Consider the following 72089-nt stretch of genomic DNA (forward strand, 5'->3'; position numbering starts at 1 on the left):
AACATAATTATATTTAGTCTTCCAATCTATGAACACAGCATGCATTTCCATTTATTTAGGTCTTCTGTGATTTCTTTTAGCAATTTCTTGTGGGTTTCTTTGTATAGGTCTTTTGTATTGTTAGTTACTTTTATTCCTAAATATTTTATTCTTTTGGTTGCAATTGTAAATGGAAGTTTTTTCTTGATTCACATGCCCCCCCCCCCCCCCGATTGCTCATTTCTAGTATATAGAAACACCACAGATTTTTGAGTGTTGGTCTTGTAACCTGCCATTTTGCTATACTTATTTATTAGCTCTAGTAGTTTTATTGTGGATTTTTTGGGGTTTTTCAACTATAGTATCCTATCATCTGCAGTGAGAGTTTTACTTCTTCTGTTCCAATTTTGATGCCTGGTGTTTCCTTTTCTCATCTAATTGCTTTGGCTAGAACTTCCAACACAATGTTGAATAAGAATGGTGATAGTGGACAACCTTGTCTTGCTCCTGATCTTAGCAGGAACGTTTTTAGTTTTTCCCCATTGAAGATGATATTAGCTGTGAGTTTTTTATATATTCTCTTTATCATGTTGAGGAAGTTCCCTTCTATTCCAATCCTTTGAAGTGTTTTCAAAAAGACAGGATGTTGAATTTTGTCCAATGCCTTTCTGCATTAATAGAGATGATCATGTGGTTTTTCTGCTTTGATTTGTTGATATGGTGTATACCTTAATTGATTTTCTTATGTTAAACCATCCTTGCATACCTGGGATGAATCCTGGGTCATGGTGTATAATTCTTTTAATGTGGTACTGGATTCGATTTGTAAGAATTTCATTGAGGATTTTTGCATCTATATTCATTAGAGTGATTTGGTCTGTAGTTTTCTTTTCTTGTAATATCTTTGCCTGGCTTTGATATGAGGGTATTGTTGGCTTCATAGAATGAGTTAGGTAGCCTTCCCTACTCTTCAATTTTTTTGAAGACTTTGAGCAGAATTAGTACTAATTCTTTCTTAAATGTTTGGTAGAATTCACATGTGAAGCCACCTGGTCCTGGATTTTTCTTTTTTGGGAGCTTCTTAATGACTAACTCAATTTCTTTACTTGCGATTGGTTTGTTGAGGTTGTCTATTTCTTCTTGAGTCAATGTTGGTTGTTCATGCCTTTCTAGGAAGTTGTCCATTTCATCTACATTGTCTAATTTATTAGCATAAAGTTGTTCATAGTATCCTCTCATTACCTCCTTTATTTCTGCGGGGTCTGTTGTTATGTCTCCTCTTCCATTTCTGATTTTATTTATTTGCATCCTCTCTCTTCTTCTTTTTGTCAACCTTGCTAAGGTTTCAACAATCTTATTGATTTTCTCATAGAACCAACTTCTGGTTTTGATGATTTTCTCAATTGTTTTCATGTTCTCAATGTCTTTTATTTCAGCTCTAATCTTTGTTATTTCTTTCCTTTTGCTTGCTTTGGAGTTAGTTTGCTGTTCTTTCTCTAGTTCTTCCAAGTGGACAGTTACTTCCTGTCCCAACTGTGTCATTTCCATATATCTTCAGAAAATTAAATTATCAGAGATTCTGTTTTTATCTGTATAGTAGGGGTATTAATATATATCTTATAGACTTATAAGAATTGAATGAGACATGAAACCCAATGAATGTTAGATCCTTACCTATGTACAACACTTGTTGGAAATATTCAAAACCTAAGTGATTTCTATTAATTAATAAATTCATGTCTCCTAACAAGATCTCTGAAATCCAGACATTTATCTAACTGTGTTATTTCTATTTCCCTTGGAAGTTTTCAAGGCTTCAAAGGCAAGCTCTTGTTCATACTCCTTCTCTACTCTTTGTTTTCCTCCCTTGGTTCCCAATCTCAGTGTATGGAACCCCTATTCTTGCATTCTATCCAGAAACCAGAAATCTAGGAGCCATTTCTTACATTTTCTGTATGCCAACATTCCTATTTTATCCATCATGAAGTGCTATCCATTTTGCCTGCAAAATGCCTTTCAAATCCTCCTTGCCCCATCCTTATTCAGCCCAAGTTATCAACCTCACTCTTCTGGGCCACCACATTGGCCTACCTGTTTTTACTCTGACCTTTACCTGTTCCCTACATCCTAGACAGAAAAATATTTCAAAAACATGATCATGTTATGACCTGATTTATTGGTTCCCCACTGCTTGCAGGAGCCCTTGAATCCCGCAGTGCTGGGAATAAAGTCTAAACTTTTTATAAGGACTTAAATGAGTCTGAATAGCTTGACCCCCATTAGTCTTTTCATCCTCATGTTCCCTTACTTCATCTTATAGCTGTATTGCAACTAAGATGGCCTCCTTCTCTCTCACCATTACTATACTTCATCCAAGCACAGGTTCTTAGCATGTGCTGGTTTTCCTACTTGGAAAATACATCCCCTCATTATCCAATTAGCTTTTTCAATTCTCATTCTAGTGTCACTTCCTTAGAAAGGCCTCCTCTAAATTCTGTGAGCAAATGAGTTCTTAGGGCATCAAGCACCTTTCTTTCATAGGATTTTTCATAATAACAGTTGTACATTTCCTGCTATGCTATTGTTTGTCTCTATTAATAACTATCAGCACCACAAGTTCAGGAAATGCTTGCTTGGTTTGTATCACCATTGAATTTTCATTGACTAACCTATCATAAAGTCAATGATTAATGTCATTTGCTGAAAAAATTAATACCTTCCTAAGGAGTCTAAATCAGTAAAATTGAGACATATATACTTAAATACTTAAATTCACTACTAATAAAAATTTCAGTATAAGATTTCACTTTATAACTAAATAATTTATTGTTGTTGGTGGTGGGCTGAAGGGCTACAAATAGAAACCTAAATGGATTTTTTTTTGTATGGGCAGGCACTGGGAATCAAACTTGGGTCTCCAGCATGTAGATAGATTTTAAGGACAGATAAAAGTGAAAACTTCATTTCAATCTCTAGGTATTGTTTGCATCTGGATATATTACTAGAATATTGCTGAAACATCCATAATCATTTCTGATGAAGATTTCTTTTTAACCTATTATGTTACCACATTTTACCCTGTTGGTATAAATGGCAAACATTAAAGATTTGTTTAAATTATGTGTATGCCTGGTGAGAAAATTGTTATAAAAACTATAAATCTCAAAAGATATATTAAAGAAAAATAACAAGAAACAGAAACTTTATAACTTGACATAAAACTGCATTTAACAAATGGCTAAAAATAAGATTGATTATGAAAAATGTTTTACAGTAAATAAAAATACATATTTTTAAGCATTTTTAAAGGTTGAACTGTGCTCCCCAAAAGGATATGTTGAAGTCTTAATCCTCAGAATGTGACTTTTATTTGGAAATGTGGTTGTTACACATGGAAGTAAGCAAGTTAAAAGGAGATCATACTGACATACAGTTAGCCTTTAATCCAATATGACTGATGTCTGTTCTAGTTTGCTAGCTGCCAGAATGCAATATAACAGAATCAGAATGACTTTTAAAAAGGGGAATTTAATAAGTTGTTAGTTTACAGTTCTAAGGCTGAGAAAATGTCCAATTAAAACAAGCCTATAGAAATGTCCAATCAAAGGTATCCAGGGAAAGATAACTTGGTTCAAGAAGGCCGATGATGTTCAGGATTTCTCTCATATCTGGAAAGACACATGGTGAACACAGTCACAGTTTCTCTCTTGGCTGGAAGGGTACATGGTGAGCAAGGCATCATCTGCTACTTTCTTTTCTGGCTTCCTGTTTTGTGAAGCTTCCCAGGAGGGATTTTCCTTCTTCATCTCCAAAGATCATTGGCTTGTGGGCTCTCTCCTTCTCATGGCTATGTCATTCTGCTCTGCTCTATCTGAATCTCCAATTCTCCAAAATGTTTCCTCTTTTATAGGACTTCAGAAACTAATCAAGACTCACCCAGATGGGTGGAGACATGCTTCTACCTAATCCAGTTTAATAACCACTCTTGATTAAATCACATCCTCAGGGAGATTATCTAATTACAGATTCAAACATACAATATTGAATAGGGATTATTCTGCCTTTACAAAATGGTATTTAGATTAAAACATGGCTTTTCTAGGGGACATACATCCTTTCAAACCAGCACAATGTCCTTATAAAAGAGGGAGCAAAGACACAGGCAAAAAGATAGGAGAGAACACCATGTGATGACTGAAACAGAGAACACCATGGATTGCCAGCAAGCCACTGCCAGGAATCCATAGAGAGGCATAAAGCCTGCACTGCCATACAGACTTCAGAGGAAGCATGGCCCTGCTAAAGCCATGATTTTGGATTTCTAGACTCCCGACCTGTGAGATAATAAGTTCTTGTTGTTTTCAGCCATTTGTGGTAATTTGCTATGGCAGCCCTAGAAAACTAAGAAAAGCACCATCATGCACTTAGATTTACAGTAGACATTCTATTTAAAAAGTTTTCCTTTTACTCTTTGTAATTTTAAAAAGAACATTTAAGAAACAAATATAAGTGGAACATTATCTAAGTTAAGTAAATAATTTCTTATCTACAACTTAGATGAAATGGAATAGTTCCTAGAAAGACACCAACTACCAACATTGGCTTAAAAAGAAAGAGCTAACCATTCCATCAAAGAAAACTTCAGACCTAGATGTGTTCAATGGTGAATTTTGCCAAACATTTATGAGGGAATAAAACCAATAATATGAAACTTCAAGAAAATAGAGAGGAGGAAACACATTGCCAACAGACATTATATGACCTGTATCACTGATATCAAAACCAGAAAAGGCAATGCAGGAAAGGAAAACAAGAGACTGATGTCCTTCATAAACACAGGAGAAAAATTCACACAACAAAATTATAGTAAATTAAATTTATCAATTTATTGAAATGTGAATACAAAAGATATGTGGGCTTATCCCAAAAATGTAAAGCTGGTTCATAGTTCAAAAATAATCAATTCAATTAATCATATCAACTGAGTAAAGAAAAACTATATGATTCTCTCAGCATTTGGAGAAAAATTATTTGATGAAGTTCAATGTTTATTCACAATGTAAAAGCTCAGCAAACTAGAAATAATATAATGGTAAAGTGCATCTTCAACAATGACAGCTTACAACTAACAGCATATGTAATGGATAAGTTCATGTGTCAACTTGGGTAGGGTATGGTGGCCAGTTTTATGGACAAGAAGCACTGGCCTGATTGTTACTGTAAGGATATTTCATGGATTTTAATCCTCTAAAGCTGATTATATCTACAATAAACTAAGGAAATTGCCCTCAACAATGTGAGAAATCTCATCCAATTAGCTAGAAGAACTCCATTTGTACTTTAACCAGCCAACTTCTCCTGGAGAATTTATCAAAAACCTTCATCAGAATTCCCAACTCATGGCCTTCCCTATGGAATTTGGACTTACCATCCCCATAGTCATGTACCAATTCCTATAATAAGTCTCAAACTATTTTTATTATATATAATCCCCAAGGACAAGATGGGCATGGCTACAATAATGAACAGCAGATTCAAAGCAGTAATCAGAAATGCCTGATTAGCAGTGACTTATGGCATTGGCTTATTGATCATGGGCTATCTAGAGGTAAAATAAGTGGTCAGTTAAAAAAAAAATAAAATGGTCAATCTACTGAATTCTTATCATTTGATCAGTATAAGAAGAAAAGTTCTAGGTCAAGTGAACAAAAATCTATCTTGAATCAGAAAAACAAAGAGTTATGTCCTCTTAATGAATTCCCAGGACTGAGACAGTTTATAGACCTAGAACTCCTTGAATGAAGGGAAGACCAGGTCTTCTTGGGGAAGGACCTGCTACACTGCCAAAAATATATACTGTTAATCTTCCTCCCAGCCTTCCCCAAAGTGACAGACCCACAGCTTTTCACCAGCATGACTGCTCATTGGGTAATAGAAAATGATCAGACATTTCAGGGATTATTAGATATTGTCTCAGAAGTGACATTAATTTCAGGGAGTCCCAAAATGTCACTGTGGGCCACCAGTCAGCTTATGGAAGTCAAGTGATCAATGGAGTTTTAGTTCAGATATATCTCACAATGGGTTCAATGTTTTCCCAGACCCTATCTGTAGTAATTTCCCCAGTTGCAGAGTGTATAATTTGAATAGACATACCCAGCAACTGTCAGGGCTATTATGGTAGGGAAGGCCAAGCGGAAGATACCATAACTGACACTACCTAGCAAAATTTCAAATCAAAAGCAATGCCACATTCCTGGAGGGATTGCAGATGTTAGTGCCACCATTAAGGATGTGAAGGATGCAGGGGTGGTAATTCCTATAATATCCCCATTTAATTGTCTTAATTGGCCTGTGCAGATGGTTCTTAGAAAAATAGTAGGTTATTGCTAACATAACAAGATGATGACTTTAATTACAGCTGCTTTTCCAGCTGTGGTTTGAGCAAATGAACAACTACCTTCATACTTGATAAGCAGCTATTGCTTTGGCAAATCATTTTTTTTCTCACTAGAAATCATTTACTCTCAGCTGGCAAAGACAGCAATATATTCACTGTCAAACCTCGGGGTATATCAACTCTTCAGCCCTATGTCATAATCTTGTCTGCAGGGAACTTGATTGTTTCTCTCTCCCACAAAGACATCACACTGGACCATTATATTGAGGTCATCATGCTGTTTGGGCCTAGTAAGCAAGAGGTTAGTCAGCCTCTTACCCCAGCCACTTCTCTCATTGTCCAATGTGGTCATTAACAAAATAGTCATGGTGGTAGTGATGGAAGTTATGCATGAGCTCAGCAACATGAACTTGCACTCACTAAATCTGCCCCAGCTACAGCCATTGTTGAGTGTCTAATCTGTCAGTAGCAGAGACCAGGGCTCAGTCTCCAATATGGAACAATTTTACAGGATTATCAGACTGCTATCTGGTGGCAGGTTGATTACATTGGACTACTTCCAACATGGAAAGGGGCAGCACTTTGTTCAAACTGGAATCCCATATATGGGTTTATGTTCCCTGCATGCATTGCTTCTGCTCAAACTATCATCCATGGGCTTATAGAATGCCTTAGTCACCATTGTTGAATTCTATGCAGCATTGCTTCTGACCAAGAAACCAACTTCATGGTAAGTACAGTGTACGAATGGGTACATACTCATGGAGTTCATGGGTACTACCATGTTCACCATCATCCTGAATTAGCTGCATTGATATAATAGTGGATTGGCCATTTTAAGACACAGTTTTGTTATCAACTGTGTGGCAATACCTTGCAGGTCTGGGCCATTGTTCTTCAGAAGGTTGTATATAAATATTAGTAAATCAAATACATTTCCCTATCTTATTCCCTTATCTTATAATAGGTTTTATTAATTTTATGTCATTGCATTTAAGTTACAGAATATCAAATTTAAGTGACCATTATGTAGGGATTTTTACCCTCTTCTGTGGAAATAGTGTGTGTTTCTGGTTGTATATAAGACAGTTGAGTATTTTTATAGAAAAATATGATATATATGACTGTTATTATTTTCATTTAAAGACCAAATATGGTTTATAAAGGCATGTATTGGGGCCAAGTTGACAGAGGCAGACTTAATTTTTAAGTTCATGTGTCAACTTGGCTAGATTATGGTTGCACAGTCAAGCAAACACGGGACTGATTGTCACTGTGAGGATATTTCATGGGTTTTAATCATCAGTGAGTTGATTGCATCTGTGGCTGATTCCATCACAATTAACAGGGAGAACTGACAATTTCTGCAGTCAGAAAGGAGAATTTATATCTCCACTTCAGCTAGTCAGCATATACCTAAAAACCTTAAGTTTTTCATGGAAAATATTCATCAGAGTTCCTAGTTTGTGGTCTGCCCTGTGAAATTTGTACCTCCCAATTTCCATAGTTGTGTGAGCCAATTACTATGATAAATCTCACATTTACATATTAGATAGATAGAAAGAAGTAGATGTAGGTGCAGGTATAGATGTAAATGTCAATATGGATCTCTTACTGGTTTGTTTCCTTGTAGAACCCTGTGTAATATAGCATCTCTCCATCTACACTATCTTGATAACACCAACTCTGCTCTGTCTAAAAACAATTGTCAGTATAACCATTCTGAGCTTTTAAAACGCACCCTGGAAGCTGAGCAAATTGCCCAGGCATTCCATGTTATTTTTCCAGATACAAATTACTGGTTTGTTGTGGTTCATTTTAACCAAATTGCATGGGTAATGAGTGCAGCATCCTATTTTTATATATTCCATTAGCATTCTTAATTTTATTATATGTTTTTCAGGAATGTAGAGATACCTATTACATTAGAAGCATCTTTAGTTATATGGGCTTACACGTTCCAACATGATAGCCAATGGCCACATGTATTTTGAACACTTGAAATGTGACTAGTTGTGCTGGTTTGAAATAATGTATGTACCCTAGAAAAGCCATGTTTCAATCCCAATCCAATTTTGTAAAGGCAGCCATTTCTTCTAATCCTTATTCAGTAGTGTATGTTTGAAACTGTAATTAGATGGTCTCCCTGGAAATGTAACCCTATCAAGAGCAGTTGTTAAACTGGATTAGGGGAGATGTGTTTCCACCCATCTGAGTAGGTCTTGATTGGTTTACTGGAGTCCTATAAAAGAAGAAACATTTTGGAGAATGAGAGATTCAGAGAGAGCAGAGAAGAACAACGTAGCCATGAGAAGCAGAGAGCCCACAAGCCGTTTGGAGATGAAGAAGGAAAATGCCTCCCAGGGAGCTTCATGAAACAGGAAGCCAGGAGAGAAAGCTAGCAGATGATGCCTTGTTCACCATGTGACCTTCCAGCTGAGAGAGAAACCGTGACTGTGTTCGCCATGTGCCTTCTCACTTGAGAGAGAAACCCTGAATTTCATAGGCCTTCTTGAACCTAAGTATCTTTCCTTGGGTGCCTTACATTGGACATTTCTATAGACTCATTGTAATTGAGACATTTTCTCAGTCTTAGGTGTAAACTAGCAACTTATTAAATTCCCCTTTTTTTAAAAACCGTTCTGTTTCTGGTATATTGCATTCCAGCAGCTAGCAAACTAGAACACGAGTCCAAATTGAGTTGTTATAAGTGTGAAATATACATCAGACTTAAAAAAATTTAATATGAAAAAAAGAATGTGGTGTATCATTAAGGATTTTTGCTTCAATTCCATGTTGAAATGATATTTCAGATATACTGCATTAAATAAAAATATCATTAAAATTAATTTTACCTGCTTCTTTTTTCCTTTTCTCAATATATATACTAGAAACCTTAAAATGGCAAACATACATTTCTACTGGACAATACTGATATAGAAAATCACTTGTTCTACATAGTAATCAGTAATTCTTTTTCTGCATTTCTGAATTCTGAAATAAATTTCTGAAAAACAATATTCTTAAAATTTGGTACAAACTCATTTGTTGTTAAAATATAACTCAAATTGACATGAATCTATTTATAAAGCCATGAGTTAAAGGCTTATATCTCAGGGGATATTATATAACACAGGTCCACAATCTCTTTTACAACAATTTTGGGACTATAATATTTCCCAATTCAGAATCTTATAAAGGCTATATATGTATATACAGTTTATTATATAATAACCCTTGTCCAAAGAAGCACTCTGACCATTGTATGACTTTCTGAAGCAAAATATTCACTCTAAGTAGAATAACTAACGTGTATGAAAGTATTTCAGTTTACTTTTATAGTAATAAACCATAAATATAATAATTAGGTGGCTATGGTTTGTAAATAATTTGTATCAATTTTTTTTCCTAAGGATAGCAGTAAAACTTCAAGCATATATAAATTCAGGCTAATCTAAAATGTCCGACTTATATATGCAATTAGTGATTATTAAATCCTGCTGTTTGAGGATCTTGGAGAACAATGTAAAATAGTCTCATTATCATCTTACTGAAATTGGACTCTGAGAACATGGCCAAGACAGAATTCTCCAGGGATGAAGTATGACATATTCTTTCAAGTCCTTTCGGTGTCCTCTGGGCCATTCATCTGGGGATGCTCTGATTTCTCGCACATTGTTCAAGACTAGCAATTAGCAGATCACATAGTTTCATTATGTCATCTAGAGGATTTTTTTTTTATAAAGTCAGCATCATCCCACAATTATCCTCCTGCTTACATAAAAACTATTCCAGAAATCTTCTCATTTCATAATTTTCCCTTGTTGGAATGTTCATTAGGCATGACATCATTAATGTTCAGAGTTTCTTCACATGTTGCTTTGTCTAATGTCTTTGCATTTTTGCTGATGCACATTTAGTGAACTATTAAAGTTTAATGTATTCTTCTCATTAGTATCAAGAAATCCTTCAAAGTCTTCAACTGCATGTTTGTTTTAAAGTCTCTGCATTATTCTTACTTCTTACCCTGTTGAATTTGACAGATATCTCCCCTTAAGATTTCAAATTATTTGAATGCCTCAAATTTATCAAATAATATAGCTTTCAGAGTTCTTTTTTTGATAATTATAGATAAGGGATGGTGGACCTGAATGTTATGTGTAATAAGTAATCTGTAGAAGTTAAAAGGTTGTTGCTGAACCTAAAACTTGCAGACACAAGTCTATGAAGAAATTCAGACTTGAGCTTTTAGGATCTGGAACTTCAATAGAAGCTGAGATATGCAGATAAAGCACAATGAGGTGTGGAAGAGACTTGCTTAAGGGAAATTAACACCCTAGCCTTAGAAGTATTTACTTCCTGGAACTTGTTTTTGCACTATATAGCTTTTGCATGCAAACAACCTTTATCACTTTTCTTGGTAGCATATAATTTTGTACTTGGCTGAAAATAAACATGTCTGAAGACTGATGTCTCCGGATCCCCTGATCCCTTTCTCTCTCTCTTTTTACTTTTAACATTCCTTAGGGTCATAGCTGCGGCCAACAGTAGTCCTAAAAATTGCAAATAATTTTGGATGTTAAAATGAATCTAGTTTTACCGGTTTTCTAAATCCTTACTGTTATAGCCTTACTGGTTTTCTATCAATTACTTGAAAAGGAGTGTTAAAAGTATCCATGCATGTCTGTTATTAGGTTTATACACATTTAGGATTTTTATAACTTTTTAATTAATTTACCTTTAGTCATTATGAAATGGTCTTTATTTATTGTTATGCTAGTCCTTTGAGGTCTGCTGTGAATGATAGTAACATAGATTATATAAGATTGATGTTTAGTGTTTGCCCTAACATATCTTGCACATGGAATAACATCAACATATCAACATGTCTGTGTCCTGGTATATAAAGTGTCTCTTGTAAAAACATATTAATATGTCTTCATTTTTTTATTCCAGTCTGTCAGAACCTGCCTTTTGATAGGATTATTGATCCATTTACTTTCAAATATGTTTTCTATTTGTACCCTCTATTTTTGTTTCTTTGTTCCTCTTTTCCTGTCTACTTTGGGGTGCTTGTATATTTTAGTATTCCATACAATCTCCTACTATTGGTATTTTTAATCCTTTTATTTTATTAATTTTAGTCATTTCTCTACAGATTCCAATATGCATCTCTAACATAACATATTCTACTTCAAATTAATATTATACTACTTCATATTACAAAATATACCTAGCATGTGTGGTAGTCAGGTTCAGGTGTCCACTTGGCCAGGTAATGGTGCCCAGTTCTATGGCTGTGGATGTGCATCAGCAGCAGGGGAAATTCATCTATGGCTGATTGCATCTGTGGTCAGCTAAGGGCAGGGCCTTCCGCAATGAGAGACATTTAATTTAATTAGCTGGGGGCTTTAAAGAGGGAGGTCAGACACATAGCCCACAGCTTAGCATATCTCATCTGAGAATTTGCAGCTCAGCCCAGATGTTTGGAGATACAGAAAAGAATCACCTAGGGAAAGCTGTTGGATTCCAGAAGCCAGGAGGAGGCCAGCAGAGATCACGCTGTGCCTTCCTATGTATCAGAGAACCTCATATGAAAGCTAGCTGCCTTTCCTCTGAAGAACTATAAATTTTTTACTAAATAAATCCCCTTATTAAAAGCCAATCCATCTCTTGTGTGTTGCATTCTGGCAGTTTTAGCAAACTAAAACAGATTTTGGTATGGAGAAGTGGGGTGCTGCTGCAGGTTGCAGACACCAAACATGTTGGAATGGTTTTTAAATAGGGAAGGGGACGATTTTGGAAGAATTATGAGAATCTTGCAGAGAAGGCCTAGAGTGGTTTGAAGAGACTGTTGGTATAAATGGAATCACTTCCAGTCTGGACAAAAAGGGACAGAAAAGGGAAAAATTAGATTTTGAAAAGAGAGAACCATAGAAGCTAATGTCTGAAGCCAAGAAAACTAGGGCCAGGACAACAGACCCAGTCATATAGGTGGAGAGGGTTAGCTTGTCCCAAAAGTAGAGGGTGAGCCTCCCATGTCATTGCTCAGGAAGGGTTGGGCTGCCTCAGGCCTTGGAGAGGGTGGAGCACATTCCTTGGCAATTGGGAGAACCTGGCTGCCACCCCATTTTTCTGGAGGGGTTAAGCATGTGTCTGGAGATGGGAAAGACCCCTCATGTGCCCTCATGTTTGGAGAAGGTGGTGAGCTGAGAAAAAGGTGGTCTCCTCAATGTCCCCCAAGGTTGCATTTGGAGAGGATGAAGCCACTGCATAGGCCCTTGGAAGGTGTGGAATTGTCACTTTTTAAAGTCCCAAGAATAAAGAATTCTCAGACTTTGAAATCTAATGGAAGTTTTCAGAATTGTTTGTCCAGTGACCCCTGTGTTCCTTTCAATTTCTTCCTTGGCAATGGAATAATTTATCCTATGACCATTCCTTCTGTGTGTATTGAAAGCAGATAACTTGCTCTAAGTTCACAGGTCCAGAGCCAGAAGAGAATTTTTGCCTTAGAACAGACCATTCCTGTAGCTGACTCTGTTGAGATTTCGTACTGGTTTTAACTTTGTATTGTTATTAAAATTATTTAAAGTTTCTGTGATATTATGATGAAATAAATGTATTCTGTATATGGAAAGATTTACTGCATTGTGTGTGGGACTGATGGTAGTTGCCAACTTGGCAAGGGGTGGACATGTGTTAGGTTCAGGTGTCAACTTTGCCAGGTAATGGTGCCCAATTTTGTTGGACTTGCATCATCAGTGTGTGAAATTCATCTATGGGTAATTTGCTAAGGAGAAGGACATCCACAATGAGTGACATTTAATTTAATTAGCTGGAGGTGTAAGAGGGAGAGGTCAGAAGATAACTCAGCACAGCACAGCACAGCCTAAGCGGCTCAGCCTACCTCAGCACAGCACAGCCTAAGCGGCTCAGCCTACCTCATCTGAGCACTTGCAGCTCAGCCTAGATGTTTGGAGGTACAAAAAGGAATCACCCTGTGGAAAGTCATTGGAACACAGAAACCAGGAAAGAAAGCCAGCAGACATTGTTCTGTGCCTTCCCATGTAATAGAGAACCTCAGATGAAAGCTAGCTGCCTTTCCTCTGAAAAACTATAAAATTTTAACTAAATACACCCCCTTGTTAAAAGCCGATCCAGGGGTGCATGGGTAGTTCAGTGGCAGAATGCCCTTCCATGTGGGATATCTTGGTTCAATTCCCAGACCATGGACCACCCCCCAAAAAAAGTTGATCCATCCCAGGTGTGTTGCATCCTGGTAGCATTAGCAAACTAAAACAGCATGAGAAGACTTTAACGGAAGAAAGAGGGAATTAATATTATTTGCAGGCATAAGATCAACTGCAGTGACAGGGACCGTGTTTGTCTTACTGACTGCCCCTTTTCTAAATTTATTCTCAAGAGCAGTGGTATATAGGAACCATAGAGGAGATACTCTTCAAACCCATGTAGAAAATAAATCTGTGTGGAGTAAGATTAGACTTCAACAGCTATGAAAACTTGCTGCCTAGATGTCTGATAGACTCCTGTAGTCTCTCCCATCCAACGACTGAACATGTCTGGGATATTGGAGTACGTTGCTATATGGTGCTTTGGGAAAAAAGGTTCAGAAACAATGGAGACTTTCAGCAAATGACCACTTTATTACTGACACAGCACAAAAAAACTGAAGAAGCAGGGGAAGAGATATCATCATGATCAGTCTCCTTGGAAGGCCAATTATTTGTGGACAGCAGCCTATGGACAGCAGCTTCACATGCTCCAATTCTCACCCTGTGGTGTTTGAGTGTTAATATTTTATAAACCCCAGGGAGAAGTGGCCTTGCTACTGTGAGTTCCTGCCCTGCCAAGCAAGGGGGACTGCTTGTTCCTGGTTTCTGAGACTTAAGCTCAGGCATTTTCATTAAACCTAACCTTAACCTTGCCCTGGGCTGCAGAATGGAAACAGGTTGAAACATCTGCACACAATAGAAAAGGAGGTGGGTGGGGACAAGTGCTGGGAGATGGCTTCTGTGCACGTGTCTGCCACTTCCCCAGCAGATTTTATGGGAGACTCTTTCTGGGACATGCAGGACTCCTCTGATCAACACATTGACTCTCAATAGCCTTCCTTAGAACTGAACTTCAATCTAAAATATTACTATGCAGTTTTCTTTTCTCCTCTTTCTCTTTCACTCATGGTATGATTTTATCCCAGCTTTTTTCAGCTACTCTTGCTATTTTTTTTTCTCACAATCATTTGCCTTAAGAAATTCTTTATATGTCTAAATTCATCTTGGCATTGCTTTTTGGATGGCCTAGACTCAATACATTATTTCATACTAAAAAAATTATTGGGGGTGGGCCGCGGTGGCTCAGCAGGCAGAGTTTTCACCTGCCATACCAGAGACTCTGGTTCTATTCCTGGTACTTGCCCTTAAAAAAAAAAGTCATTGGATGCTCATTCCAGCCTCTGTATCATTTGTTGTTTTTTTAAAATGTACTGATGTTTTCCCTAGCTATGGGTAATAGTTTCTGCTTATGTGCATATCTGGCAATTGTTTTATTATGTTGTGGACATTTTTTATATATTTTAAATACTCTGGATTCTATTTTCTTTTACAGAGCTTTGATTTTGTACAGCCAGCAGTTAAGTGACTGGTGGATTCCCTGGCACTTCTAAATGTGTGGGTTTATTATTATGGCAGGTAAATTTTGTCCTAAAATTAATCTTGGGGTTACTCCTTTTGACCTGGGAAATAGTACCAAAGTGTGTCTCTTCAGAGTTTCAGTTGAAAACTGGAGGTGTTTACTGGGTCTCTCTAATTTGGCATGACTTGCTCTGTCACTTCTATAGTAGGAAGTAGTTAAATTCTCTGTTCAGCTCTTTCAATATCTCTTGCTTTCTCCTGGAGTGTTTAGAATAATTACTTTAGTATTGAAGAACAACAATTAAAAAATAGATAAAGAACACAAGGTGAAAACAACAATCTCCTGTAATTCTATACGATATCCAAAATATCGCTTGTAAGCATCACTCATACTCAACCCGCATGGCTACCTTTCCTTTAATTTACACATATTTTTTTCCTAATAATATTTATATTGATATTCATTGATGAGGTGGATTGAATTGTGTTCCCCAGTTTCAACATGTTCTTATTCTTGGTCCCTATTCTGGCTGGCATGGATCCATTGTATGTAAGATCTTTACAGGATGATACTTCAGTGAAAGTATGGTCCAACTGAATCACATCAGACATTAATCTGTATTACTGAAGTCCTTTACAAGCAGAATGAAAGTCAAATGGAGAGAGAAGCCATGAAAGCCAGAAGCTGGAAGTCATCAGAACTCAGAAGAGAAAGGAAAATATACCACTATGTGTATCACCATGTTAAGGAAAAAACATGGATCAAGGATTGCTGGCACCTGATGTCAGATTGCCACAGTTTTCAGGGAGAAAGCATCTCCTTGAATTTGGGACTTCTCCTAGCCTCAAAATTGTGAACCAATAAATTTCCATTGTTTAGGTTGACCATTGTATGTGTTTTACAAGCTAAGTAACTAAAACACTTGGCAAAAATACCTTACAAATTATTTTCTGATATCCCTTCTTGTTGGATGTTAACTTAGCTCTCCCATCTTCACCAATATATTTTTCCTGTCTTCTGATCCAAGTAGGAAACTATGACCAGACTTCCACTTTCATGTTGTATTGTTTTTTCCTTGAGTTAATGATTGTCTCAATTTTCATTTGACTACTTTGTGTAACCATTTTTTATTTTCTAAAAATTTTCCCAACATCTGATGCCTGCTGTTCTATTTTGCTAGGTGCTGGAATGCAATATACTGGAAACAGAATGGTTTTTAAAAAGGGGAATTTAATAAGTTGCTAGTTTACAGCCCTAAGGCCAAAAAAAATTCCCAATTAAAGCAAGCTAAGTTCCTTTCTCTTCTGAGTTCTGATGACTTACAGCTTCTGACTTTCATGGCTTTCACTGCAGTATCATCCTGTAAAGAGCTTACATACAATGGATCCATGCCAACCAGAATATGGACAAAGAATAAGAACATGTTGAAACTGGGAAACACAATTCAATCCCCCTCATCAATGAATATCAATATAAATATTATTAGGAAAAAAATATATGTAAATAAAAGGAAAGGTAGCCATGCGGGTTGAGTATGAGTAATGCTTACAAGTGGTATTTTGGATATCATATAGAATTACAGAAGATTGTTGTTTTCACCTTGTGCTCTTTAGCTGTTTTTTAAATGTTGTTCTTCAATAATAAAGTAATTAAAATAAATGATTAAAAGTTTTTAAATCATTGAAGATAAGGCTCAAATATCAGGGATTTGATATGGATAGAAAGAAAAGAGACTTTACTAGCAGCAAGGGCTGAGTGCAACCAAGCTCTAATTGTGGAATTAATTAACAAATTCTGACTACTAAAAATAAGCCCCTAGCTCAGCTGAACCTGGAGTAAAAGCTGACATTGTCGGTTTTTGCCTTGGTACAGAGGTGGCGCGGCTGATGAAAAAAGAAAAGAAAAAACAGAGGTCTTTTTGGATCAGACAGACAAAATAGTTGAAAAGGTCTGGGCCCTGAAGGAAAGAATGGGGCACACAAGGACCTGGAGCTACACAGAGCAACGTACTAACTTAAGCTGTTGGTTGGCAAACCCAAGGAATGGGGGTCCTGCTCTGAAAAAGATTATTTTTCTTTTCTTTTTTGTGGCTGTGTTTTTTTTTTTCTGTTGCACACAGTTTATTTAACAATATGATATAAGAAATGAGTTGGTATGTTACCATTCTATACAGTGATTGTATCTTCTTGAATTTTCTTATTTATAGTAATTATATCGCTTGCATGATTTACACTAGAATTGCTTTTCCTCATTTCAAGTTTCACATAGAAGAAAGAAAAGAATGCTTCTTCTCTATTAACATTAGCATGGTCTAAGAGAGTGATCATCCCTATTTTTTGTCTAAAACCAGTTTTATCAGAGAAACAAGCAACAATTTCTACATCTGCAAGACAAGAGTTTGGCTTAAGCTTGTATGTATAGAGGCTTAAGTCTCCAACTACCCCAGGCATGGGCAGAATTAAGCTTGTTTGAGAGTTTTTCTGTAGGCTGTGCCTTCCAGGAGAGGGGTGGAGTGGGGCCCAGCTCAGGTGGCATCCCTCTCTCAAGGAATTCAGACCCCAGTGTCTGGAAAACTGAAGTGATTAAAACCAGCCTACAACCTCTCCTCTGTCTCAACCATGCCCCAGCAGGAAGAGTCTGCTTGTTAAAGGTACCAAATCACTTCATGCTGATGTGACCCACAGGCAACAAATGCCACATACTGGGCAGGATAGGAAAAATACAGAGTACAGAGGCTTCATAGGAAAGTCTTTCAACCTGCTGGGTCTCACCCTCAGGGAAAACTGATACAGGTGATTCTTTCCTCCTAAGAGAAGGCCAGTTTGGTCTGGGAAAATCTGACTAGGGTCTATAATACCTAAGTAGGCCCTCCTAAGGGAAAAAAAAGGCATCATACATCCAAGGCAATACACAAGAAAACAAGAACTGAAAAATCTGATCTGTTAGACAAAACCTAAGCTAGACATCTAGAATAAGCTGAACTGAATGTCAAAGAACAGATAGACAACAAATTCATTCAGCAAGAAAATCCTATGTAAAAAAACAATCTCCAGAATAAACTAATTAAGGAAATTAAATGCCTAGACACAGGCAAAAAATAATAAATCATGCTAGGAAAATTGAAGATATGGCCCAATCAAAGGATCAAACCAACAATTCAAATGAGATACAGGAGTTGAAACAATTAATTCAGAATGTTTGGACAAACATGGAAAACCTCATCAAAAATCAAATCAATGAATTGAGGGAGGATATGAAGAAGGCAAGGGATGAACAAAAGAATAAATTGAAATTCTGAAAAAACAAATCACAGAACTTATGGGAATGAAAGGCACAGTAGAAGATATGAAATAAACAATGGAAACCTACAATGTTAGATAACAAGAGAAAGAAGATAGGATTAGTGAAAAGAAGGATGATACATCTGAAATCCAAAAAGCAAAAAATATATATAGGGAAAACAATAGGAAAACATGAGCAGTGACTCAGGGAATTGAATGCCAACATGAAGCACATGAATATATGTGTTGTGGGTGTCCCAGAAGGAGAAGAGAAGGGAAAAGGAGGAGAAAACTAATGGAGAAAATTATCACTGAAAATTTCCCAACTGTTATGAAAGACTTAAAATCACAGATCCAAGAAGTGCAGCATACCCCAAACACAGCAGATCCAAATAGATGTACACCAAGACACTTATAGCAGACATTTATAAAGCTTTCAACTCCAGAAAGCAGGATATACCTTTTCTTATGTGCTCATGGATCATTCTCAAGGACAGACCATATGCTGGGTCACAAAGCAAGTCTCAATAAATTTTAAAAGATTGAAATCATACTAAACACTTTCTCAGGTCATAAAGGAATGAAGTTGGAAATCAATACTAGGTAAAGGGCCAGAAAATTCACAAATATATGGAGGCTCAACAATATACTCTTAAACAACCAGTGGGTCAAGGAAGAAATTACAAGAGTAATCAGTAACTATCTCAAGGCAAATGAAATGAGAACACAACATATCAAAATTTATGGGATGCAGCAAAGGCAGTGCTAAGAGGGAAATTTATTATATTAAATGCCTATATCAAAAAAGAAAAAAGAGCAAAAATGGAGGAATTAACTATCCACTTGGAAGAACTAGAGAAAGAACAGCAAACAAACCCCAAAGCAAGCAAAAGGAAAGAAATAACAAAGACTAAAGCTGAAATAAATGAAATTTAGAACATGAAAACAATTGAGAAAATCATCAAAACCTGAAGTTGGTTCTATGAGAAAATCAATAAGATTGATGAACCCTTAGTGAGGTTGACAAAAAAAAGAAGAGAGAGGATGCAAATAAATAAAATCAGAAATGGAAGAGGAGAGGAAGGAGGTAATGAGAGGGTATTATGAACAACTTTATGCTAATAAACTAGACAAGGTAGATGAAATGGACAACTTCCTAGAAAGGCATGAACAACCAACATTGACTTGAGAAGAAATAGACAACCTCAACAAACCAATCACAAGTAAAGAAATTGAATTAGTCATTAAGAAGCTCTCTCCCCCCAAAAAAAGTCCAGGACCAGATGGCTTCATGTGTCAATTCTACCAAACATTTAAGAAAGAATTAGTACTAATCCTGCTCAAACTCCTCAAAAAATTGAAGAAGAGGGAAGGCTACCTAACTCATTCTATGAGGCCAACAGCACCCTCATACCAAAGCCAGGCAAAGATATTACAAGAAAAGAAAACTACAGGCCAATCTCTCTAATGAATATAGATGCAAAAATCCTCAACAAAATTCTTGCAAATCGAATTCAGTACTACATTAAAAGAATTATACACCATGACCCAGTAGGATTCATCCCAGGTATGCAAAGATGGTTTAACATAAGAAAATCAATTAAGGTAATACACCATACCAACAAATCAAAGCAGAAAAACCACATGATCATCTCTATTGATGCAGGAAAGGCATTTGACAGAATTCAACATCCTTTCTTGTTGAAAACACTTCAAAGGTTAGGAATAGAAGGGAACTTCTTCAAAATGATAGAGAATATAAGAAAAAATCACAGCTAAAATCATCCTCTATAGGGAAAAACTGAAAACTTTCCACCTAAGATCAGGAACAAGGCAAGGATGTCCACTATCACCACTGTTATTCAACATTGTGTTGGGAGTTCTAACCAGTGCAATTAGACAAGAAAAGGAAATACAAGGCATCGAAATTGGAATGGAAGAAGTAAAACTCTCACTGTTTGCAGATTATAGGATACTATATGTTGAAAACCCTGAAAAATCCACAGCAAAACTACTAGAGCTAATAAATAAGTACAGCAAAGTGGCAGGTTACAAGATCACCATTCAAAAATCTGTAGTGTTTCTATACACTAGTAATGAGCAATCTGGGGGGGGGGGGGGATCAAGAAAAAAAAATTCCATTTACAATTGCAACCAAAAGAATAAAATATTTAGGAATAAAAGTAACTAAGGATACAAAAGACCTATACAAAGAAAACTACAAGAAATTGCTAAAAGAAATCACAGAAGACCTAAATAAATGAAGGACATACCATGTTCATGAATTGAACCATGCTTACCCAAGCCCTTCATGATTTGGTTTGGAAAACTTGGTAAGCCAGTCAGGAGACTGAAGAGCCACTGGCCATAGTGGGCATGAGTCCTTGAAAGGGAAAATCTATGATAGATGCTCTGAAAACTCTGGCAGGGGTGCTAACTGTTTTGCAACAGATAGCAGGACAACTAAATTTTAGCAAAAAGAAAAAAGAACACTAAGTAGTGGAACCCATAGCCTGGCTCTTTTTAGGAGCTTTATGTATAGCCACAGAGGCAGAACATGCGGCAAAAGCAACAGCTTCCCATCTAGAGGAAGAATTAAAACTAGAGATGGACACATGGCTTACTCAAGCAGACATGAGAGATGACTTAACTGAACATTTGTGTCATGTGGATGATCAATTATACATGTTAGCTTGTAGATATGCATGAACCCATAGTAGAAAATTACCTTGAATTATGGTATGGAGAATACTAACTACTCTGGGATGGGGGCCCAAAGCTTGAGACTCCATAGACTCTTCTCCAGAAGAGGAAGGTATTCTAGCTCACAAGCTGCCAGAATGCAATATATCAGAAATGCAAATGGATTTTTAAAAGCGAAATTTAATAAGTTGCATGTTTACAGTTCTAAAGCTGTCAAAATGTCCAAATTAAAGCTAGTGTATAGAAATGTCTAGTTTAAGACATTCAGGGAAAGATAACTTGGTTCAAGAAAGCCGATGATGTTCAGGGCTTCTCTTTCAATTGGAAAGACATATGATGAACATGGTGATGTCTGCTAGCTTTCTCTCCAGGCCTCTTGTTTCATGAAGCTCCCCCAGGAGCATATCCCTTCTTTCTCTCCAAAGGTCTCTGGCTCTCATGGTTTTCATCCTTTTTCCAAAACAGTTCCCTTTTTTAAGGGGTTCCAGTAAACTAATCAAGGCCCACCTGAATGGGGGAGGTCACATCTTCTAATCAAAGGTTAATACCCACAATTGAGCATGCCACATCTCCATGGAGATAATCTAAACAAGTTTCCAACCTACAAGGCTGAATAAGGATTAAAAGAAATGGCTGCCTCCACAAGATGGATCAGGATTAAGTCATGGCTTTTTTAGGTACTTAGTCCTTTCAAATTGGCATATTCCACCTTTTGACCCTAAAAAAGACATGTTTTTTCCATATATAAAATACATTCATTTGATCACAATATCAGAAAGGCATAAAGCACTTCAGTAAAAACACAAATGAAATACAAGTCAGAAACAGTACAAAATCTCAAATTTCATTACAGGAAGTGTCCATCCTAAGGCAAAATTGTCCTCTGGCTCTGGACCTGTAAAGCTCAGAGCAAATTATTTGCTGCCAACATACACAAGAGTAACAGTCATAGAATAAACACCCCCATTTCCATTGGGAGAAATTAGAAGGAACACAGGGGTCACCAGGTCCAAGCCACTTTGAAAACTTACAGGGCAAAGTCCATTAGATTTCAAAGTCTGAGAGTTATTAGTCCCACCATTTCCAAAGGTCTATGCAGTGGCCTGCCTCTCTCTGAATGCAACCTTGGGGGACATTGAGGAGACCACCTTTTTCTCAATTCCACCATCTCCAAGCACTGAGGCTGTACCTGGGTTCTGCATCTCTGGGGCACATGCTCAACCTCTCCATGTTGTGGTAGCCTGGCTTTCCCCAATTTCCAAGAAATATGCTACACCTTCTCCAAGGCCTGAGATGGCATGACTTTTCCACAGCAATGAGGTGAAGGCCTATCCTCTGCCTTTGGGGAAAACTCACCCTCTCCATGTGCTTGAGTGTCCACTCTCCTGGTCCAAGACTTCTTGACTTCAGACCCCAGCCTCCATGGTTCTGCCTCTGAAGTTATTTTCATCCAATGCATCCCTTTCCAGTCCCTCTCAGTTCACACAGGCAGTGGTTCTCTTTATACAGGTCCTGCAACACTCTTGTTGGCTTTCTATGCAGTAGGCTGAGATTTTGCCCATCAAACAGGACTTTGCAGAAATCCTTTCTCAATAACTCCATCTCCCATCCTGGCTTTCTCTGAAATAGCTGACTTATTCCACATTTGGTTAAATCCTCACTTGGGGCAATATTCTCTGGGGTCTCCCTTCCTGAAAGACAGAATTTTCCAGAACTTTAATTTCTGGTTTCTTTGTACCCAAGAGTTCAGTTCTCAGCTTGTCTCTTTCCTATCACATTTCACTATAAGCTGCAGGGAGAAACCAGGCTGCACTTTCCACATTTAATTTGTAAATCCTTCTGTTAAATAGCTAAAACTTTAAAAATCTGCCTTTCAGCCAAAATCACTATTCAATTTTGCCACATTATCTGCCATTTTAAAACAAGGATCACTTACCTTCCAGTTTGCAATAATACAGGTCTCATTTCTTCCTACAGCCTCATCAGCGGTATTTTTAGAGTTCACATTTCTACCAATAGTCTCTGCAAAGCATTTTAGGCCTTCTCTATCAAGCTTCTCACAAATCCTCAATATAACACCATTACCCAGATTAATCAGCAAAATACCTGATGGCAAGTTGATTAAAATGGGCTGCTTCCATTATGGAAGGATGCTTTTTCTTACTAGAATAGCAGTTACTCTGGATATTGTTTACTTTCCCTAGCCATAAGGCCTTTGCCAAGTCTATTATTTATTAATACACAGAATGTGCCTTATATACAATCATGATATTCTAAACAACATCACTCTGACAATGAAGTAATTTCATAGCAGTGAAATTCAATTTTGGACCTATAGTCATAGGATTCACTGCTTGTATCATCTCTCATTATCTGGAAGAAGCTGGTTGAAAAAAATATTAAATGGCCTTTGGAAAGTTCAATTATAGTGCCAGCTAGGTTGCAACATCTTGCAGAGATGAAGTGATGCCCTTAAAATGTAGAATAAGCTCTAAATAATTATTGAACATATGGTGATTTTTTTATCCCCTGGCTAGTATTCAATAGTTTGGGAACCAAGGAATAGAAATGGGACTGAATTCTCCCAGTATTACTGCCATTGATCCACTAGTAAAAGTTTTGTATTTTGTTGCCCGTACTTTAGGTTTTGCTAGTCTGCATATCTTTGTTCTAAAGGAAGGAATGTTTACATTAGTGGATGCAATATTGAATTTATTGAACTGGAAGTTAAGCTACTTTGGACTCCTTCTGCCCCTGAAATGCCAGGTAAACAAGGGAGTTACTGTATTACCTAGGATTTCTGATCCTGACATTCAAGTGACAATTGAGTTGCTACCATACAATGTGAGTAAGCAGAATTGTGTCCGGAATGAAGGATATCCTCTAAGGTACCTCATACTACTTTCAACGTCTTTTGATTATACTCAATGGAAAATTACAACATAACAGGACAGCTAATGGCTTGGACCATTCAGGAATGATGGTTTGATTTTCTTCATCAGGAAAAAAAATGATGACTAGTTAAGTAATTTGTTGAGGGCAAAGGGTAAATGGAATTAATGGAAGAACATAGTTATAAACACCAGCTACAACCTTGTGACCCAGTTCCAGAAACAAAGACTGTGATAGTTATGTGTTCTTTCCTTATTTTTATATAAATATTTGTATAAATATTAACCAAACAGTTTTGTTTTCTTCTTTTCTCTCATCTCCTTATATATAACATAAGGTGCATTAATAGCACATTGTATCTCAGTATTTAGGTTACAGGATATCAAAGGGAGAGTGTGAATCTGTCAGATGAATAAATATCACCCAAAGACACAACAGAACCTAGCATATATTTACAGTTGTATGAATGATGGCTGTATCGTGTAGGCAAAAGCATGACTTTGTCATTATCTTTTTTAGATTAAGAATGTTTTAATTTAGTATATTAGGGGCCACATTGACAAAGGTGGCCTAAGGTGCTTTCATAAAGTGTCAGCCTGTGTAAGTTGAACTGTTTTCCTGGAATTGCCTTTTTCTGTATGTTTCTGGTTAGAGTGGGCCATGAAAGACAATGTGGGAGATCTGAAAGGTGAAAGTGATATAGCAATCATTTTTAGCTCATATATATTGCCATTTATTTGCTGGCTTACCCTTTTGGCTTGAAAGAACAACCAGGTCTGTAAGGTCCAAATCTTACTGATTTGGAGTAAGAGCTTTCAGTTAGGTTATTTCAATTTGAGATATGACCCACCCTATTCAAGGTGGGTCTTAATCCTTTTACTGGAGCCTTTTATGAAAGGATAAGAGACAGAAAAACCCATGAGATCGCAGAGAGAAAAGACCCCCAGTGGATCTGAGAGAGGAAGTCACTGAAGCCAGAAGCTTGAAGCAACAGTATCCTGACAGAAGGATCATTAGACACCAGTCACGTGCCTTCCCATGTGACATAACTGTCTCAAATACTGGCAGTCTTTTTTCAGAGAATGTATCTTCCTGTTATTGCCTTAATTTGGACATTTTCATGGCTTTAGAACTGTACATTCATAAGCTAATAAATTCATACCGTCAAAGCCAACCCATTTCTGGCATATTGCATTCCAGTAGATTTACCAGACCGAATGAGAATTTGGTACCTGGAGAGTCGAGTGCTATGATTTGCAAATACAAAAAATGCTGGAGTGGGTTTATAAATGGATAAAAGAAATATTCTGGAAGAATTGTGAAGAGCTTGATAGGAAAAGTCTAGATTGCTTTGAAGAGTCTATTGGTAGAAATATGAATGTTAGGGTACTTCTAGTGAGGTCTTAGACAGAAATAATGAATGTGTCATTGTCAACTGGAAGAAAGGCAATTGTTTTAAAGTGGCTGCAAATTTGGCAAATTGAATCTTAGTCTAGTATGGAAGATAGAATGTGAAAGTTATGAGCTTGAGTACTTCACTGAAGAGATTTCCAAATTAAATCTGGAAAGTGTGGCTTGGTTCCTCCTTGCAGCTTATAAATACAAGTTAAATGAAAAACAGAAAGACATAATTTATGAATTGAGCTTTTGGGTACAAAGAAGTCAGAAATTGATAGTTTGGAAAATTCTGAGCTTTAAAAAAATGACTCCCCAGAGAATACAGCCCCATATGAGGATTTAACCAAATCTGAAACCAGTCAGCCATTTCAGTACAAGTCAGGATTGGGAATGCAGCCATTCAGAAAGGATTTGAGGAATTTCCTATTGTTTGATGGTTGGGACACCTGTGTGCTGCATGTGAAACCAATGAGTTTTTTGTGAGATCTGAATGAACAGAATCACTGCCAGCCTGGATTAAAAGGAAAATAAAAGGGACAGAAAAAGGAAAAAATTACCTCAAAGGCAGTAAAGACCTCAGAAGCTAAGGTCTAGAACCAAGAAACCTCCATCAAAGAGAGCAGACCCACCCATGCATGTGGAAAGAGAATGCACGTCCCAGAGTTTGCACAGTGTGGGCCTTCTACCCCATTGTTCAGGAATAGTTTTACTACCCTAGGGCTCTCAAATGCCTGGGGGATTGATATGAACTTGACTGCCCTCATGCTCAGGAATAGTGCTGCCATTATGGGCTCACACAGGGTTGAGCACATTCCCTGGGGATTGGGGAGAGTCTGGTTGCCACCGAGATGCTTGAGAAGGGTGGGGCTGAGATATTGGACCCAATGCTTGGAGATGTTGGGCTCTTCACCCCAGTGTTTGGAGAGAACAGGGATGCTGTGCAAGTCCTTGGAAAGGGTGGGACTGCCACTTTCTTAAGCCCTGAGGATAAAACATCATTCTATGTATGACTTTCTAACCTGGAAATCTAATGAAGTACGTCCTTCAGGTTTCTGGAACTGTTTGGGTCTGGTGTTCCCTGTTTTCCTTCCAATTTCTTCCCTTGGAAATGGGAATGTTTACCCTATGATTGTTCCTACTTTGCATAATGGAAGCAGATAACTTGTTCTAAGTTTCATAGGTCCAAAGCTAGAGGGGAATTTTGCTTCAGGACAGGCCACACCTATAATTGATTTTGATGAACCTTTGTACTTAATACTCTTCCTGAAATGATTTAAGTCTTTGTGATGCTTTGATGGAATGAATATATTTTGCAGATGGAAAGAACATGCCTTTTGGGGATCCAGAGAGTGAAATGTGATAGTTAGAAGCTGTTATGTGCCCCAGAGAAGGCCAGGTTCTTTTAATTCATTCCTGTGGGTACATTTCTACTGTAGGTGGGACCTTTTGGTTAGGTAATTTCAATTTGAAATGTGACCTACTCCATTCAAGGTAGATCTTAATCCTTTTACTGAAGTCCTTCGTGAGAGGATAAAGGACAGAATAAGCTCAGAGAGCTCATGGAGCCCAGATTTGCTGAGAGAAGAAACCACTGAAGCCAGAAGTTGAAAGCAACAAAACCTGGGCAAGAGGGACAACAGATGTTGTCATGTGCCTTCCCATGTGACAGAGGTGTCCCTGATGCTGGTAACCTTTCTTCAGAGAAGGCATTTCCTGTTGATGCCTTAATTTGAATATTTTCATGGCCTTAGAACTGTATATTTGTAAGCTAATAAATCTATATTGTAAAAGCCAACCCATTTCTGGTATATTACATTCCATCAGCTTTAGAAACCAAAGCACTGATTAAACAGCAGGACTAAAATACATTACTCTTTTTACCTGGCATACATGCCTAAGAAAGAAAGAAGTTGGCCCAGTTAAATTTCACTGTGAACATGCTAGTGTCAGCCCTTTGATAAATTCATAGTATTTGTTAGTGGAGAGCACTCAAGGATGGGATGTTCTTTACCAGTATATATCTCACTCAAATTATAATCTACAGCTTTATCAGGAATGACTCACTTCAAAATGCATGTTATATATTTGGGCACAAAGTAGAGCTGCTTCATGACTGAAATAGCATCCTTCTAGAAAGTACTTGTGGTAGTTTGAAGCTGCTATGTACACCAGAAAAGGCCATATTCTTCTAATCCCTTCTTCTGGGTACAGACATACTATGGGTGGAAATTTTGGTTAGGTTGTTTCAATTGAGATGTTGCCCACCCAATTCACCCTGGGTCTAAATCCTATACTGGAGCCGTTATGGGAATATAAAAGGCAGAAACACTGAGAAAGAGAGGTCACAGAGAAACACCCCGGAGATGCCAAGAAAGAGCACACAAACACTCAGAGAAAAGGTCACTAGAATTAAAATCTGGAAGCAGCAAAACCTGGGAGTGAAGGACCAGCAGACACACACTGGGCTGGTTTGAAAGGATTTATGCACCCTAGAAAAGTTGTGTCTTAATCCTAATCCAATTTTGTGGAGGCACCACTTCTTTAAACCCTATTCAGCACTGAATGCGGGAAACAAGATCAAATTATCTCCACAGAGATGTGCCCCTGCCCATTCCAGGTGGGTCTTGATTAGTTTACTGGAATCCTTTAAAAGAGGAAGCATTTTTTTGGAAAAAAAGCTTGAGAATGAGGAGAAAGCCACATAAGCACTGCAGAGCCACAAGGCCAAGAGTCCACCTGTCAGAGATCTTTGGAGATGAATAAGGAAGCTCCCCAGAGGAGCTTCATGAAATAAGAAGCCTAGAGAGACCACTAACAGATGTTGCCATATTCACCACTTGCCTTTCCAGTTGAGAGAAAAACCCTGAACTTCATCAGCCTTTCTTGAGTGAAGGTAATCTCCTACTGGTGCCTTAATTTGGACACTTCCATAGACTTGCTTTAATTTGGACAATTTCATAGTCTTAGAACTGTAAACTTGCAACTTAATAAATTCCCCCCTTTAAAAGATGTTTCATTTCTGGCATATTGCATTCTGGCACCTAGCACACTAGAACATCCATCATGTGACTTAACATGTAAGAGGGAAAACCTGGACGCCATGAGGCTTTTTTTCAGAGAAATTATCATCCTCTTGATGCCTTCATTTGGACATTTTCATGGCCTTAGAATAGTTTTGTGAACAAATAAATCCCCACTGTAAAAGCCAAGCTATCTGATACATTGCATTCTGACAGCTTTAGCAAACTGAAACAGTACTGAAGCCACAAATTACTTAGAGACCTCATATATTAATATAGACCTAAGTCTATCCTGATATAACAAGCAAAGACCAGCAGAACTGTGTTAATAGTCACAGACCTCCTCCTTATTTGTCTGTGACTCATTACTGACATAACATTGAAGTTAGTAAAACCCATGTCGGTTTGAAGCTATTATGTCCCCCAGAAAAGCCATGACTTTTAATCCTCATTCAGTATTGCTGCATGGATCTTTCTGATTGTTTCCAGGTGTCCTGACCTGCAGGACAGTCAACGGGGTCCGCCACCTGCTGAGGGAAGAATGGCTATGGGACAGAGAGACGCAAGAAGGACAGCAAGACAGGATTCTGATCAAGCTGCAAAATTTTTTAAGCAAACCTGGTGTATATATATCGACTTGGGGAGGGAGTAGGGTATGTGGGGCATTATGATAGGAGGGAGTTCGCGCCGGCGGGAAGGACTGGTTAGATAATTGGTGGGGAGTTCGCGCCGGCGGGAAGGTCCCGGCGGGAACCTATTTCCGTGAAGAACCTTGTTGTACTATATAGATGCCATTGCATTAGCCGGGGTGGTCATGTTGGCTCAATCGCTATCTTAGGTTAGCCTCTGGTCCCCAACATCCAGGAGCTGGGACCTACCCAATTGTGGGTGGTTCATTTTGAGTAGATGGCTTCCATGGAGATGTGTCTCCACCCATTCAAAGTGAGATTGCTTATTGGAGGCCTTTAAGAGGGAACAATTTTGGAAAAGGCTCTAGAACCACCAAAGCCTACACAACTAGAGACCCTTGGAGATGAAGAAACAAAATGCCACTGGGGAAGCCATTGAAGAATTCTGGAGCAAAAACTAGCAGAGCTTACCATGTGCCCTTTTAGCTGAGAGAGAAATCAGCCTTCTCGAACCAAGGTATCTTTCCCTGTATGCCTTAACTTGGACATTTTTATAGCCATACCTTAATTTGGACATTTTCACAGCCTCGGGACTGTAAACTTACAACTTAACACATTCCCCTTTTAAAAAGTCATTCCATTTCTGATGTATTGTATTCCAGCCACTTATAAACTAAAACAACATGATACTAGGTAAATCTCTAATTTGCATTATTTTTTTTGCCCTATCCTTGGTGTAAATGTGATTCCTTTCATATCTGGTAATGGTACAATATGATTTATTAAGGCAAGATCAGAAGCTTCCACAGATAAGTCAGCTGAAGCACATCAGTACATATTCAGAATAGATGATCATCAAAGTCAGTTTCTATCATTTACTCCAGATGATACCAGGTAGGTATATATCAGCCATTATAATTATTGTAGCACAGTTAGTGGCACCATGTTATATTAAGCCCATACTAACAGCATCCCAACCACTTTAATCTGAGAATAACTGTACCCAGGCTACTATTTCAGATATCCACATGAATCTATCCACTTGAAAATCCCATGGAGTATATAGAGAACTGTCTTTTATATTATCATTTATTGTTCCATTCATGTTAAAACATGCATAAAAATGTATTTTCTTATCCACAACTAAGAAAATCTTGGGATTTTTCTCTTCCAGAATACCCAAGAAAATCATTGAAACTGCCCATGTGTCTATAAAGATAGTTATCTAGAATATATTTCATAATATAATAGACCAAATGACTCACCATATGTGCTGCACATGGTTCTACCATGTTGGTCCCTCATTAGTGATCATTTCTTTAAGCAGTATATAGGAAAAATGCTTGAATATGAGTGCCCAAGATGCAAAGTCTTAGGCCTGGGAATTGGGGCCATCTCACCATAAGCAAAATCACACCCCTTTTATTTTTACACTCCTATTAGTTGGTCAGCTTTGCCCCAGTCTGAAAATAGATGCATGTTTCTCCAAAATTTGGCATTAGATGTTCTGTTCTACATTACAGCCCTCATGTGAGTATTAAGAGTTTTAGAATGAGAGCATTTCTGCTCACCAGTATGATGATTTGAGGCAGTATGTACTCTGAAATGATGTTCTTTTAATTCATTCCTGTGAGGTGTAGACGTATAGTAGGTGGGACTTTTTGATTGAGTTATTTCAAATGAGATGTGACCCACCTCATTCAAGGTGTGTCTTAATGCTTTTACTGAAGTCCTTTATAAGAGGACAATAGACAGGAAAAAAGAGCCCAGAGAAGCTAAAGAAGACAGAAGCTAAGAGAGAGAAACATGCAGAAGCTCAGAGAGGAAGCTACTAAAACCAGAAGCTGAAAGCAATGAAACCTTGGAAGAAGGTCCAGCAGACATCACCATGTGCCTTCCCATGTAATAGAGGTGTCAAAAAAGCCAGGAAGCTGTCTTCAGAGTCCTGGTATCATCCTGTTGATACCTTGATTTGAGAGATTTTCACAGCCTTAGAACTGTAAACTTGTAAGTTAATAAATCCCCATTGTAAAAACTAAGTCATTTCTGGTATATTGCATTTCATCAGCTTTAGCAAAATAGAACAACCAGCATATAAGCCATCATTGCTGACTGCCCAATATTCTTGATTAGTTCTGAGGAATATGTAACACAAGAATCCAAGAAGCAGCTTTTACATTCTCTGATGGAATCTGCTATTAGCTGTATTCAGCTATTTGAGGCTAGTAGAGAAATCCAATTTAATAAGCATTTCATTATATATAGATATATATATACATGCTCTTATGTTATATAAATTAAAATGTATAGAATTATTTTTGTGTATAATGTATACTTTATATATAATACATATATAGAGATCCCTAAATACTAAATGTATATGAGGAAGTCAATGGTACAAAAGGGTTCATCATGATTTCAAAGGAGGGATGGGAGCAATTTCTAGGAGGTCTGAGGATCCTGGGTCTAGAATATTTGTCCAGTATCTCATCCAATGTATTCACAAGGATTTATTACTTTGTTTTGAGCCTTGCATTTTCCTGAGGTTCATTTCGTAGCCCAGACTATGGAGACCAGTCACTACCATATCTGGAATCTACTGCATTTTTTAAACTGAGCCTGAAAGTAAGACATCATCAGTATAATAGTATACTGTGGTTGATCAGAGTTCTGTTTCAAACTTTAAGATAAGACACCATATCATATCAGTACAAAGAATGACTTAATATACACCTGAGGTTATAATATGAATGTGGATTTATTCTCTCTTGGTTAATTCTTATTTTCCTAGTTCATTACACTCATATTCACCAGGATAGTGAAGGATACAATTATTTTGCATCGCTCCTAGGTCTGGAATGTGTAGGATAGTGACCTCCACAAGAGAAACCTTGATTAATTTTGTATAATCCATTTTTTTAGATGCTATACCCACCAAAATGGGCCATTTGGAGTATGACAATATAGTTAATAACTACTATTCTTTAATTTATTTCATCAGTTCTGATATTTCTCAATACCTACCTTACAACTAACAACAAAATCACTGAAATTGAATAATTCCTTACTCTCAATGAAAAAGAACGATTGGGCAGCATCCCCATTGATGGTTTTAATGTAGATTCTCCACAGTGTTGAAGTATATTCATTTCTACTATAGCCATAAAGTGAAAGCTAAAAGAACTTCCCCCACAAGCACTTGAACTTTTATCTGCCTTCCCCATTTTATGGCTCATGAAAGCCACAGTATGTGTGGCTCTTTTATTTGTTCACTGGAATAATAGCATTTTGCTTTTGGTATCTACTTAATCTTTGCAGATTTATATATCTTATTCTATCTGAGGAAGCCGATATCATAAAATATTGGTTGGCCCCACCTAGTACCCTTCATCCTGTAATAACCCTGGCTGAGTTTAGGGCAAGAAATTAGGTCCCCATTGGCGGTATTAGGAACACTATAATTAAGACAATATAGTCTTTTTAATTTGGCTAGTCTCTCCAACACTGGATGTGGGCAGCAGAGAAAGGGTAATCTAATACTCTCCTAACTTCTCTACTCATATGAACTCTAACTCCACCCACCTACTAATAATTGCTCTTTAAGATATGGGCTTTATTTAATTGTCAACATTTTTTCTCTGTCTCCATATTTGGAGAATATGCCCTCAGCCCAAAATTCAGCTTTCTGCCCTTAAACCATAATAAAATTTATTTTTTTTCCCTTCTTTTTGATCACACATTTGGAAAATTTAGATTTCAAATCATAACTTTTCAGCCTCTCCGATTACCTTTGTTTCCTCATCCTCATCTTATTCAACATCCCTTGCATGATACTGTCTTCAGGGACAGGTATTTCTATGCCTTACTTCCCTCTGGTTTATACAAGCCAACTGCTTAGACTACCTAATGGAGTCCCAAATATATTACCACTGGGGAACAGCTGATATCAGTCATTTCAGGAGTCAGGATCTCATACTTATACTTTGAAGAATGAGGCCACTTATACCATTTTTATTTTTTGGATGGGCAGGCACCAGGAATCAACCCTGGGTCTCCAGCACGGCAGGTGAGAACTCTGCTTGCTGAACCACTGTGGCCTACCCACCAATTTTTAAAACTAATTTTGTCAATATCTCAGTTTTTACACCTGTTCTAGTTTGCTAGCTGCCGGAATGCAACACACCAAATAAAAGGGGATTTATTTCATTAGTACCTCAGAGGAAAGGCAGCTAACTTTCAACTGAGGTCCTTGCTTACATGGGAAGGCACAAGGTGATCTCTGCTGGCCTTCTCTCTAGACCTCTGGGTTCCAACAACTTTCCCTGGGGTGATTTCATTCTGCATCTCCAAAGACCTGGGCTGAGCTGCGAGTGCTGAGATGAGGTATGCTAAGCTGCTTGGGCTGTACTATGTTGAGCTCTCTCATTTAAGCACCAGCCAATTAAATCAAACATCATTCATTGCAGCAGGCATGCCTCCTAGCCAACTGCAGAGGTAATCAGCAACAGATGAGGTTCACACGCCATTGGCTGATGTCCACAGTAATAGATCTAGGCACCTTCACCTCGCCAAGTTGACAACTAAATCTAACTACCACAACACCAGATGAATGAGTCCCACATATTATTGGACACCTGCAGAGAAGCAATACCTTCAAATAAATCAGGTTTCAACAAAGAATAAGGGATAATATTGGCTAATCAGTAAGTGAGATTCGGAGTCTCCCTCAGTTCGTTCAATGGTAAACCCTTATCCCCCTATATATATGTCATTCAGAAGTTCCAGCATGATCAAGTTACCTTTGTAAGGTTTTTCAAATACTGATTTAGTTAAGCCACATCATCTAGTTCTAACTTCCTGGTTCAGCATATTTTTATTACTTCATCATCATATTGTTGTTATCCATAAGTTATATAACAATTTCTGGACATTGCAAATAGGTTGGAAGTGTGAAAGGATGAGATGCTTGTACTGTCATCTATCTACTGAACCTAGCACAGGGCATGGCTGGCCATCGTCTTGATCCACTAAGCTTATATACATTCAGGTTTGATTTTCTTTCCCTAGATAAAAGGACAGGTATCACCAAAATGTTAAGAGACATTGTTTCTGGAATATTAGATCAAGATACCTTCTTCCTTAAATAAAAAAAAAGATATTTTTGGCCTATTAAATTTTTTTCATTAAGTAAATATGTAATGAGTGCTTTAATGTGCCAGGCACTATATTAGATGCAGGAGTAAGAGAGTGAGGGGGCAGTAAAATGATAGCTGAATTAGCCAGTGTCAGCCTTCGTGAAAGCTGCTGGGGAAGAATAGGAAAAAATTGGCAATTTACAGTATAGTGTGATAAATGGTGACTACAGAATCTCAGCTGCCTGCCTCCAGGAACATATCTGTAGCCACAACTTCCTCTCTCCCTTGAATCTAACAATTTCTTATATAAAAATGGCTCATTTTAAAATATTTTGTACAAAGAGAGAAATGCATATTTGAGATAATACTGAAGGAAAATCACAGCGGTATAGTGAACTAGACATCAGGAGATTTATGTCCCAAAAGAGCTTGTCCCTTTAAGCTCCTTTAGTCATTTTTTTTCTTTTTCGAATGATAAAATATGATCTTAAATTTAAAAAATTTCCTTTCTGATAAAATTTTATGGCTATGGAACCATGAACAAATGAATTCATAATGAACAGGATTCAGAAATGTTATTGCTTTTCTATTGCAATGATAACAAATTACCACAAATTTAGTTGCTTAAAACAATGCAAAAGCAAATTTATTATCTTATAACTCTGTTGGTCAGAAGTCTAACATGGGTCTCACAGAGATAAAATAAAGGTGTCAGCAAAGCTGATTCCTTTATGGATTCTTAAATAATCCATTCCATGCCTCTGTCCAGTCCTTGTGCAAGGTCTTGTACATATCAGAACCAGCAATGAGTTATTAAATTTTTCTCTCTCTAACTAGAGCCAGGTAAAGCCCCTATGATTTTAAGGATTTATGCAATTAGATTGGAGTTCACACAGATAATCCAGGATGACCTTTCAATTGTAAAGTGCTTAATCTTAATCATATCTACAAAGTTCCTTTTATGATGAAAAGTAACATATTCATAGGTTCCAAAGATTAAGGAGGTGTGGATATTTTTGAGAGGGTGGGGCATTAATCTACTTACCACAGTTTTTTTTTAAACAGACTTAAATTTTGAGATTGATCCATTTTACAGAAATGCAGAAGCATATCAAATCAACTCTTTCCAGAATGTGTAGTCCCTGTGGTAGCCTAAGAAAGGAAGGCAAATGACAATCTGGAAGTAGAAATCTTTGTAATGTAGCCGTAAGCCAAGCAATATCAGAAGCCTCTAGAAGCTAGAATTTCTTCCCTGAAATCTCCAGAAGGAATCAGCCTTGCCAATATCTTGATTTTGGCTCCACTAAGATCCATATCAGACTTGTGATCTCTAGAACTTTAGACAAGTACATTTGTATTGTTTTAAGTCACTGTGTAATTTGTTACAGAAGCAATAGGAAACCCAAACAGTACCTCATTGTCTTGCATCCTAAATTAAGTTGATTTCAGGCCTTTTTCTCATAATCTTGATGACCATAACATGTCAATTTCAAAATTGGCATAAACTCCATCTGTCTCTGGCAATGGATTTACACCATATGCCCAGAGGTCCTATTCCTAACAGAACTGTAACATGATAGTGTCTAAACAGAAGCAAATGAAGATGTATTTTAATACTTAGCAATTTTTCCAGGTAAATATTGGACATGTCAGTTGTTTGGGCTGACAACTGTTCCAGAGAGTTGCCAATCCTACCACTTCATTTTAACAGTGTAATTATTAAAAGTGATTTTTGCAAATAAACTTGTATCCCTACAGGAGTACATTTAAAAACTCTAGAGCATAGGAACCTATGAAGTGGATCAAACTTAAGAGATGTTACTTGCTACATAAGGATGATATACAAAAGCTTTGGTTTGAGGGAAGTAATAAAAATCTTATCATTCCCTTGACAAATGAAAGCCAAGTGGGTTAGTATATACCTAACTGAGAAGTAGTTATATTTCAGCCTCGCCTGCTGAAATATTTATACTGACATATTTGTGCTCTAAGGAGTTGATAATGGAAGAAAAACAATCTAATTCTTTGTCAAATAAATACATATAGAGGCAGTGCCTTAAATAAAACAGAAATATTTGTTTAGGATCAGAGACTTTTAATTAATCTTCACCTAAAATGATCGAGTTTATTAATTTTCATACTAATTTTGACTGGGTGGTGGCCTATATAATTTAGCAACTTTCTTTTAATTCTTTAAATCTTGAGGCATGTGGTAGTTTTTTTTGTAAGTATTTAAACCTGAATCTGTATTTTAGCTTATTAAATAGCAATTCAAATAAATCAACTGAGCAAATACTTGTTGAAGGCTTACTACAAGGCAAAGAGTTTATCTGAGAATTAATTTTTAAATGAAGAGTATATTATGTCATATAATTAAAATCCATAAGTAAGTATGAACATGCAGAATAAGTTTTATTAATAATAAAATATTCCATGAAACTTTATATTCATCTCTATTTGACAAGACAAATGGAGAAAACAAGGTGATAGCTGACAGTTTGATTTGCACTTAATAAATTGCTTTCTGTAATTCTGAGGTTGAAAAGATGCAATTTGAGAGGTCAATTTGAGTAAGCCACCTATGCTTGAGTGATCTGAATTTTCTTTGTTTCTGGATTTTAATGGCTCATAGAAGGATGCAGCCTTTAGGCCCTATTTGTAGGCTGTGAAGAAAGCAAAAGAGAAAATTTTTTATTATATCATCCAGTTAGACACAGTTCTACAACTTGTATATGTTTTTTTCAGAAATAAAATGTCAACATGAAAAAAATCTGGCTTTTCTGCAAGCAATATGCCCCTAAATAATCTTCCGTATGCTTTCAGCTTTATGATAAGCCTGCTTCATCCTGGAGAAAGTAAAATTCAGGTGCAAGACCACCACGAACTGTGAGGCTCACTGGACTCTCACCCATTTGTAAGTTTTTAAAAAATTTACAAACACTTTCTGCCCACCTAGTAAGAACTTCTCCTCCCTGCCTTGTCCTCATCCTCTGGTAACCTCTACTCTACATTCGGTAACTGAGAACTTGCTGTTTCTAGGCATCTCATATAGATGATATCACAAAATATTTGTCCTTATATTCTTGCTTATTTCATCCAGCTGGCATCTGGGGAACCTGTCACATGGGAAGGCACATGGTAACATCTGCTGTCCTTCTTGTTCATGTTCCATTGCTTTCAGCTTCTGGCTTCAATGGCTGTTTCTCTCAGCTCCTCTGGAAGATCCTTACTCTCAGCTCTCTCCAAACTTCTCTGAATGTTTCTTTCTGAACTCTCTGGGCTTATTCTGTCCTTTATCATCTCATAAAGGATTCCAGTGAAAAAAATCAAGATGCACCTTGAATGGGGTGGGTCACATATCAAATTAAATAATCTAACCAAAAGGTCCCCCCACAACAGGTTTGCACCAACAGGCACAGATTATAAAAACATGGCCTTTTCTGGGGTACATGACAGCTTCAAGACAGCAGAACTTTCTGTTTGAGACCCTGTTTTTACTTTCTTTGGGTCTATAACTAGGAGTGGAATTGATGGGCCATCTGGTAAACCTATATTTAACTTTTTGAGAAGCTGCCATATTGCTTTCCACACTGGCTGAACCATTTTACATTCCTATCAATAATGCGCTGGTGTTCCAGTATCTCTGCATCCTCTCTACCACTTGTTATTTTCTGTTTTTTAATAATAGTCATCCTTGTGAGTCTGAAGTAGTATCACATTGTGGTTTTTATTTGAATTTCCCTGACATGGCTAACAATGTTGAGCATCTTTTCATATGCTTATCAGCCATTTTAACACTCTTTTTATTAAAATGTCCAAGTCTTTTGCCCATTATTTCATTAAAAAATTTATTAGATAAATTGTGGGTATACAGAACAATCATGCATAAAATACAGGATTCCCATATACCTCCCCATACCAATACTTGCATTAGTGAGGAAAATTTGTTACAATTGACAGCACATTTTTTGTAATTCTACTATTTTTTTTCTATTTGTATGCTGTATGGCAGGGGTCACATTTCATTATTTTCCCATGTGAGTATCCCATTATTGCAGCATCATTTGTTGAACTTTTGCTTTGTTTGTTTTTCATTGTTTATTTGTTTGGAAAGTGTGTGGGCGAGGAATCAAACCTGGGTCTCCCGCATGGCAGGTTAGAATTCTACCACAGAGCTGCCTTTGCACTCAATTCTACTATTTTTTAACAGTAATTACATTTGTTATAATTGATAAAGATTATTAAGTAATACTATTAACTATTGTCCTTAGTTCATATAGGAGTATTTTCCCCCATATTCCCAACCTTTTATTATTATTGTTTCCATGCATGTCTTTATTTTATTACTCATCTACCCATACATGGATAAAGGAGGTGTCTATCATAAAATTTTTATAATCACATGATCACCAGATAAAAGCTATATAGTTATGCAATCATTATCAAAGATCAAGGCTACTGGATTACAGTTCAACAATTTTAGATATTTCCTTCTGGCTATTCTAATATACTAGAAAGTAAAATGAAATCTATAAAACATGTCAGTAGTCATAATCATTTATTAACTTCTTAGTTACAACTCCTCTTTCTCATTTGATCATTCTTTGAACCTTCAGGGATATCTGGGCAATGACCCTTCTAATCTTCATACTGAAAAGGGGAGTCGACATTATGCAATAGAGGAATAAAAATTATTTATGTTCTTGGAGACTCTGGTCTCCAAGAGTTTCAGGGCCCAATTTTTAACTGGGTTGTTTGTCTTTTTGTTGTTGCATTGTAAAATCCCTTTATTTATTCTGAATATAGGCCCTTGTCCATTCTACAGCTTGACATTTTACTTTCTTGATAATATCCTTTGATGCACAAAAGTTTCAAATATTAATAAAGTTGAATTTACTGTTCTTAGTGTTTGGTTTCATATCTAAGAATTAATTGCCAAATTCCAGGTCATGAAAATTTGTCCCTATATTTTCTTCTAAGAGTTTTTCTGGTTATCTCTTATATTTAGGTTGTTGATCAGTTATGAGTTAATTCTGGGCTATGGGATCCAGTTTATTTTTCACAAGAATATCTAGTTTGTCAATATCATTTGTTGAAGAAACTATTCTTTCCTGGCATCATTTTCAAAAATCATTGACTTTGATGTATAAGCCCATTTCTGGACTATCAATTCTATTCATTTGGTTTACTTATATATCCGTATGCCAGTAATACATTATCTTGATTACTGTAATTTTGTAATAAGTTTTAAAATTGGGAAGTGTGAGTACTACAACTTTGTTCCTGTTGTTTCAAAATTGTTTGGATTTTAGGGGCACCTTGCAGTTCCACGTGAATTTGATGATCAACTTTTCCATTTCTGCAAAAAAGACTGTTGGGATTTTGATAGATATTGAATTAAATGTGTATATTGTTTTGTTTAGCATTGGCAACTTAATGATAGTAAGTCTTCCAATCTATGAGAATGGAATGCCTTGCCATTCATTTGGGTCTTTTAATTTCTTTCTGTAATGTTTCATCATTTGCTGTGTGCAAGTCTTAAGCATTCTTAATTAAATTTATTTCTAGACATTTTATTCATTTAGATGCTATTATAATTGGAATTTTTTTTCTTAATTTCCTCTTCAAAATGTTCATTGATGGTGTGTAGAAACACAACTGAGTTTTGTGTATTGATCTTGTACCTTGCTACTTTGCTGAATGTGTTTGTTACCACTATAACTTTTAGTCTCCTGAACCCTCAAAATAATCTTTCAAAAGCTTTCCACTTAATGCTTATAAAGCCATTAACTAAGAAAAGGAAACTTGACTTAAAAAGGAAAGAATGAATAGATGAGAAAATTGGAGCTATGATTTTTTCAAGTTCAGAGAGTTCTGATCATTTGTCCTAAGAATTGAAATAAGTGAGTATATTAAATTGTGAGACATCTTGGAATATAGCTTTTTATTTTTATTTTCAAAGACAGTTAGGAATGATCTTTGGGTAGAAAATAAATTTCTTTTATTTAGACATGATAATACTATAAGGAAAATTGCTTCACTATATGACAAATAGCAAAAGCTAAGAAACTTTTAGCCAACAAAGGAGACATGGTGAAAGATGGTTAAACGATGTATCTGTGGTCAAGAAAAGAACTTTAAAAAATGTTCACAACTATAGCTGATGATATTTTTAAACTCAAATTTCTAGCACTTCAATAAATATGTGATCAATTTGTAATCTAAAGACCTACCCGTTCTAAAATTTAATACATACAATTGTCTTTTTTTTTTTTTTTACTTTGAGAGCAACTGATAATGGTGACCTTTTGGTAAAATAGACTACAATTTAATATTCTGACTCTGAGCTCTGTACTAATTTTTTCCTTGATCTCTTTTGATATTCTAACACAGCACTTTAACGTGAAACATGATCATGTTCCTCTACATACTAAAATATGCACACGATTCTGCATTGCTTAATGTATGTTTTCAAACTGAAGAGAGGTGGAGCATATATGGCTTAGGTTCTACTCTGGTGTTTGTTTTATTTGCCCCTGGTATCATTCTTTTGCTCTGCTTGTTTCCACAGCCTATTCCAATGCTACCACATAGGGAGCACTTCCTAAGCCCCAAAGTTAGCTGCCTTCTGTCAGTATTTAGCCTGGTAGGTTGTCCTGACATCCTTCTCAATTTTTCATGTTGAAACACTACCCAAATTTCACAGCCCTGAACAAATGTTACCCTTTCTAAAAGTTTCTTCAAATCTTTTCCTCCAATTTTCCCTGCTTTAATTTCCTGATTTCCTGTAACTCTTTTTCTGAACTTCTTCCCCCTCATCTTAACAACTCATGCTTAAATGCTCAGAATAAGTAATAGAAGTGTCTCTTAAAAGAGTTTTGGGGAAAGCAAATTTGAAAAAACAAACCAAGTCAAGAGTTAGTGCAAAGCCAAAGTCAGTAAACCAGAGAAAGATGAACAAATAGTGTGCTAAACCAAGGAGTGAGAATGGGATATTGAATACCCACATATGAAGCCAAGAAAATGAAGATAACTCAGAATAAATATCAAACAACTAGATTCTGGGAAATGCCTCAAGTTGTTATTGCTGTCAAGAACTGGCTTTTATGTGCTCATTGTGAAATAGTTGAGGAAGGTTGGGTCCATTTAAAGTGCCAGGAATTAGGCAGACACCTGTCATAACACTTTGTGCCTTCTATTATGGTTATTTATGCCATATCATAACCTCAGTAAATCCTGGTATCTGAATATGATTTTTTAAACTTTTTTATTGCATAATATAACATATATACGAAGCAAAGAAAGAAAAAAGCAATAGTTTTTAAAGTACTCTTCAACAAGTATTACAAGACAGATTCCAGAGTTCATCATGGGCTACCATATGATCCTCTTGGATTTTTCCTTGTATCTGCTCTAGAATATAGGATACTAGAAAGAATAAATACTCCTTTTATCATCACAATTGACTTTTTCCCCCTTTTTTGTGAAAAGTACATACAAAGAAACTATAAATTTCAAAGCACCGCACAGCACAGCAATTAGTTGTAGAACAGATTTCAGAGTTTGGTATGGATTACAATTCCACAATTTTAGGTTTTTACTTCTAGCTGCTCTAAGATACTGGAGACTAAAAGAAATATCTGTGTAATGATTCAGTAATCATATTCATTTGTTAAATACTGCCTTCTGTGTAAAACTCACCATACCTTTGATTTTTTCATCCCACTTTTTAGGGGTATTTGGGCTATGGTCATTCTAATTTTTTCATGTTGGAAAGGGCTGTCGATGATATGGGGTAGGGAAATGGAACTAGCTGATGTTCTGGAGAGTCTCGGCCCTGGGTTTCAGGATTAATTTGGTCCAAGGACCCATCTGGAGGTTGTAGGTTTCTGGAAAATTGCCCTAGTACATTCAATCTTTGGAGAATCCTATATGTTGCCTTTTGTGCTCTTTATGATTGGCTGGAATTGTTTTGATTGGGGTTTGGCAAGTTATGATAAGTAGCAATGTCTAACTGAAGCTCGCATAACAGTGACCTCCAGAGTAGCCTCTCAACTCTATTTGAACTCTCCCAGCCACTGATTCTTTATTTGTTACACTTCTTTACCCCCTTTAGGTCAGGATGGCATTGTTGATCCCATGGTGCCAGGGTCAAACTCATCCCTTGGGGTCATCTCCCATGCTGCCAGGGAGACTTTCACCCCTGGATGTCATGTCCCACATAGGGAGGAGGGCAATGATTTCACTTGCAGAGTTGGGCTTAGAGAGAGTGAGACCACATCTGAGCAACAACAGAGGTCCTCCAGAAGGACCTCTTAGGCACACCTATATGTAGTCTAAGCTTCTCTGCTACCTACATAAGCTTCCTAAGAATAAGTCTCAAGATCCAGGGCTTGTCCTATTGATTTGGGTGTCCCTAATGTTTGACACAATATCAGGGGATTCCCTGATGGTAAACTTTAATAGCTCCATATTTCTTCTCCCATCCCTCAAGGGAATTTGCCAATGCTTTTTTTTTTTTTTTTTTTTTTTTTAAGGAAAGACAGAGAGAAGGAAGGAAGGATAGAAGGAAGGAAGAGAGGAAGAAAGGGAAACATCTTTTAAACATTTTCTTGTTTTATTGTATTTTGTTTCTCCGTTTTCGTTACATGGGCTGGGGCCGGGAATCGAACCGAGGTCCTCCGGCATAGCAGGCAAGCACTTTGCCCGCTGAGCCACCGCGGCCCGCCCGCCAATGCTTTTTTTATTATATGCTTAACATATTCCAGGATGTATTCAGACATTACATTAAGCTATGCAGGATTAAAGGCCTTCATTCTTATTCTGAGCTCCCTGTGTTTCAGTTATTCAATGAGCTATACAGACAGGTTGAGTTAGATTATGTGCTATAGGAAATTTAGATTCTGGACAAAATAAAACTTTCTTCCTTTGGTCTCAACAAGTATGTGTGATTCTAAAATATAGACAATGTCTCCCTTACCTCTGTGTTCTGAATTACTTTAATCCCAACTTGATCAGCTTCATTCTTATCTCTAAATGCCGGGTTATAGATGTATAAAACAGCCTCTCAAAATCCAGAAATAATGATTACCCTTTTGGACTAAATATATCTGCTACAAGAGCTTACAATCTAGAACCCAGTTTTCTTATAAGCATTTTCTAAAGGAAACAATAATTGTTCTTTCATTTCTGGCTTATTTTGCCTCACCAAATGTCCCACAGGTTCATTCACAGCATTGCATTGCCACACATCTTTGTTTCTTTTTGCAACAGCACAATATTCAATCATTTGTATACACCATCGTTCACCAATGTACTTCTCAGTCAGCACATCCTTCAGGTACCTGCATTCATTAGGCATCAAGTATAATGCCCCAAATCCACAGTCCATCAGCATTCTCAATTTTAGATAATTTCATTGTTCCCAAAAGAAACATAACCACTAAACACACCCTCATCAAATAGAATATATAAACCTCCCCTTAACTCTTGTACTCCCCCATTATTTACTTCTGCTGTTGCTGTAGTATTGCTGATGTTTTCCTGTTAAACATAGACCATAGCATGCAATAGCTGTTTCCCCCCTATACCCTGGACTTAAACATTCTTTGTACATGAATCATACCTTTGAAGAAGTTCTTGTAAGAGCTAATTTATATTTCTAGTATTAATCAGTGGGACACTAGGTCTATACAACCTCTTTCAATCTTGTTCACCTTCAATATGGTATTGCCTATAATCCCACTATAGAACAACCTTCACTTCTATCTATTCCCTTAAATTTGAGTTCAACCTCATAAGCTAACAGTTCACCCATCTTTAGCTTCTATGTATTTTTAAATCTCCTATATTCTGTATTACACCCTTCTGATTTACCTTTACCATGGTCATAAAAGTGGAATCATACAGTATCTATCCTTTTGTGTCTGGCTTATTTAACTCAACAGTATGTCCTCAAGACTCATCCATCTTTTCATGTGCTTCAGGACATCATTTTGTCTTACTGCTACATAATATTCCATGGTATATACCACATTTTGTTAATTCACTCATCTGTTGATGGGCATTTGAATTGTTTCCATCTTTGGCAATTGTGAATAAGGCTGCTCTGAACATTGTTGTATAAATGTCTGTTTGTGTCACTGCTTTCAGCTCTTCTGGGTATATACCACATAGTGCTATTGCTGGGTCATAGGGCAACTCGATATTCAGTTTCCTAAGAAACCACCAAACAGTCTTCCAGAGTGGCTATACCATTACACATTCCCTCAGTAGTACATAACTGTCCCAATTTATTCACATCCTCTCCAACATTTATAGAGCCCTGTTTGTTTAATAGCAGCCATTCTTATACGTGTGGGGTGATCTCTCATTGTAGTCTTGATCCACATTCCCCTTATAGCTAATGAAAATGAGCATCTCTTCCTGTGCTTCTGAGCCATCTGGATTTACTCTTCAGAAAAATGCCTATTTCTATTTTTAGCACATTTTATAATTGGGGTGTTTGTTCTTTTGTTGTTAAGTTGCATGATTTCTTTGTGTACACAGGATATCAAATCTTTGTCTGATTTGTGATTTCCAAATATTTTCTCCCATTGAGTTGGCTGCCTCTTCACCTTTTTTGACAAAGTCTTTTGAGGTGCAGAAGCATTGATTTTGAGGAGTTCCCATTTACCTATTTTTTTCTTTTGTTGCTTGTGCTTTGGGTGTAAAGTTTAGGAAGCTACCTCCTATTACTAGGTCTTGAAGATGTTTCCCCACATTTTCTTCTAGAATCTTTATGGTGCTAGTTCTTATATTTAGGTCCACTTGAGTTAATTTTTGTATAGGGGGTAAGGCAAGGGTCCTCTTTCATTCTCTTGGCTATTGGTATCCAGTTCTCCCATGCCCATTTATTGAAAAGACTATTTTGTCCCAGTTCAGTGGACTTGAGGGTCTTGTCAAAATCAGTTGGCCATAGATTTGGTGGTCTGTTTCTGCACTCTCGATTTGATGCCATTGGTCAATACTTCTATCTTTGTGTAAGCACATTGCTCTTTTGACCACGTGGGTTAAAATAAGTTCTAAAGTCTGGAAGTGTTAACCCTCCCACTTCATTCTTTGTTTAGCATGTTTTTAGTTATTTAGGGTCTCTTTCCCTTCCAGAATGAATTTAGTAACTAGCTTTTCCAAGTCTTCAAAGTAGGTTGTTGGAATTTTTTGATTGGTACTGCATTGAGTTGTAGATCAATTTGGGTAGAATTGACATCTTAACTATATTTAACTGTCCTATCCATGAGTAGGGAATGTCTTTCCACTTATTTAGATCTTCCTTGATTTCTTTTAGCAATTTTATGTAGTTTTCTGTGTACAAGTCCTTTACCTCTCTAGTTAAGTTCATTCCTAAGTACTTGATTCTTTTAGTTGCTATTTTAAATGGAATTTTTTCCTTAAGTGACTCCTCAGTTAGGTCATTGCTTGTGTATAGAAATGTTACTGATTTTTGCACATTAATTTTATATCCTGCCACCTTGCTGAATTTGTTTATTAGCTCAAGTAACTTTGCTGTAAATTTTTCAGAATTTTCAAAGTATAGTATTATGTCATTTGCAAATAACAGAAGTTTTACTTCTTCCTTTCCAATTTGGATGCCTTTTATTTCTTTGTCCTGTCTGGTTGCTCTAGCTAGAATTCTAGCACAAAGTTGAATACTAATGGTAAAAATGGGCATCCTTGTCTCATTCCTGATCTTAGCAGGAAAGCTTTCAGTCTCTCTTCATTGAGTACAATGCTGGTTATCGGTTTTTCATACAGACCCTTTATCATATTGAGGAAGTTGCCTTTGATTCTTATCTTTAGAAGTGTTTTTATCAAAAAGGATGTTGATTTTGTCAAATGCTTTTTCGGCATCAATCAAGATGATCATGTGAGTTTTCCTTTTCGATTTGTTACTGTGCTGCATGATATTAATTGATTTTCTTGTGTTGAAACATCATCACATTCCTGGTATAAACCCCACTTGGTCATGGTGTATAATTCTTTTAATGTGTTGCTAGATTCAATTTGCTGGTATTTTGCTGAGAATTTTTGCATCTATGTTCATAAGGGAGATTGGCCTGTAGTTTTATTTTCTTATAGCCTCTTTATTGTTTTGGTTTTAAAATGATATAAGCTTCATAAAATGAGTTAGGTAGTATTCCTTTTTCCTCCATTGTTGGGAAAAGTCTGAGCAGGATTGGTGTTAGTTCTTTTTGGAATGTTTGATAAAATTCCTCTGTGAAGCCATCCAACCCTGGGCTTTTCTTTGTAGGGAGGTTTTTGATGACTGACTCAATCTCTTTACTTGTGATTGGTTTGCTGAGATTTTCTATTTCGACCTGAGTCAGTGTATCTTGTTTGTGTGCTTCCAGGAATTTTTCCATTTCATCTTTGTTGTCTAGTTTGTTATCATATAGTTGTTCATAGTATCCTCTTATGATTTCTTTTATTTATTCAGGGTCTGTGGTAATGATACATTTTCTCATTTCTAATTTCGTTTATTTGCATCCTCTCTCTTTTTTTCTTTGTCAGTTTTGCTAGTGATCCATCAATTTTATAGATTTTCTCAAAGAACCAACTGTTAGTTTTATTGATTCTTTCTACTGTTCTTTTGTTCTCCCATTCATTTAACTCAGCTTTAATCTTTGTTATTTCTCTATTAGCTTTGGGGTTAGTTTGCTGTTCTTTCTCAAGTTCTTCCAGGTGAGCAGTTAAGTCCTCAGTTTTTGCTCTTTCTTGTTTTTTAATATAGGCATTAAGGGTAATAAATTTTCCTCTCAGCACCACCTATGTTGCATCCCACAAGTTCTGATATGCTGTATTCTCATTTTCATTCATGTTCAGATAGCTACTGATTTCTCTAGCAATTTCTTTTTTGACTCACTGGTTATTTAGGAGTTTGTTATTTAATCTTCATATATTTGTGAATGTTCTTGTTCTTTGGTGGTTATTGAGATCCAGCTTCATTCCATTGTGATCAGAGAAAGTACTTTGAATAACTTCAGTGTTTTAAAATTTATAAAGACCTTGTTTTGTGCCCTAGCATATGATCTATCCTGGAGAATGTTCTATGAGCACTAGAGAAAAATGTATATCCTGGTGTTTTGGAGTGTAATGACCTATATATGTCTGTTAGGTCTAATTCATTTATCAAGTAGTTTAACTTCTCTATTTCTTTGTTGATCTTCTGTCTGGTTGTTCTATCTATAGAGGAGAATGGTATTGAAGTCTCCTACTATTATTGTTGAAACATCTATTGCTATCTTCAGTTTTGCCAATGTCTGTCTCATGTACTTTGGAGCTCCTTGATTGGGAGCATATTTCTTCTTAGTGAATTGTTCCTTTAATTAATGTGCAGTGTCCTTCTTTGTCTCTTATGGTGTCTTTACATTTAAAGCCTATTTTGAAAGTTATTCCTGTTTTCTTTTGTTTATAACTTGTGTGGAATATCTTTTTCCATCTTTTTACTTTCAAACTTTTGTATCCTTGTGTCTAAGATGAGTCTCTTATAAGCAGCAAATAGCTGGATTATATTTCTTAATCCATTCTACCAAGCTATATCTTTTAATTGGTAAATTTAGTCTGTAAACATTCAAAGTTATTACTGAAAAGGCATTTCAATCCACCATCTTATCTTTTGGATTTGACTTTTCAGATCTATATATTATTTTCCCTCTTTCTCTTTTTATCCTTCAAGTTACCCTTACTGGTACTCTTTAATTCTATGACCTCCTCCAGATGTCCCTCTCCTGTCTTTTTTTTTCAATTGGCAGAATTCCCTTTAGTATTTATTGTAGGGCTGGTCGCTTGTTGACAAATCCTTTCAGGATTTATTTGTTTGTGAAAATTTTAACCTCTCCCTCAGTTTTGAAGGACAGTTTGGCTCAGTACAGAATTCTTGGCTAGAAGTTTTCTCTTTCAGGATCTTAAATATATCATACCACTGCCTTCTCACCTCCATGGTGCCAATTGAGTAGTCTGAACTCAGTCTTATGTGGTTTCCCTTGAATGTAGTAGCTTGTTTTTCTCTTGCCACTTTCAGGATTTTCTACTTCTCTTCAACATTTGACAGACTGTTAAGTGTGTCTTGGGGAAAACCTATTTGGGTTCATTTTGCTTGGAGTTCATTGAGCTTTTTTGACTTATATATTTATGTCCTTTATAAAGGTTAGGAAGTTTCCCCCCATTGTATCCTCAAATAATCTTCCTAGCCCTTTATTCCTCTCTTCTCCTTCTGTGACTTTCATATTTGTGTGCTATGTTTTGTCCATCATTTTCCTGAGATCCAATTCATTTTTTTCCAACTTTTTTTGCCATTTGCCATTATGAGTGTTCAAAATCAGTACTCATGTTCTCTAGTTCACTTATTCTTTCTTCTCCCTCTTCAAATCTGCTGTTGTGTGTCTCTAGTATGTTTTTTATTTGTTCTCCAGCATCTTTAATCTCTGTGACATCTGCTAATTTTTCTATCTATTCTTTCAAATTTCTCTTTATGCCCTTCTAGTGTTTTCTTGCTCTCCTTTATGTCATTAGTCATCCCATTTATTTTATTTAGTAGAGTTATATCAACATCTTTGATTAATTGTTCCAATGTCTGTGCCTCCTCTGGGGTTTTAATTTGATTGTTAGCCTGGGCTGTATCTGTCTGCATCATGATATGTTTAGTCATTTGCTGTCTTCATGGCATGTAAATATCTTGACTGGTTTACTTTGGGAGTTGATTTCCTCCAGTAGTCTAAGGCCTTGTATTTGTGGGATGGATGTGTGGCAGGATGCAGGGCACGGGGAGGGGCACAACAGTGCGATGATGTGTTGTTGCACAGGTGTAGGCACAGGTTGGGGATGCTATGCCAGTACTTGTAAACATGGGTGCCCAGCGATGGAGGAGGATGTGGCAGTGCAGGTCATGGGTCTGGGGGACAAGGCACTGGCACGTGCTCATCTAGGGCATGGGGTCCTTAGTGTGCATGTGCAGATCTAGGGCAGTGGGTCAGTGTTGCACCTGCATGGGCTGGGTACAGATGTGGCCTGGATGAACTTGTCAGTACTTGCCCAGAGCTGTAGGGTGTGACCAGGGAATGTGCGCATATGTGGATCTGGGAGTGCCATAAACTGAGGTGCCTGTATGCAGAGCTCAGGGAAGGCTGGGGTGGTGGTGGTGGTGCATGACTGTCTGGGCTGGCGGTGGGTATAGCCTAGCAATGGAGGTAAGTGCCAGCAAACTTTATGCACCAGTGACCGTCTGTAGGGGACAGGATCTGGGAGGTAGGGCCCAGGAGGGGTGGGGTGAGACCGCGCTTGTGCAGGGGAGGTGGTTTGGGCTGCAATGGTAGTGGGGTTGTGGGGTGGGGAAGCATGGTGATTGGAGGGCTGGGAGTGGAAGCCAGTGATGGGTTCAGGTAGGTGTGGTGTGGGATAAGTTGCAGGTCACGGTGCTGCACTGGTGAGGGTAGTGCATTCAAACAACATGGCTTGGCTTACTTACCCCATCTCCCCATCTGTGCACTCCTAAGGGCTCCAGGTTTCCGCATTAAGCTGTTTGCACCAGCGGACAGTTTCCAGTTCTCTGCTTCTCAGTTCCTCAGCTTTTGCAACCAGGGCTACCCTATGTGGTACAGAAGACTCTCCCAGGTCACTTACACCCTGGAATGGCTATCTCAGTTGCCCTCCTGTCCCTTCTCTAGCTGTTCCTTGGAGCAGGGCCGAACTCAATCTATCCCATTCTGCCATCTTCCTGGAACTCTGAGTATGATTTATTTTTCTGCCTAGCAATCTACTGCATATAATCACCATAAATATCAGTTGAATAAACGCATGCAAGAATCGATTTTGTTTATAATCTGTTAACATAAAAACTGTACTTTTTGTTGGTTAATCTGATTCTCAGGGAGAGCTTTTTATAACTTATGATTCAGTAACATGACTTTTAATTTTTAAAAACTAGACAAACTCCTCGTAGAATCAAATTAAATATAATAATAATACAATTATTTAATTTATAATTAATATATATTAAATTATGCATATATATTGAATTGTATAATTGTAATGCTACCAGTACCAGGATTGAATAACTTTGCTATTTTGTTGATTATACAGTGTTGAAATTGTTTTTTTGCAAAGAAGTTGAGAAATATAAAACATTAAATAAATTATTTTTAATAGATCACGTTTTTCATAGACACTATGTGATTTATGTTTATGAAATGGGCAAATAACTAACAAGCTTTTAAGGAAATGACTCTCCTTTTTTGAGTCATTTAATGACCAGCACCATTACTTCATATTGATAACTTACATATCTTCTTTAAAATATTTTTCCTTTGTAGTATATGGAATATGAGGTGTTGATCGAATTTGAGTCCAAGGTTGATGATTACTATGACAGCTGTTGCATTGATTCTTAGTCATTGTGCATATTTCATGGACTAATGGTAATTTAGAATTACTCCAAGTTCTGTTCTTTTTAAATTGCTTTTAAAATGATAAGCATTTCCCAAATGTTTGAGCTAGTATGTCACTTATTATCTTGCATAATTTTCCTGGGAAACTGCATGTCAAATTGATGTGAAAACAGTTATCCTTATAGACATATTTGGCATTGACATAGTCAAACATTATTTCCTCATTCAGTCTTTACTTTGGATTAAATGCCTAATAAAAACCTGTTATATAACTCTATCTGCTCAATAAAATGGTAGAAAATAAATGATGACAATTAATCATCTTCAGTATTTTTATATCTAGGTACCATTTTTGTGTTCTAAATGATAAGGCTTTCCACAATACGAAAACTATAAATTATGCTCAGAGGGTCTTATTTTAGTATTTCTCCTGGTTTCAAAAATGATGACTGGATCTTATATTCAATTCCAACTTTGAGAGGCTTTTTTACATGCAATTTCTGTACTCAGCAGCATAAAAAGAAAAGCTTGATCAAAGAGATTTTTTTGTTGGTCATTCACTGAAAAGCTACATTGTCTTATTGCTACTTAAATTTGCTGAGGAATGAAATGATTGCAAGGTGATGATCTGGGACGATGATCTGGAGAGATGCTAGAACTGGGAATAGTTCTTTTCCTTTGTGAAATAGTGAGATGTGAATTTATATGGCATTTTTACCAGGATAAACTATGTTATTTTACCTCTAGCAGTTGTACATGTTTTAACAATTTTAACCATACTCTGTTCCACTGTACCATATTGCCAAATATTTCAATGAATCACAATCCTTAATTCTGGGAATGAATCAAAATTATTCAAAAAAAAGTGCTTTTGTTCACTGAAAGATGTGAATATGTTTGTTAAATATTAGCTAGAGTGTTTCATTTGTAATTAGAGATATTAAACTCATTTTACAACAAATCCACCAAGTGTTGCTCTTCAATGTGTGATGTAGGTATGTTTGCACGCACAGTTACATACATCCATATACACACACATATACATGCATGCTCACCCACATCCAGCATCGCACATTTGGGCTCCTTGTTTTTAATCTCTCTTTAGGGATTTTATCAAATAATAACTTTGTGTGGGACGTGGAGGGATTGATGTCTTGGCTGTTGAGTCTTTGGCCCTGGTGATGGGAGCCTGGGGCGGGGGATGGGGGACACAATACACTCGATCACAAGAGAGGACTGCTCTGTGGGGGAACAAGAACATTTCATTAAGCTCCATGCTGGTTTTGACAAATTGTCCAGGGGACAAGCCATTTATCTTCGCTTTAAATTCCATGCTTACTAAGATTAAGCAAACTTTCAACTGTTAAAGCACATTCTCAGGCATCTGGTTAGAAAAAGGAGAAGTGTTATGCTCTAGATACAGAATGTGAGCAGTCAGTGCCTGGAAAGCTGAAGTTCCCATTAAAAATTATACAAACATCGGTAGTTGTTAATTATATGCCTGTCTCAAGCAAATATAATTATTGTTGGTTTGTCCTTAATAAACAAATCTTTTCAGTCATATTCATAAATGTTCCATTTCCCCCCTACAATGATGAGAATCAAACCTTAAACTCTTCCAAATTTATCACCATAATGCTACTCTTTTGAGGTCTGCCAACTTACTTTGTCCCAGATATACCTCTTAGCATAAATACATGACTAACAAAAGCCAAATTACTGTAATATAATGCATTATATGACTTATCTCTTAATACACACAATAATTTTATAGTTAACATTCTTACATTTTAAAATGAAAAAATTACTATTTGTTTTAACCATGGCATTGCCAATAATAAATCTTTTCTGATCTATAAAAATGGCAATCTCCTATGATTTAGCTTAGAACTTAGGGAACCTATTATGATCTGCCTGTGCTCATTACAAATATTATCTTTTAATCCTCACAAGTCACATACTAGGTAGCTACTATCATTAGCCCCCTTTATATAAATGAAAAAAATTGAGGCAAAGTAAATTTGTGATGTACTCAAGATCATAGTCATACAGCTAGAGAATGAGCTAGCCACAATATCAGTACAGACCATTTAATTTCAGAGCCCACAATTCTAACCATCACACTATCATCTCAATTTGTAGTAAAACCAAAGGTAACATGTTCATAGAAATTATTGTTAGCCAAGCATAGCTGCAAGTGCTAGATATATTCAGTCATTTATCGTAAGTATACAGTCAGTGTCCCTATTTTGTAGATCAGGAAACTGCACTGAGGGGTTAAGGAACTTGCCTAATGTCAGTAAGTTTTGGAGAAAAAATTTAAAACCTGATATTCTGGCTCCATAGTCTTTGCTCATAATTCACCATGATGTACTTCCTCCCAATTGTCCTGTGGTTTCTACCTGCAAAATACCTGTTGAAATTTTTTATGGCTTAGGAGCAAAATCATACTAGGTTTTTTTGGAAGGAAGCCAGAATAGAAGCTAAAGAGGTAGTAAGGATGACAATCAAAATATTCACCCAACTTGGATGAATTCAGGCTACAGAATGAAGAAGATATTCAGGACTATCATTAAAGTGTTTGGGTCCAGCCAATTGACAGATATAGGTCTAACAGTAGGAAAACCCACCCTAATTCCTCCAGAAAGGTAGCTAAATAAAACAATTAGGCAGAAAGCAAGCAGTGTCTTTTAAAATTATTATTAATATGGACATTACAGGCATAAAAATGCACATTTTATAGCATCACTTAATAAGAATCGGAAATATTAAAGGGGACATCCATATTGATAAACTGATCTACAATTGATCTGGCATTAGTACCTAGGTCTTCTGATACATACTCAAGTGATCTTGCTATTACATCATTGGTCAGGCACCTGGTTCTTAATTGTTTGTTCACAGCAAGGCAAGAAATAAGGCAATGGACTTGAAAGCAAAAAAAAAAAAAGAAAAAAAAGCTGAGTGCCAAGAAATAAGGGAGGAGCCAAGGAATGGATAGTTGTTGGTCATTTCAACAAGGGGGGATTTTAAATGGTTAACTTCAGTACTCATAGATTTTGAGGTACTCTTTCAAGATGAGTTTATGGAATTCAGGGTGGGGAGGGGGTGGATAGTGGTAACAGGATTGAAAGGTTTGTTTTTTAAATTCTATTTTATTACCATGTTTGGTTAAATATTTCAAACTAAGATACTGATAAGAGCTGCCAAAGATATCCCCCAAATTATATATATGCATAACAAGTGGAACCAGTTCATTTACATATGACTGAACTACACATGATGAGCTACATATGATGAACTACAGAGAACTCTAAATAGAACTATTGGTCATATTAGACCCAATTTCAAAATCAAGATTTAAACAGGAGAATGCAAAAAGTATGCTTTTACATGGGCCACATTTTTGGTGACCAGTTAAATTTTAGCAGTTGTTCTCAAAATCTAATTATATGCTGAGGTATATTGCGAAAGTTAAATGAGGTTTATACTAAGAGAATTGAGTATGGGGTCACAGTATAAGAAATGGTAGGGATATGAGCTATATAGATAGCATAAAGTAATATTTAATGAATGCTTTTATTATTATATTTCCTGAAATAATAACAAGGGACTGCTGGTACAGGATAAGAATCATTCATCAAAAATTCTAATGCCAGATGATTTTGAGAAATCATAACTTGTTGAATTTGAGGAAGGTAATGTGAGGCATATTTCAAATATTATTATAGCAACTTGCAGTGAGATTTGGACAGCACCCCCTCATTGGTCACCTTAACATTTGCACTAAATGGAAAAGGAAGACTATAAATAGCCTATCATCAGGTAAAGTTGGGTTTTGCAACAAAATCGATTCAGGTGAGCTCAGATTTTGCCTTTCCAGATGTGTCACATAACTCTTGGTTTTTGAACTTTTGTATTTCAAAATTGCGTACAAGACTGTGGATCTATCCAAGGGCATCATGGAGACTAAGGATGACATCTAGTGGTGAATGAATTCATGAGCACACACCTAGATATTTGTTGATGGTTATTTATAATGCTGGTGACCCAAATTGAACCAAGCATTTAATCAAATTGAACCAAGCATTTAACCAAGAGTTTAGTGCCTGGGGATACAGAAATAAATAAGAAATTTCCTCTATATAGAGGTATCCTTAGTTTACTAATGGAGAGAGTCATATACTCCTGCTATCAATACAATATGATTGGTACAATGGAAGGTGGTCACAGAAGGAATCCTGAGTATAATGTAGTGGTCAAAGGCATTTTGAAAGAGAAGACACTTGAGTGAAGTCGTGAGGAGGAGGAAGGTGAAGAAAGGGGGTGATATTATTTCTACAAAGAAAATGTCAGCAATAGCAAGAAATCAAATTTACACAGATATTGGAATAGGCCAAGAGGAATGACTCATGATTCATATATAGTAAAATCCTGACTGCCAAATATTAAAGATATTTGTTCATTTCTATTACTTAGTATTCTGTTTGGTTGACTTTTATTGCTTCTTATTTTCATCCCTGACTGGAAAATAAAAATTCATTATGTCCTTTATCCATCCACCAGCTCCATTTATTTTCAAAAATAAAAAAAATTATGTTTATTTAAAATAATTATTTGCAGCATGATACCATAGAATTTAAGATATTGTCAATAATCCAGGTGTATGGATGAAATGGACTTTGATAAGGGTGGTAGCAAATAAAATGAAAAAAATTAGATGGATATTTATAAGAGAAGTTATTAACTTACAGGGCTTCATCAGTAATCAATTGGCTTGATGATAAATTATGACGCAATAATCTGGTTACCCCTTGAAAACGATTCTTCCAAATGTTTTGGAATCTCTCATGATATTTAGACATTCTGGCCAATATTTCCCAAATTATAACTTTACTTTCCATTGTTTATGTAATACACAATTTTTTTTCCTCTATTTGATTAGAAATCTATTAAGTCAACACTCACGAAACTTTGGTTTCTTTACTTAAACCTTTGTATGGATCAGACCAGAATAATTCAGAATCCTTGCAGTTCAATGGGCCTTTATTAAGATAGAAAAGAATAACTTACTATGATCCATTCTCTAGATACTGGTCCACATAACTGTATGTGGACACTTACACGCAACATGCATACAACTTCATTTCAATCAAACAATATTCATGCTTACTAGATGCATTGCAGTCTGATATTTTATACTTATTTCTCCTTTTTTTCTTTTCATTTTGTTTGTTTAAAGTTTGATTCAGACCTCTCAATATACTTTGTGATTCACTAATATCTTGATTCAAAAAATATTGCTACAAAGGAAATATTAATCTAATTGAAAACTTATATAGAGAGAAAATTCTGATGGTATTAAGGTATTGCTAGGTATTGTAAGGTTATCATGATAACCCAGCATATAATAGGCTTTTAGTAAATTTGTGAATGAATATTCAAAATTTTAAACTTAACTGTTTAAGATTTAATAAAAAGAAGATAGACAAAATTCAAATGTATAGTTAAGTACTATTCCAAATGTGCATAATTCAATTATGGATGTATCATCAATATGTATGATGCATAGGCTATTATGATGAGGATTAAAATGGAGAAGTCAGAAAAGGGCTTTTATTGGAGAAAATAAGGCTTGAGACAGACATGGAAGAATGAGTTATGGTTAGATATACAGTGAGTGTGGCAGCAATCCAGGAAGTTATGAGTTCTGGAATCTTGAGTGAGTATTCAGAAGAGTCAAATTGGCATATCTTGGGATATACAGGGATCAGCCTAGGTAAGTTTAAAGAACTCTAGCAGGACAGTATAATAATTATGGTAACAGCTATCTTTTTTAATTTCTAATTTTGGTGACTGGGATTTTGAAGTATATATTATCAAATTTATTTTTACATCCAACCTGTGCGGTAGGCGTTCTTAACCCCATTTTATATGAGAGAAATATTAAATTTGGAACTTAAGTAATGTGTTCTGGATCACAGACCTAGTAACTGGTGGTCTCTCTGATCCTAATGCATATGATCTTAATAACATACAGGCAGATTACTTATGAAAAGTGGAGCACTTTTTAGAATATCTGAAATACCCAGATGAGTAACTTAGATTTTCATCTTGTAGTTAGTGGGGATTATTCACAGTGTTTGATCACAGAATAAAATGGAGAAATTTTAAAAATATTAATTTGTCAGAAGGATGAACTGGGTGTGAATCTAAAGGTATGAAGATATTCTAGGGTCATCATGATAAAGGTTAGACTATAGTTCTTAAGAAGCCGTAGATAGGAAGCGCATTATCAAACCAGGATCAACTACAGGAGGAAAACAAAAATATCAGGACTTCTAAGTCTTACTTAAAGCTAAAATTAAAATGGCAGTATCTAGAATTTAAGGTCTAAAGCTTTTAGATACTTTTAGAATCAAATACTTTACTATGCAAAAGAGAGTAATGCAAACTTCCAGATTTTGCATGAACATAAAATAATGATAAATTTAAGACAAAGGTATGGCTTTTTAAAAAAGAGAAACACATTAACAATGAAACATAATATTCTCTTTTTTTAAAAAGAGAAGCATATTAACAATGAAACATAATATTCAGCATATAGTAGGCTTTTAGTAAACTCATGAATGAACAAACAAATGAATCTTCAAACTTTTAAGTTAATTTTTTAAGATATAATAGAAATGATAGAGAAAATTCTAATGTAGTTATGCAATATTCCAAATGTACATAATTCGATTCAATTAAAAATATCAATTTACCTCTAACCTAATTACAGTTTGTACATAGATGATTTTATAATAGGCTTTTCACAAAATGTGAAATCTATGAAAAGAGAATTGGAAGGACGTGTAAATCTTACACCAAAATTGCGAAGAGTAAAGCAGAGTTTGCTCAACCTAATAAATTCCTGAAAGAGATTAAAAAGAATGAAGATAGTAAAAAAGAAAAGAAAATCTATTACATACTACTACATTTATTGGTAGACCACTAAAATCTTAGTAAAACAAATACTTCTAATGGCCTTAAGGAAAGATTTCTCAAAAAATATGGACATTTTTATGCCTTGGAGTAAGTATTTTTGAGCCTCCTGTAATTTTAGATAACAATGTCATTTTATTGTTAGTTTTCACTGCATTTAACAATGAATCCAAAATGTCTCTGAGTCTTGGGATTTGGTTAGGTTTCTGCTGTTTATTTCAGACAAACATTTCTTCTGGGTATTATACTGAATGTGATGCAGGATATCACATTGAAAATGATCAAAAATTTGTTTAAAATTAAAACCTAGGTCTCAATTATATTCGTTTCCTACTTCTGCCATGGCTGAGCCTGAATAATTGCTCTTTGATTCAAAATATTTCATCCATCTTATTTTTCCTCCCATTTTCAACCTCTGTTAGTTCTGGTTCTCTAAAGTGTCACAACCAAGAGGAGAGATCTGTAAATATGAGATTTATCAAGGTGTCCATTCCCACATGCAGCTGTGGAATGAAACAGTTCAAAATCCACAGGGCAGGCTGTGAAGCTGGCAGCTCCGATGAAGAGTCTGGATAAACTCCACAGGAAAGGCTTCCTGGCTGATGAAGCAGTGAAAGAATCTTTCTTCCCTCTTAAAAGCCTTCAACTGATTGGATTATCTCATTGCAGAAGATGCCTTAGTTGATCCAAATGTAAACCACCACAGATGTAATCAACTGATTGACGACTTAATACACCAGCCTTTTAGTTTAAAAACAAGCCATTAAATGTCCATACAGAAATGGTCAGATCAGTCTTTTCCTGACCAGACAACTGGACATAATTATTTGGCCAAGCTGACACGAGAACTTAACCATCACTGTCCACCCCTTGTCAACTTGGCAGCTATACACAGCACCTTAAAATACACTAAATTTCCAAATAGAACACAATAACAGACATATGTTTCACCTAACAATATTCAACTATACTGCGTACAATGGGAAATGTACTACATTTCTCCAGAAGTCCTTAGGTAGCATTCACTCTTAAACTTCATATCCTGTGACTTACATACGATAATATATACAACTTATATGTAAGTTATATGGTAAGAGGAAAAAGATATTTGCTTATGTACAAATGTAAACATACTCATGATAAAACAGGGAGAAAATATTCATACAATCACAGTCCTCATTTCTGTGACTGGTCATATGGTCATAGTTCATATTTATCACTATCCTCTTCTACTACCATTCCATGTTCACTTTACCCTCAGCAAGCACTTCAGCTGGCCATGTTCTTTGGCAGGTAAGGAGACCTAGATCTTCATTCCTAAAGTTTCTGGGGCCTTAGTAGTCCTGCCTGAATTGGATTGCTCTAGTTTTCCATTGACTTTAATCACAGGGCATGGCAGAGCTAAGAGACACCCTAGGGGATCTCCTGTATTCCAGAAAAACTCTTCTTTACCTCCCTCATGTAGTTTCAATCCTATTTCCCTTGATAGTCAAGATCAATCACCCCCAGACAGAACAATAACCTCGTTTAGTATGTGTTGATTCAGTGGCATGAGAAGCACAAAGTGGCAAGGTGGCAGTCTTAATTTCTAGTTCAAGGGAATCATTGTTGTGTCTCTTAGAAGTACTCTTCCTTTTGAAACTAAGACCTTTGGACCAGAAGAGCCTAAGGTTTTAGGGAGGGAGCAAAAATTTCCCTAGTGGATTACAGGGGTGATAATAAGTGGTGCCACTCCCATTTCCACCCCCTGATTCCTAGACCTGTGAATCCTGGCTATGGGTGAAACAGCACCAGAGAGTGGATGCTACTTCAGAGCATACACAGCCTTCTGGGAAATATTGCCCTAGCCCTGCAATGTATTGCCACCTAGTTGACACCATAATTGGGTCTTCAAAAGGCATTGCACTGTTCTATCAACCCAACTGCGTCTGGATGATGGGGGAACATGGTACGACCAGAGAATCCCATGAGCATGAGCCCATTCCCATACTTCATTTGCTGTGAAGTGAGTTCCTTGGTCAGTGCTGGGTGGAATACCAAAATGGTGGATAAGGCATTCTGTAAACACACATATGGTTGTTTGTTGTCCACTCAGAAAGGTCTATCCACATACTTCTTCCCCAGACCTCTTTGTCACCAATTTTCCAATCATACTCCTTCCAAGTCCCTGACCATAGCCAAACCATTGGCAACAGCCCATGAGTCAGTACACAAATGCACCTCTGACCAGTTCTCCTTCCAAGAAAAATGACCAACCAGATGCACTGCTTAAAGTTTTACCTACTGGGAGGATTTCCCCTCACCATTGTCCTTAAAGCACATCCCAGAATGGGGTTGCAGTGCTGCAGCTGTCCACTTCCAGGTGGTCCCCGTATATCTTGCACAACCATCTGTAAACCAGGCATGAGTTTTCTCTTCCTCAGTCAAACTGACTGTAAGGAACTCCCCAAGAGGCTGTAGTTCTGCTCTGAGAAACAGAAGGTAATGTGGTAGGAGTGGGGGTCACGGGCATTTGGGCCACCTCCTCATGTAACTTACTTGTGCCTTCAGCACCTGCTTGAGCCCTATTTTTAATATACCATTTCCAAGCCAACTTTATGGCTTGGTGGGTCAGACAACATCCAGCTAATGATAGGCAACTCACATCTCATGATAACTTGGTGGCCCATGGTTAAGTATTCGGTCTCTACTAAGGCCCAGTAGCAGGCTAAAAGCTGTTTTTCAAAAGGAGAGTAGTTTTCTGTTGTGGATGGTAAGACTTTGCTCCAAAATCCTAAGGGTCTGTGTTGTGATTCTCATATAGAGGCCTGCCAAAGTCTCTATACAGCATTCCTATTTGCCACTGACACTTCCAGCACCGTTGGATCTGCTGGATCGTATGGACCAAGTGGCAGAGCAGCTTGTACAGCAGCCAGGACCTTTCAAAGAGCCTCCTCTTATTCCAGTTCCCACTCAAAACTAGCAGCTTTTCTGGCCACTTGGTAATTGGACAGATTATTACACCCACGTGAGGAATACATTGTCTTAAAATCCAAAGAGGTTTACTAAGCATTGTATCTCCTTTTTGGTTGTAGGAGGAGTCAGTGCAACAGCTTATCCTTTACCTTAGGAGGAATATCTCTACATGCCCCATACCACTGGATGCCTAGAAGTTTCACTGAGGTGGAAGGCCCTGGATTTTTCTTGGATTTATCTCCCATCCCCTGACCCATAAATGCCTTACCAATAAGTCTAGAGTAGTTGCTACTTCTTGCTCACTAGGTCCAATCAGCATATCAGCAATATAATGGACCCGTGTGATGCGTTGTGGGAGGGAGAAACAATCAAGTTCTCTGTGGACAAGATTTTGATATAAGGCTGGAGAGTTGATATATCCCTGATGCAGGACAGTAAAGGTATACCGCTGGCCTTGCCAGCTGAATGCAAACTGTTTCTGGTGGTCTTTACTGACAGCTGTTGAGAAAAAAACATTTGCCACATCAACAGCTGCATACTGGTACCAGCCGATGCATTGATTTGTTCAAGCAATCATACCACATCTAGGACTGCAGCTACAATTGGAGTCACCACCTGGGTAAGTTTATGAAAATCCACTGTTATCTTCCAGGACCCATCTGTTTTCTGCACAGACTAAATAGGAGAGTTGAATAGGGTTGTGGTGGAAATCACCACCCTGCATTTTTCAAGTCCTTAAAAGTGACACTAATCTCACAATCCCTCCATGAATATGGTATGGCTTCTGATTGACGATTTTGCAAGGTAGGAGCAGTTCTAGGGGCTTTCACTTGGCCTTTCCTACCATAATAGCCCTCATTCCATGAGTCAGAGAACAAATGCGGGGATTCTTTCACCCTCATCACTGTATCCAGCATATCTAACAACAACCAGCCAACATCATTACATCTCTTAATTCCACAAAATTCTGTAAAGGTGTCAAAAATGTTATCACCCAAAGCCTTGCCTTGTATAAGTATACATTTAGCAGAATCTAGTGGTGATATTTTGACTATCTCTTTTGTCAATTCATTTCGTGGTCTGGCAGTGCCATCTTGATTATTGCAGAGTCATTAGTGCCTCTGAGTCTAGTCAGATTAGAAAACCAATTGTAAAAACCCATTTTGTAAGATTCTGTTTCTCCAAAACCACTCCTGGTAGTAAGCTGTGTTAGTTAGGGTTCTCTAGAGAAGCAGAGCCAACAGGAGAGATATGTAAATAAAAGATTTATAAAGGTGTCTCATGCAACCATGGAAATGGAAGAGCCCAAAATCCACAGGGCAGACTGTGAGGCTGGCAGCTCTGTTGAAGGGTCTGGACGAACTCCACAGGAGAGGCTCACTGGCTGAAGAAGCAGTGAAAGTCTCTCTTCTGCCTTAAAAGCCTTCATCTGATTGGATTATCTCATTGTGGGAGACATGCCTTAGTTGATCCAGATGTAATTCACCACAGATGAAATCAACTGCCTGGTGATTTAATACACCAGCTTTCTGGCTTATCAACCAGCCACAAAATATCCTTACAGCAATGGTCAGGCCACTGATTGTCTGACCAGACAATTGGGCATAGTCATTTGGCCTAGCTGACACCAAAACTTAACCATCATACAACCCGTTGAAATTCTAATTGCAATCCTTTAAGAGCCACTTTAAGGAAAGGCATCCACAGATCTCTTTCTGGAAATTTTCTCTGGAGTTTTACAACAGCTTTCAAATTGATATCCCTTCCATCTTCTTCCATTCAAATCTGTTCCTCAAAATCACTTTAATCTGTTATCTAGCTTGTAAGTACTTGGAAATGAACTTTGAGGAAGAAATAAGAGAAAATACAGACAGAAGCTGGAGAAGAAGAGCCAGCATTAGTGGGATCAATACAGACCCCTAAAAGGAAACCAAGTTTTCTTAAATAATTCCAGAAAGAAAAACATTTCTTAAAGCATGTGATGACCAATAATGCTGGGCACCTTGGATAAGCAAATGAATCTAATTCAATAGAATAGTGGGAATTGGAGCCAGATTGCAGGAAATAAGAAACACCACTTTATTCACACCATACTTCCTTAGTACAAGTCTTCCTACTCTTTAGTTATTTATTCACAGATCTCTCTCCATGAGACTGTGAAAGCTTGGTCAGAAGGTCAACATATTTTTGACTTCCATATTCCCAATGTGTGATATAGTTGATAGTACATATGCATTCCATTTTGCTTGGATTTATATTAATCTCAGATGCTACTTTATTGCTTTGTGCGGACATACACTCCTCCTGCCCCATTAGCTGGTCCTCACACTCAAGAAGACTGAATAGGGCTGTGCAAAACAGATAAATAATTTAGGGTTCTTCTGCAAAGCTCAGAGTCTATCTATAGCAACTCTATCCCTTTCTTATTTCCTTATTTTCTGCCCTGATTCATTTTTTCACCACCAAGACCATGTGCATCACTGTAAGTGCAGTAAAATATCAAAGAATAATTTTTTTGCATATGCCACTGCTCATTAATTTAGATTGAAAATTATTTCATTTATGGAACTGTCACATACAAATGAAGATAATATTTCTTTTTAGTTTCTGTCCATTAATGAGAAAATGTAGTGGTATTCAACTCTTCCATAATTGAGCTAATACTTTATAATTCTTCCAATTGAAAAAAAGTTTTATAAAAATAAAAGTTGGCTGCAAACATTATGAAGAAATATACTACAAAGACTCTATTTGGGGGTTGAAGAAATAAAGCATAGTTATCCAAATCCATGAGTTGAATAGTAAAGAGAAGGAAGCAAAGTAAATTGAATATTGATAGACCAGACTAGGAGTTTATATTAGTATGGGCTACTATAACAAATTACCATTATTGGGTGGCTTATAAGAAGAGAAATTTATACTCTCATAGTTTTGGAGGTTAGAAGTTTGAAATCAAGGTTTTACCAGGACCCTCTTTCATTGGAAGTTCTGAGAGAGAGTCTTTCTTTGCCTCTTCCTAGCTTCTGGTGGTGGGTGGCAATCTTTGGCCTTCCATTGTTTGTAGCCATATCACTCTAATTTCTCTACCTATAGATACTGTTTTCCCTCTGTGTGTGCATATGTATATGTTTCCAAATCTTCCTCTTCTTATAAGGACACCAGTCATTGGATTTAAAGGCCTACCTTAATCCAATATGACCTCATTCTTAACTTGATGACAAAAGACCCTATTTCTAGACAAGAGCACATTCACAGGTACTGGAGGTTAGGACTTCAATAAATCTTTAACAGAGGGGACAGTGACAATCCCATCTCAAATGTGCCTTTTCCCATTCCTCACATGTACAATTTTTATGAAGTATGATAGAGTTTCATGGATGGCTGCAAATTTGTTCGTTCTAAAATGTTTCATAGCAATTTAGAGAAGTCCTTAAAACATTTTTCTTTCATATGGCAAGATTTCCTCCTTTTCCTTCACAAATAAGCATCTTTGAAAGTGTTGATTAATAAAATAAAGATGCAATGTTATTAGTTTTTTACTTTTCCTGTTTTTTTCTTATCCTGATGGGAAGTGAAATGATTCATTCCCAGATCAGCTTCTCTTACATCATTTCATGTTCAGCACCATGTAATTTCCTCCACTATTGGGTCATTAGATTCTGATTCTTTTTATTTCCTCTGCTTTTTCCTTTAGGCAACATTTCTATGTAACTAGCTTGACACTTATCTTTTTATATCCTTAGCCAAGTGGAAATCAAATGTTCCTGCATCTACATTTCTCATTTCTTTGGATTGGCACCACTTCATCCACACTTTTATCCTACTTTTCATTGGTTTTACAGCATCCTTATCTTTGCTTTACTTATAGCTTTTTTGTTTGCTTTTTCACATATAAACACATAACTGAGCTTACACTTCATCAATTTTGTGACAGTCCATTCAATAATTCAACAAATCTGATATCTTCAGAATGTGTCTTTTCTTTGTTTTCTTTTAAGTCCTGGGACTTTGTTTTCCACTTCTTTTTTCACTTTGTAATTTTTTTTAAAAAACTATCTTTATGCCAGTCTTAGAATCATTGTGGATTCAATAATCCTGCCTGAATTCTTGTCCTGTTCTGCTGTGTTCTTACTAAATCACAAACAAAAAACTATAAACTCATGTATACATCATGATCTCCTTTGTCTAGTAGAAAATATAGTAGATATGTTTTTAAAGTTAAAAATCTCTAGGAGTATTTAATCTATCATTGTAAGCCATAAATAGCTAATATACACATGGATACATAACTCAAAGTCAAGTTTTTAGATTAAAAATATAGAAATTAATTTTAAAAATTCATGCATACCATTTAGACTTTTAAAAATTATGTTAAGAAATGTAAGTCTTTTTCACCCCACGAGGCCCTCCCTCAAAGATAGCAACTGGTGATAGTTACACATTCTCCCCCACTTTCTCCTCCACTTATATAGTTATAGCAGCACGCATGTCAATATCCATTTTTATTCTTTATAAAAAATCTGTTTTTACATATATCTTTGGATACACACTGTTTCAGTTTCCTAAGCTGTACAAAGTAGATACGATGAAATGGATGGGGTTTAAATCTTGGACATTTATTAGCTTACACCAAGAGTCCAATAAAATGTACAAATCAAGGCATCATCAAGGCAATGCTTTTCTGCCTATGATATTTGGGTCCTCTGCCACATGGCAAGGCACATGGCAGTGTCTGCTGCTCTGTCCTGTCTCTACCAGGTCTCCTTGCTTTCAGCTTCTTGTTCCTGTGGCTTTCTTTTCCCTGTTTATTATTCATCTCATTTATAAAGGAATCCCATAGAGATTAAGACCCACCATGGACCACACCTTAACTGGAGTAACCTCATCCAAGTCTTTTACTTACAATAGGCTTGCACCCATAGGAATGGATTAGCTTTAAGAATATGATTTTCTGGTGTACATACAGTTCCAAACCACCATACACATATACAGATATATGTGCACATGTGTGTGTGTTTATATATATATATGAGGGTGCATGTATATATGTGTGTGCGTGTGTATGTATACGCATATGTGTATTTATTATTTCTGTGTTTCTGGTTTATTATATATGGTGCATTTCCCCTTTAAAAGTATATAATGTTAATGGTATTTTAGGTTGTTTGCAATTTTTTGTTAAATAAACAATCCTGAAATGAAATCCTAATATGTATGTGCATGTATCTGTATGTGTATCTATATAAACATATATATATAAACGTATATTCATATTATATTATATATGTGGGAAATATTGAACCATGGTGCATATATATTTTTATATGCCTATGCTTATTTTTAATTCCAATATTCCCTGATTTTATAAATAAATACAAATGCAATTTTGCTTTTCTTATATTTTCATTTCCCAACTCATGTTCATTCTCTAAGCCCTTAAACTGCTTAAGGAATTCTCAACAGCTTTCCCCCATATTTGATTATGCTATCTCTTCTTTCTTTGTGTAAGTATTGTAGTATCATGCCATGCTTTATTGATTCTTGCAGCAATTGCTTGGCAAAATCTTTTGCCCATTAAAATCTAATCCTTGTTTCTCCTTACCTTCAATTACTATTAGTGTGATATTGTCAATGAATGTCATGCCCAACCTCAGCTTATCTATCAGTTTCTAATTTTTACTCTTTTGTTTTATATTCACTCAAGAGTGGATCCTTATTCAGGCAAAAATTACATGAACAGATTCCTTTCTTTAATTTCCTTCATCTGTCTACACAGTGACCACAATTACCAGTGGCAGTCTGTGTTCACATTTGATCGACCATTTAGTCAAGAAGGCATTTGGAAAAATGAGGTTTATAATTAAACGTTTCACTTTACCTGTAGCGGCTTTGATTACACTGGGTCTTTGGCCAAATCATCTCCATGGCCTTGGTTTCTGGCAGCAATTGGAAGGTAATATTATCTGTTGAATTAAAATGAAACTGTTGCTTTTCCACAGCACCCTTGAATAATTCAGACCTTTAAACCACTCAAATAGAGCTTAATGTCTGGTTGAAGCAAAAAGTAAGTAACTGTATTTGAAACTGGATAAGATTTTGGTTAATATATCACATTCTTTTTTTACTGTACAAGTGTTATTTTCTACATATGAGGTATGTGACACCAGTATTTTCTACCAACTTTGGATTTTATTTCTTATACTATACAAACCAGAGACATTTCTCATTTGGATTTTAGTGACTGCTTGAGTAGTATGGATTCAATTTCAAGTCCGGATTTTACTTCCTGGGTTATTTTTTTCTCTTCTCACATGCATCATTTTGCTTATTTCAGTTGATACATTTAAGTACCCCCTACTTGAGCAAAACTACAAATAAGTCTCCCTAATTTTTTTTTAATAATGTTAATGTTAACTTGCCACCTGCACACCTGTCGTGCAAAGATGTGACTCTCACTTCAATCAGCAACACAAAATATTTCAAGTCCAAGCACTCACTGAGAAATTAATTGTCTTATGTGACAATGGCAGGAGTCATCAATTCAAGACCCTGTTAGAATTAAATTTTATTTTTGAGAAAAATAAAACAATGCATGTCAATTTCTTCATGTTCTCATAACTTGTATAATAATTTTATAACTGCAAACCTACACCCCAAGACTTCTATTTCCCTAGAAATGATTTCATATTATCATTTAAATAATGCAATATAAAAGAACATTTATGTAGGGTAATATTTCTGCACCATCTACCAAAATGCTCTTATTTCTGTCTCACTTGAACCATATTACTTTAGTTTGTCAAGTCACATATTTCTAGTTGGCACAATTAAATGCTTAGGCAACATCATCTTTCTGACTTTTCTAATGTCCACATTTTACGATGGTATACAGTGAAGCATTTCAATTCACATTTGAAAACCAGGGAAAACTGTGTCTTTCCTAAAGTACTGGGGTGCTTCTTTAAATCATGCAATGAATAAAATATCACCCATCATGCTCTCTTTCACCCTTGGTTGCTAGAAAACCCACAGCCAAATTTCATGTTCAGTTCCTATGATATTTTTTTCCTTAATTCCTGGTGTGATATCTACCATCTCTATATTTGGTTTAATTCATATTTTTGAAATTAATTTTATCTATATTATATTTATTTTACTCTATACCATCTCAAATCCTTTGGGACTTAGATGCTTTTGTAAATATATACACATACATTGTCACATTGACTATACAACTGTATTGTTTGATTTTTCCTTTTCTCTTGCCTACTTTTTGAATAAATTTAAATGGAAGTGTCTTTTGTTGGATTACAAAAGCACTATATATTTAATATAAACAATTTGGATTATCTGAAAAATTACCCAAAAGAAAATTAAAATCATTCACTATCTTTTTGTGAACTGTTTGATTGTAGTGAATAGAAGCCCACTCAGTATTCTGAGGCCAGAAGGGGAACTGATCGGACAGATGCAGTGACTTTGAGGAAACCCACAACCAGGAAGGGTGAAAAAACTTACAAAGGAAGACTCAGAAACTTTATCTGTCTCACTTCCCTTTCTCTCTGTCAGCCTCATTTCCTTTCTCTGTAAATTTGTTTTTGGTCCTTTAGAGTAAATATGTATAGTAGAAAATAACTGACCCAGCCATAGCTTTACCCCACAATCTAATTCTTCATTCTCAAGGACAAAGTATTTGATTGACTTAGTTTAAATCAGTGCCATGTGGCGTATAGAACTAGGAATTTGCTGTTCCTCAGCATCTGTGGGCAATGGTTGTTTTCAAAGAAGAAGGTATAGGGGATCTGGTTTACTCTCCCAAAGGTAACTATAACCCTCATCATCTCATCATAGAAATCAATGTTTTCTTTTAAGTAAATTTATTTTTTAATTTTTTTCTAGAGTCATTTTATGAACATATAAGATCTGTATATGATCTGTATCCTATAATTTCCACTTAAACATAATGCAAAAATTTTCTTATCATTAAACATTTTTCAAAAATAGATTACATTGCATTCTAAAATAGTCAACATAAAGCTCGGGACATTTTCTGTGCCATGAGTTAAAAAAACAAAACAAAACGCCAGTCTTTTGTCCTAACCCAAGACATTCATGCCTTTTGCCAGTGTCCATGAAACTGTTGCAGGTTAAATTGTTAGTTTCCAAATATGGCAAAATTCCTTCAGAGTCCTTGACAGATAAATCATGGAAAAAATGTATTAAAATAAGTCTCTCAAAGCCATAGTAATCAAAATAGCATGAGACAAACTACACTACACAAATAGTGAATCTTAAGTTAAATCATGGACTTTAATTAATAATACAATTATTAAAATGTGCTATCATGAACTGTAACAAATGTCCCACATCAATGCAAGGTGTTGGTGTCAGGGTGGTATTTCACAGTATCTCATCCATGATTTTTCCATAGACCCACAGCTTCTCTACTTAAAAAAAAAAAGAGTATATTTACAAAGTCAGGAAAAAGTTAAAATTACGCATGATTTTATTTTAAAATTTAAATAATATATAACATTTTTATCTAAAAAGTTAGATCTTCTAAGGATCAAAGTTTCCTTTAGGAGAAGGGAAAACAAATACACAGATTATTATTGGTATGCCAAAGGAAGTTCACTTGAAATAGAATCTGACAAAGCACAGCACATTTCTGTTTGAGTAGTGTGAGAAACCAACCTCCCCACCTTTTAGAAATACACTCTAGAAAAACTTTGTCATGTTAGAATACAAGATAGCAATATAGAATTTGAGAGGTGATATAATAGGCATGAAGACAAACTAGACTTAATTATTTTTATAAGAGATGAAGTAAGATTATTCTTGGGATGATTCCAGTGACAGATTCTTAAAGAACTGAGCCTTAAGGCAATAGTCATTCTTTTAAAGATTATTCCCAGAAACATCAAATAAAAACTAAATGATTTGTTATTAACATAATTTTATTGAATGGTTGCATTCTCCATGTATTTAAAATGCTTTATGCATTTATGAATAGTAGCAATATTCAGTAGTCATAAGAAATAAAATTACCATCAGCTTGGTTCCTCATCTACTTCTACAAAGCCTCAAGAGCATATTTAGGATTTTTTTCACTTAGCTCAGGATGTGAGAAATATGAAGGAAAAGACAATGTATCTTATTCTTTATAGGAAACAAGAGATGTCAACCATGGCTTTTATGAATCTGGCTTCAAACTCACTTTAAAAAAATTTGCGGTAACATATGTACAACACAAAATTTCTCATTTTGACCATTAGGAATATTATTCATACTCAGTTTTTAGATTATAAAAACTGAGTATGAATATTATAATGACTAAAGATTGTGAATTGTACTTCTGTGTATGGCGGCACACAGCTGCCTATGGTCGCCTAGAATCATTCTATTTAATTGACAGGTCCATGCTTTCTCTTTTTCTCCTCAATTTCTATTCTTTGAGTCCAAAAATCCTACTCGTTGACCCAAAACTCTATACCCAAAGAAAAGGCCCCAAAGTTCTTAAAAGCCCCTTCCTAAGTGGCCTATATATTCTATATGACCTGGCCACCCAGCTCCTGGCTTTGCTTTGATTATCCCAGAAAGCAAAGAATGAATGAGAGAAGGGTTTATGAATGAGAAGTTTATTTAGGGAAGTGATTCCAGACAGCGGGAATGAGGTGTCTGGAGAGACAAATGGAGAGAAGAAAAGCCTGTCCAAGCACATGCTATTAAACTCTGTGGGCAATTATAACACAATCCTGCCAGGCCCCTCTGAGGTATTTGGATACTTTATATCTGGGCACGATAGTTGGAAAGTCATTCACCCATACTCATCACCTATTGGTCATGAAATACCCCAGGGAGGGCTATCTTTACACTTCCAGGTTTGCTCAGGAACATGCCAGCAGAGCTGACTCCCACAGGCATCCTTGAAGGGGAGACAGCCCTAGGTGCGGATGCCCTTGGGCCCTACCTAACTGGTTAACCAGAGGAAAGTAGTGGTGTTTTAGTTTGCTAATGCTGCTGGAATGCAATGCACCAGAAACAGGCTGATTTTGTAAAGGGGATTTATTTAGTTACAAACTTATGGTTCTTCAGAGGAAAAGCAACTGGCTTTCCTCTGGCTTTCTCTTCACCTGGGAAGGAACACAGTGAGGTCTGCTGGCCTACCCTACTGCTTCTGGGTTCAAACAGTTTTCCCTGAGGCAAGTCCTTTTTGCATCTCCGAAAGTCTGGGTCTGAGCTTCTCTGAGGGCTGAGCTGAGGGGTGATGGGCTGCTAAGCTCCTTCTCATGTTTCTGACCTCTCTTTTTAAGCTTCGCTCATTAAGGAAGGCACTCCCTGTGGCAGTTAGATTCAGTTGTCAGCTTGGCCAGGTGAAGGCACCTAGTTCTGTTGCTGTGGACATGAGCCCATGGGACGTGAACCTCATCTGTTGCTGATTACGTCTGCAGTTGACTAGGAGGAGTGCTTGCTGCAATGAATGACGTTTAACTTAATTGGCTAGTGCTTAAATGAGAGAGTGTAACATAGCACAGCCCAAGCGGCTCAGCATACCTCAGCTCAGCACTGGCAGCTCAGCCCAGGCCTTTGGAGATGCAGAAAGGAATCACCCCGGGGAAAGTTGTTGGAACCCAGAGGCTTGGAGAGAAGGCCAGCAGAGATTACCCTGAGCCCTCCTATGTAAGAAAGAACCTCAGATGAAAGTTAGCTGCCTTTCCTCTGAAGAACTAACAAGATAAATCCCCTTTTATTAAAAGCCAATCCATCTCTGGTGTTGCGTTCCGGCAGCTAGCAAACTAGAACACTCCCCTTAGCCAATCGCAAATGTGATCAGCCATAGATGAAATTCAGATGCTGATTATTTAAGTCCACAGCTAAAAAACAACTAGGCACCATCACCTGGCCAAGTTGACACCTAAACCTAACTACTACAAGGGGTAAGACAAAATATGTCAGGCAGTCCCATTCACCCCTCCCCCACAATACCTCTCTGAGCTCCTTTCCTCTTCTTTGTGCCCTTTGAACATAACCAGGCACAGCCTTGCCTTAGTCCTTTGCTTCAGCTCTTCTTTCTGTGTGAAATGGTATTTCCGCAGATATGTCACCTTCTTCCAGCCTTTGCTGATATTTCTGCTTTACGTGGACATAGATACTGAGCACCCTTGCTAATATCACAACATGCACTTCCCCTTCGTCCCCACACCCCACACTCACAATCCCCCACACTCTCAATTTCCTACAACCCACTCTACCTTTTTTTATTTTTCTTCTTTCCTTAATAATTATCTTCAAACACACTTTTTTATGTAGCACTTATTTATTATGTTTAGCACTTATGATTTCCCTCCCGCAACCTGTCCACAGAATGGAAGCTCCTTTAAGCTCTTTGTTTGATCTATTCACTGATGCATGCATTTTTAGTTATCTCTGAGAAAATTTCTCAGTCCTTTTCTTACAGATAAAAGGTATTCTTACAGAATAAAGATAATTATTCAGGTTCAAAAAATTGAAATAAAGGGACCAAGGGGCACCTTTGTGGCAGCGACATTACATTTCAATACTCTTAGAGGAGAGTAATTAAAGTGTTCAAGATTAGCAAATGCTAATGCTTAACTTTAAAGTGATTTGCACTTTTATTAA

The sequence above is a fragment of the Tamandua tetradactyla genome, chromosome 10 (assembly GCF_023851605.1).
Source record: "Tamandua tetradactyla isolate mTamTet1 chromosome 10, mTamTet1.pri, whole genome shotgun sequence".
Lineage (NCBI taxonomy): Eukaryota > Metazoa > Chordata > Mammalia > Pilosa > Myrmecophagidae > Tamandua > Tamandua tetradactyla.